The sequence below is a fragment of the Micromys minutus genome (genome assembly GCF_963924665.1).
Source record: "Micromys minutus genome assembly, chromosome: 12".
NCBI lineage: Eukaryota > Metazoa > Chordata > Mammalia > Rodentia > Muridae > Micromys > Micromys minutus.
The window spans coordinates 57420553-57492641 of record NC_137981.1 but is presented as its reverse complement, the minus strand read 5'-3'; the positions used below and the strand labels follow the sequence as shown (position 1 = coordinate 57492641).

Here is a 72089-nt window from a genome sequence, read left to right as displayed (position 1 = left end):
GCGTCCTTCTTGAAATGCAAAAGCTCAGGCCTGTGCCTTTTGGCTTCCTCCAGGGTCCTGCCTTGCTTTCTGTATAGCTGATAGCCACTGTGCTAGCTTGTTCTATGGCTGTGACGAACACCATGACCAAGAGCATGAGGGTTATTTCACCTTACAACTTACAGTCCGTTTTAGGAGGAAGACGGGGTAGCAACTCAAGGTGAGAACTAAAGCAGAAACCACAAGAGCTTGCTGGCTTGCACTCCATGGATTGCTTCCTTACACAGCCCAGGACTGCCTTCCCAGGGGCTGCACCCCACCTTCAATGGCCTGAACATCAACAAAGTTCACAGGCTTGCCCGCTCACCATTTTCTCAGTCGAAGTTTCTTCTTCCCAGATAACATTAGCTTGTGTCAAACTGACAGAAAAACTAAGTAAATAAAAGAAGCCAGTACAGCAATTGTCTTATAGCCTAGGTCTTGCTGAGGAGACACGAGCAAACTTCTGTTCATCCCAAGTAGGAAACAACCGCAAACTACAGCTGTGGTTCCAGCATGTCCAGCCCTGAAGCCAGAGCGTTTGGGGAGGTTACTGACAGAGATGAGAGTGGAGGACGCTGAAAAGCCTGAGTAACATCTGTAGGAGCATGGATGACTCGGAGGCCCCGGACTCTGGAGCTCCCTAAGCAAAGGCATGCCCTTCACCCCAGCAGTTGTTATAGCTTCTATAACTGCCTGCAGCCTTGTGAAACTAAGTTTTAGGAACTTCCTGAGATTTGTGAATTTTGTTTGCTTCCTGAGTCTTAATAAACTGCTCCAGAGGGGAATGTTTCAGCTCAGAAGAAATACCTACACAATAGCCATTGTTTCTAAAGTGTTTTTTTTTTTTTTTTGAAATAAAAGTTAAATACTATAGATAGTTTTCACAAAAGAAACCAAGGAATAAGCTTATATTTTCTTACTCCTTAAGAACATGATATGAGTACCTACTGTGTGTCAAACATAGTTCTAGGTATTAAATATGAAGCTGACTGTAAAAGACCAAACAAAAAACAAAAACAAAAACACCACACGCCCTGGCGAAGCTTTCATTTCAGGGTGGGCAGACAGATAGCCTGTCAAGTGGAGGACCTTGGAGAAAGCCACATGGGGACTGGACAAGAGTTCTGGATGGCGGGGAAGTAAAGGAAGGTCTTGCCACCTTTGTCATGACTACTCTGTGGTATGAAAATCAGAGTTCCTCCACGAGGTCAGTTGTAACTTACAGCTTCGGGATAAATTCTTGGTAGTCTTACACTCAGTAAGAAGCCAGTTTACAGCTGCTACACGGGTGCAGTTACATTCTTCAGGGGCTTTAGGGACTTCTCCCTGCAAGTCTACGCCTATCTATTTTACTAGACAGTCAGAAGTATGTGAGGCTCACGCTTGAAAGACATTTGTTGTGAGGAGAAAAGGAGGAGAAACAAGACTGAAATCACTTAGGAATTTTCCAGCTTAGAACCACATTTACATGCATTTCCTGTGGTTTTTGCCTTTTTCCACAGTGATGGTATCCATTCCCTAAGTGATATGAACATTATATTTTAAACATTATTTTGTAGTGGAACTTGAAGGAATAACTTCTTTTTAGTCAACTTGGGGGGAGGGGAGATCTCCAGGAGCACACCACACACTCCACACCACACACTCCACACCACACACTCCACACCACACACACTATTGTTAACTTCTTGAGATCCAAGCTTTTCTGCCCTGTACTGGTACCTGGGCTCTGTGGTGACCATTTCCTCTCCTCTCTAGACGGTGACAGAAAGACGAAAAAGAGGCAAGTGACAAGTGCTGCACCACACCGCACACACCACACCACACACCACACCACACACACCCCACACCACACCACACACCACACCACACACCACACCACACACCACACACACCATACACCACACCACACACCACACACCACACCACACACACCACACCACACACCACACCACACACCCCACCCCACACACTCCACACCACACCACACACCTCACACACCACACCACACACCACACCACACACCCCACCCCACACACTCCACACCACACCACACACCTCACACACCACACCACACACCACACCACACACCCCACCCCACACACCACACCACACCACACACCACACACACCACACCACACACCACACACACTCCACACCACACCACACACCACACACACCACACTACACACCACACACACCACCCCACACACCACACCACACACACCACACCACACCACACACCACACCACACACCACACCACACCACACCTCACACCCCCACACACCACACACCACACCCCACACCATACACACCACATGCCACATCCCACACCACACCCCATACACCCCACACACCACACCCCACACACCTCACATACCCCACACCACACCCCTACACCCCACACACCACACACACCACACACATCCTCAGCCCCAAGGACTGGCTGCTTTCTGTGCAACTTCAGATGCCTGCCACAAAGCTTCTGCACTTCCAACGAGCGCTCTGCAACTTCAGAGAAAAAACCTGCCAGAGGAGGCTGGCTGTTAAAGGACCAGTGATGGTGAACGTGTTGTTTCTTACATCAGCCTTGGTCATCTCTGCTGAGACTCTGAAGCTCAAGCTACCCCACAGTGTGGATCTGAGGGGTGTCGCTGCCCTCTCGCCCTCTGCCCCAGCGCACACACTGTGGTGTGGTGTGTGGGGTGTGTGGGGTGTGCGATGTGTTCTGTCTTTCCAGTACAGCACCTCAGACTGCAAAATGTCCAGAAGAGAAAGAAGGCTTCCTGTGAAACCAGGGTCATTCCTCCAGCCTGACTTTGCTTCCCATGTGTTGGGGTGCCTGCATGGTTGATGTAGACACAAGCATCCGCACTGCAGGCCCAGCAAACCAAGTGTCAGCTTTTTAAAATACCCCAAACCTGGCTCTTCGTTTCCTTCTTACCAACTCGGCAGCTTCTAATTCAATAACGATGCCCAAATATGTGCATTCTGTAGCTTCGTGGAGTTATAAACGGGGCTTTATTTTTAAAATGTTTGTCTAGTATGTGTATTGCTGTGACTTCTTAGAGCCAGGACAGAGTAGATGAGGGGGCTGGGGGGTTGGGAATGCCAAAGAGTGAGCAGTTCAGCAGAGAATGCCCAGAGAGGCTCTTAAGGAAGCAGTGGGAGCTTTGGGCCAGAGTGTCTGAGGTCCTAGTGACTCTCACTAGCCACGCAGTAGGCCGAGCTGGCTGCCGCCCAGCTGACCTCCCTTGTCCACACAGCACCTCCCACAACCTCTTCAGGGAATGGTCCTAAGTTCCGACTCTCAGCCAAGTTGAGCCTCATTCCCTACCAGTCTTATTTCCCCTCCCTTCATTCCCAACTTAGAAATGGCCATGAGCCCTAAGAGGCTCTCTCGCCTCGCCTCGGTGGCCCAGAAGTGAGTCTCTTCTCCAGTCCAAGCTGCAGAGCCAACGTGAAGGTTGGGGATGTAGCTCAGTCAGAAGACTGCCTGCTCACCCTCCCGTGCAGAAGGCCCTGCGTTTGGTCCCCTGCAGCAGTGTCCACATGGGGGGGTGCAGTGTCCACATGGGGGGGTGCAGTGTCCACATGGGGGGGGTGCAGAGGGAAGGGAGGGAGGCAGGAGGTCAGATTTCAGCTGCACACAGAGTTAGAGGCCAGCCCGGGATGCACATGACCCTGCTCCAGAAATAGTCAATGTGTAAATCTAGAAGTAGGGTGTGCTTCCAGAAGGTACTGCTCCCGAGATGACCTGTTTGAGCCGGGCTGTTATGGTGACTCATTGTGCCACACACGGGGATGAGTTAGAATCTAACTTTTCCACTTTGTCCAGTGATCAGAGGTCAGGGCACCGTTTGGCCCAGGCACTGGCCACCAGCAGAATGCCTCCTGCAGACAGTTTTGTCCTTGGAGCAATTCATTCCTGTCAGGACCTCAGCTCAGGCAAGCCCTACTGTTCTCTTTCCTCCAAAGACTTATGGGAGCCTTCCAGATAGTCCCCATGGTCCTGAAGTGTGATGCTGGCCGGTTGGCGTGATCATTTCTACCCAAGCTCTTGCTACTAACCATGTGTCCCACCCTCTGCTTCTGTAGGGAGCGTCTCTCTCTTACGCTCTCGTGTCACTGGTGACACACATGACATCCCTAGAGATCCTTTCTTAGCTGTGCTCCAGATTCACACTCAACTAGCCCCTGAAATGTGTGTGATGTTTGCCCTCTTCTGCATGTGTGAATGTTGGGTGGAGGCCAAAGAACAGCCTTCAGTGCTCAGCCCCATCTCTCCGCTGTGTCTGAGACACATCCATTACTGTGTAAGCAACCAGCTGGTTCTTCTAGAGACTCTCCGGTCTCTGTTTCCTACATTCGCCCACTGAGTCCAGCTTTGACACGGGTTCTCATGATCCAAACTCTAGACATCAGGCTGGAGCAAGCACTTACTGGCCGATCCCCCAGTCCGTATAAGATCTTTAATAGGAGTCACTGGGGGAAGTATTTTAATTGGAAGGAAAGTTAATGGAAAGAAATTACTTGAACTTTTTGTAGTGAAAGTATAGCCAGTATGTCTGCCTCGTTGACTCCTCCTCTTTGGAAAAGTTTCATACACACATTTGTAACTTGTATCAAAACAGCTGAGCACTCCTGTTGGTTTCTTCAGAGCATTAGTTCCCCAGGAAGTATCGCTCAGGATCTTTATTTTCACCTGTGTCTCAGTAAGTTTCTTGGAGAACCATGCCACACGTACTTTATTGTTTTGTGGCTTCTACTCGCGTGTGTGTCTAGCAAATGCTATTAGCATTTCTTCTAGACCCTGCACCTTAACAGCCTTGGAGGCCCCTGGGTGTTATTCCTCACCCTCTTTCTCAATCAGGAATGTAGAGCTGGCTTAAATTGTGTCACCGTGTGGGTAAAGGCTGGGGTTAATTTTGCTCTGAGGTTGTCTCAGTTATATCATGAATCTCAGCTGTCTTAGGGCACATTACAGCCAAGCTGAGGGCCACTGCTCCTGCCTACAACACAACTACCCCGGGAGAGCCTGGGGAACAACTCTCACCTTTGCTGTCAGTAAATTCCCAGGCGATAGTAAGCAGCTTGCTTTAGGAACTCTGCTCCCGATGCTGCTGACAGCTTTCTCCAAGGAGTTCCATGGGGCTGAGTTAGAGCACGTTGTTTCTACACTACTAGAGGTTTTGGAGCTATCTGAGGCACTTCTAGAAGCAAATAAAATTGTATAATCCTAATTTATATTTCTTTTGCCCTCATGGTTTACAGGATTTGATATAATAAGGAAATGTTATGACACTTCAATGTCACCAATGTTACAGGAAATCAGGCTCTCAAGAGACCAAGCCGCACTGGAGGAGCTGAAGAATGTGGTTCATTAGACTAGATGACTCAGCTGAGCTGATGCTCTGCAGAGACAAGCCCAGAATTACAGACTCGCCGTGGTCACTTTCACTGGTGCACACTGTTGGATTCACACTGTAGTCATAGCTACATAAATGTGGCGGTTTAAATGACCTTGGCCTACTTGGGCTCATATATTTGAATCCTTAGTCACCAGGGAGTGGGACTCTTTGATAGGATTAGAAGGATTCAGAGGCATGGCCTTATTGGAGGAGGTGTGTTAATGGGGGTGAGCTTTGAGGTTTCAAGAACCCATTTCTGTCTTCCCTCTTCCTCTCCTTTCTTCTCCCCTTCTCCCTCTCCTTCGCCCTCCCCTTCTGCCTCCCCCTCCCCCACCCCTCTCCCTCGCTCCCCCCCCCCCGTGTGTGTGTGTGTGTGTGTGTGTGTGTTTGACCCTCTCTCCTACCTGCAGATCTGGATGTAGAGCTGTCAGCTCCTTCTCCAGTACCATGTCTGCCTGCATGCTACCTTGCTTCCCACCATGATGATAATGGACTGAACCTCTGAAACTGTAAGCCAGTTCCAATTAAATACTTTCTTTTATAAGAGTTACTGTGGTCATGGTGTCTCTTTACAGCAATCGAACACTGACTAAGACAACTGTAGGTGAGTTGCCCCAAACTCTGCCTATCCTCCTGTACCCCCGGTTGGGTCCTGCATCCAGCATGCCATGGAATAAATCTATACACCAACTCCCTGGAGTCATTATAGCAGATACTCAGCCATGAGAATATCTTGGTGACCCTCTACATCCATATGTGTTTTATATAATACATGCAACATAATGTTTTATAAAACTACACACAACATTCAAACCTTGCCCACCTATGACATTCCGTTGTAAAAATAAAATAGAAAGGTCTTCAGGAATCCAGGGCTCAGTCTATCTCATTGAAATACGCAGACGATCTAGAACTATAATAATTTATAACTCTGTCCTATTGACTTGTGTAGAATGCATCCTTCTGAGAAAAGCAAATTAAGAGGGGTCCTGGGAACACCACACAGCCAAGCCCACCAGGAAGGGATTCCCTGTGAAGATGGACTTCTGTGCCAGGAGTGATTGTAGGGAGAGATGAGCCAACAACTTGGATGTAAAGACTGTAGTGGGCTTTGTCTCACCACCTCTGTTCCTGTGGTTATCCACTTGGGCCACAGAGAGTCACCGCTCTGTAAGGACGGAATCTGTGCTTCAGTGCTGGCCATACAATGCTCTGTGAGACTTAAAGCAGAGGCGAGGCCCCAGGCCCAACCATGCTGCAATTGTGTAAGGGGCACATTCACATGTGTGTGCTCACACGTGTGTGCTCACACTACCTTTATTCTCTCCCCCCCACACCCACTTTTGGTAGGTATCACAGGAGCCACACTTCCAACAACACAACTTTCTACGTGGTATGTGGGTGTGCACACATCCATGGCACTTTTGTGTGTGCATGCACCCACTTGGGCACATGTGAAGGTCAGAGGTTGGGATATGTTCCTCCAACCCTTCTCCACTTATTTTTTGAGACAGGGGATCTTCCTGAATCTAGAACTTGCTCTTTGGACTCACCTGGCTTACAGGTGAACCCTTGGAATCTACTCATCTACTCTGGGGCTACACCGCATACTACCTACCACACTTGGCTTTTCTCCGTCTGAACTCCGGCTCTGATGCTTGCACTGGAAGCCCTTTCTCACGAAGCCAGACCCCTAGCCTCTTATCTTTGCTTCCTGAAAGTTGCTGTTTCCTGGTTTCTGAGCTCATAGCCACTAGGACAAGCAGACACACCGACTCAAGAGCTCAAGAAGACTAGGGTAGCCAGCACAAGCAGGTGGCCTTGAGCTGTCCCGGCTGGGTGGGACTGCACAGCACACCTATTCTTAACAATGGCTTACATCCCACACCGTTGGTGCTCCCTTGGCAATACCCCCTTGGCTTTGATGGAGTATGGAGTTCATTTCTTTAACAGGGGAGCACCCATCTGTTCTCCATCTCCCCAGATTCCCCTGAGTGTGAGATAGATGGTCAGGGACTAAAAGGCAGAGCTGTGATCTCTGTTATGTGGCGCCAAGCATGGGGGCTCAGGGAACTTGCAGTGTGTTTGGCAGCAGCCAAGGACAGCTGAGGGAAATAATGCTATTTGTGCCTGCTCTGGGCCAGGCAACATGGAGGGAAATGTAGCCTCCAAACACAACAGAAAAAGAATAAAGGCCAGACAACAGAAAGGTGTCAGCCACAGGTCAGATTCTCTGTGGGGAGGGTGGACATAGCTGGAGCAAATGGGACTCACTGGGTGACGCCTGAGTCAGGGCCACATTAATCTATGCTACAAGCTACTTACTGTCCCCTCAGCATAGAAAGCAATGGTTCTCCCCCCCCCCTTCCCTCCCTCCTTCCCTTCCTCTCTCTCTCTCTGTAGGTACTCTACCCTTTTCTCTGCCCGGCGCTATAGCCTGAGCACACTGTTAAATTCTAGTTAGATCAGAACAGTAGTTGGCTAACTTGCCAACAGGGCCACGGCCCAGTAGGCTGGCAATTCTCTGGAGGCCTTGAGCTTGGGCAGGTCTAGGCGAGGCGTGTTGGAAGCCAGGAGGTTTCTTTTACCCAAGTGCAAAGAAAGACATGTCCTCAATGAAGCCACACGTTGCTTTCCACTGTTAACAGTGGGCAGGGGTAACTAATGTCCTACTGGAACCTGGTCCCTTTGCTGCCCATCCCCTAGTGGGTGCTCTCCATGAAAGCACCGTTATTGCAAAGTCCCCAGAGAGCGCCTGTGGTGCCCTCTTCTCTCTACTAACAGCTTTAAGACTAAGAAAGCCTGAAGATGAAAGAACCTCCCAGCAATGGGAAGAAAATTTCACTATTTCTAAACATAAGGTTTCTGTACCAGTTTCACCAGCGAGCCATCAGTGAACAACCACAAGCCAACATCCTTCCAAAATGTGAACGGGAACCAACAAGCCCTTTGTTTCCTTGCTTTGCTCTTTTGGAGAGTGGGGGGAGGGCAGAGTTATTTGGTTGGTTGGTTGGTGGGTGTGGGTTTGGTTTGGTTTGTTTTTGTTTTGCTTTGTTTTGTTTCTTTGGCAAAGTCTTACCAAATATCCAAGTAGCCCAAGCCAGCCTTGTGCTCATGGCCAACCTTACCTCAGCCTTCGAAGTGCTGAGATTTCAGGTCTCTACCACCATGCCTGATGAGGAGCTTTATTTTGAGGAGAGGATCCTGTGGGCCAACTCCTCCATGAAAAGAAAAATGATGTATAAAAAAAAAAAAAAAAAAACTGAACCAAAACCAAAACAAACTTCAAAACTTGCACCAGTGACAAATGAGACGCTGCTCTGAATAATTTAAACTTCCTGTAATGCTGAGGCATCTTTGTGACCACACACTAAAAATGATCATCTGGCTTACTGTTAGAAAATGCTTTCTCTTGCCTCCAAAAAAAAAAAAAAAAAAAAAAAAAAAAGAAGAAGAAGAAGAAGAAGAAAGAAAGAAAGAAAGGTCTTCACTTTTTTCTTCTTTGAAATGACTCAGAATAATAGGACCCTTTTAAATTTTTTTATTTTATTTTTAGCAAGACTAAAATACAAAATCACACTGGCCAAGAGGAGCAGTGGTTATACAAAGTAACATCGGATCAGAGAGGAAGGAGGGTGTCCTGCTGCAGAGGTCAGACCAGTCCACAGGAGCATCTTTCAAACACAGGTAAGGTAAGGAGCGGGGTCTACATCCCACATTGACAGCCATGGGAGCAGCATATGGACCAGGGCAGCAGGAACTCTCATACACTCTCACACTCTCACACACTCTCACACTCTCACACACTCTCACACTCTCCCACACTCTCACACACTCTCACACACTCTCACACTCTCACACACACTCTCACACTCTCATACTCTCCCACACTCTCACACACTCTCACACTCTCACACACACTCTCCCACTCTCACACTCTTCCACACTCTCCTACACTCTCACACTCTCACACTCTCCCACACTCTCACACACTCTCACACTCTCCCACACTCTCATATACTCTCACACTCTCCCACACTCTCACACTCTCCCACACTCTCCTACACTCTCACACTCTCACACTCTCCCACACTCTCCTACACTCTCCCACACACTCCCACACTCTCCCATACTCTCACACTCTCACACACTCTCTCACACTCTCACACACTCTCCCACACACTCCCACACTCTTCCACACTCTCACACTCTCACACACTCTCCCACACACTCCCACACTCTCCCACACCGATTTGCTTATAGAGAGGCGACAAGGCTATAAAACCTGCTGACAAGACAGGATCTTTCTTGTCAGACCAGAGGAAACTGGAACCAAGAACTCCTGAGAAAGGACAGCTCATGCCTGTGAGACAGTTACTGTCCCAAGGACTTTCGAAGGCAGAAGTTCCATCCTGGTCTTCCCCACACCTCGCAGCATCGTGGCCCTCTGTTACCAGCTGTATCTTTAATGTTCTTAGAGATGGAAGTGACTAAGATAAGGTGTTCTGTGAAAGCCAGCATCCAGAAGTGAGGCATCCAGCAAGAATCTGGAGCCAACCCTGCCCTTGGTCCCCAAGATCACAGATGCTGAATCCAGCAGCTTACAAGACTCATACGCCTTATTCTAACTAAAACCTTCCTCTTGGCACAGGCTCCTTGAAACACAGAATTTACCATGACATGTATAATCTCACGGCAGTGCTACAACCAAATACATTAATTAATCTTTGGGAAAGCCTCTCTGATTTAATGTTAGGATTTTTTCTTCCTTCCTTCCTCCCTCCCTCCCTCCCTCGCTCCCTTTCTCTCTCTCTCTCTCTCTCTCTCTCTCTCTCTCTCTCTCTCTCTCTCTCTCCCTCCCTCCCTCCCTCCCCCCTTTCTTTCTTTTTTTCCTCTAAAGGCAGATTGAGTTTATCTTAAGCTAAACACCCATAGTCACCTCCCTGCACAGCATCATGGATTTCTTTGTGAACCACGGTTTTGGATGTGGATTTTAACTGTATTTTCCCAAGGCCAGTGAGAAGATGCTATCAGGATAACTGAAATACAGAAAGTTGATACTAAAGATTCATGAGAAAATAAGAACAAATCTCCAGGAAAAAGTTTAAAACAAGAATGAGTAAAAAAATATCTTTGCAATTTCAGGTAGTATAATTCACTGTTTTGGCTACGAAGTTTAAGAGTGTGGTGTTGATGTGACCACTGACAAAGGGAAAATCAATCACATTCCAGAAAAGGTCCCATGTCTATACAAAATGGACTCCATATGTTTGTGTGTCTGGTTGGTTTCGTTGGTTGGTTTTGGTGAGTTTTTTTGTTTGTCTGTTTATTGTTTTTTAGAGGTTGAAGATATTTTTCTTCCTGTTTTCTAATGTTTTATTTTGATTTTCAGTGTGTGTGTGTGTGTGTGTGTGAGAGAGAGAGAGAGAGAGAGAGAGAGAGAGAGAGAGAAAGAGAGAGAGAGAGAGAGAGAGAGAGAGAGAGAGAGAGAGAGAGAGGGAGAGAGAGGGAGGGAGAGGAAGAGCATGTGGACACCAGAGGACTTCTGGGAACGGATTCTCCCTCCCTTCCACTACATTGGTCCTAGAAATCAAACTCAGGTCCTCAGGCTTCACACAGTGCCTTCACCCGACATCTACATTGCCAGCCCTAACAATCTGCCTTCTAAAATAAACAAATAGCAGACAGGGAGGTGGATGGTTGGCACAGAAGAAGAGATAATTCCACATCATAAATGTATTTTCCTTGCACAGTGATTCTAGCTCTGAGAATCTATCGGCCATCATATAAACTGCGTGAAGTCCTGCAAGACTGATGTCTGCAGAGTTCATCATCAAGGAGCTAAATCCTGATGTGTCGGAACAATGTCTTCAAGTTACCTAAATTATGCCACACGCGACCTTAAGTTTGGTGGCAAGAACCACAGAGCATAATTCCCTCATTGCTCCGCAGGCTGACTGGGCTCAGCTGGGAGTCCTCCCTTAGAAACTTATGTGTAGTTGTAAGTATGCTGGCTAGAATCCTCTGGAGGCTCTTCCTTTGTTTCTGGGTATTTCACGTTGGCCCCATTACAGAAGTAGCTGGAAACTGGCTAAGGGTCTCTTACCATGTGGTCTCTAAACTGTTTGGCTTGTACTTCTGGATCATCAGGCTTTGTGTGTTGGGTGTGTGTGGGGGGGGTGTTACACATGTGGATATGTGGTATATGCACATGTGTGTGGGGTCAGAGGCCAGAGGAGGGTGTTGGGTGTTCTACTGAGTAATTCTCTACCTTGTGCATTTGAAGCAGCGTGTCTCACTGAACCTGGAGCTAGGCTTGGAGGTAAATCAGAAGAAAGTGGGCGATACATAAAATAACCCAACCAGCATGCCACAATAATTTCCCTAAGGATACAATAGTGGCACACATACCTTGGTTGTAACCAACAACTCTCTTAGTTGGATTTAAGACCTAATCAACAAGAGGGAAACCGTGCCTGGTACTGGACATCTAGCTAACTACTCAGTGCTAGTGAAGTCTTGGTTACTGGAGGAGAATCCACAACCACCAATTTACCAAACCAGCATGATCGATAATGACAATCTATGAACACATCCATACCCACAGGTAAGTGTTTGCGACACTCTCCTCAGTGACTTTCTCTTTGCAACAGATGGAGCCCACCACAAAACCCCACAAATCAGAGTTTTGGAGAGAAGTCCCAAAGGAAACCTTTACAAAACACTCCCACCTATAGCTCAAGGAACCTTGCAGAAGATGGGGTGGAAAGACTGTAAGATCCAGAGGATCAGGGAGTTTCCTATGAGACAGTGTCTCCTAGTAACCTCAGAAGCGACACCCATAAAGCCTTACCATCATGACTGCCCAAATAGGAGCCCAACTAGTTATAGTATATAGGGGTGTCATTCCCCAAGGCCTAGCAGGACACATTTAAAAATATGTGATGCTGGCATCTTACAGTAATGCCCAGAGATGACTATGTTCGGTAGAGACGGGAAAGGTCCATGTGTGTCCCTCTGTCGGTGTCCAGATTCCTGTCAGTAATGATGCTGACAATGGGGAGGCTCCCAGTGCCCCCACCCCCGAAGGATAGCCCTGGACTCTCTTTTCTTACTGCTTGCAGATGTTTTGTCCCCAGTGTGTCCATTTTTGTTAGATTTATACAATGTCTCTACAGTGGGGCTTTACAGTGTTTCTAAGTATAATTTGTAACTTTGCAAAGGGAGAAAGAGTCCTGCATAAACCTGCTTAATTTGTTTATCATATGCTGACCTTAAAAATTACTTGTGGGTAGAGTTTGGGGGGCAATGATTAAGATTTTTCATACATTTTATATATGTATGAAACCCTCAAAGGATAAATAAAAATATTGTATTTTTAACAACCTACTTTTCCCAAGAGATACAGTGTCCCCTATATTTTTCTGTTCTAAACTGTCTCAACTTTGCATAATCTAAAACCACAGCTCAGGGACCTGGGGAGACCCCAGGCTCTGCTGAAGTCAAAAGGTCCAAACCCTATGAGTATTTTATCCACAGCCAACAGGAGCCATTACTAGGGGCGGGGGGGGGGGGGCTAGCCTGTGGTAAGCTATAAACCTACGCTGGAACATTTATAACATAACTTTACTTCATGTTTCAGTCTCTTTTAATAGCTGGTCAACTCCAGTGAAAAATCAAACTGTAACTTTTCTTTAGGTCTCTTCTGTTTGGTTCATGACAGCACATTTCTAACCCAAGCTTCGGTGTCAGGAGTACAGTCTTTGCTCCCAACACAGAGAAGGCTCTAGCCAATGGCTGAGAGCTAAGATCAGGGTTCGGTAGGGTGGGTCTGAGGACCAAGTCTTAGGTCTGTGCCTCAGTTTCCTGTCTGTGCAGTATGGCTAATAAAAAATGTTATTATAGATAATTAACATAATGCTAATAATGCTAACGTTATGTTCACAGGACTTCAGGTGGACGCCACTCTGTGAACCCAAGTCCCTGGGTAGATGCTGATGGCTTAGACATGCTACTAAGATCTCTAGAGAGTGCCATTGTTAGACCCCACGGATGCAGACACAGAGTGTCTGTCATTTCCTCCCTCCTCCCATCAAGTTGAACCTCCCTGGGGGGAAATAAAATAATTCTTAATCCTCTGAAAACTTTGGGCTGCATCACGCAGGAACTCGGAGCAGCTTCTCCTCCGTTTCAGTACACGTGGAGATGGATCCTCTCAAGCCACCTCGAAAGAATGATTCAGGGGGGTGGGTTGACTTATCATCACAGTTAGAAGTTAAACAGCCACAGAGTCTATGAATGCTCACGACACAGTTAATTATTCTCGAGTTTTTCTGTGCTCTCAAAACATGTTCTATTTATTTAATGGTCCCTCGGGGAGCACCAGGTGCCTTTGTCCCACAGACAGGGCCAGTTGTGTAAAACCCCTGCATCTGCCAGCTTTCTCTCTGTGGCACATAATTGCCTGATTTCCATTTGAAAATGCAGCCCTGACATTAAAGCCACATAGACCCGCCATTGACAACAATGGCTTCCTGACACCTATGAGAGGAATGGGAGTGCAGTGAATAAACATGTCCCCCAAATGAGTGCTCGACCTCATAGGGGCCGGGCTATCACAGCTGCAGATGAAGTGCTCAGGGAGACCTACGCAAAAGGAATAAAGAAAAAGAAAGCTACAGATTAGCATGAGGCTGTCTCAGCCAGACGCTCTGCTTGCTTTCTTCAGGCTTCGGGCTAGCACAGGAGACGCACTCTGTAGGGACTGCAGCGATCTCACCCCTTGGCTGGGCAACCCTCTCTTTCTCACACATGAGCTGAAGGAAACTTGGAAGGGAAAGAAAGGGACTTAGGAAGGAATGGGGGAAGCTGGGCATCTGTGAAGAATGAAAAAAGTCTTAGCCTAGGAGAGGGATAAGACACCAAGATGGAAGGAAGTGTCAGGAAGCATCAGTTGGTCACGAAGAAAGCCACTGGAAGAGAAAGCTGCGGATCCCTCTCCTCGGTGCCCAGAAACGTTGCATTAGTCTCCAGGATTGCCACGGTGTGTGGGACAGTGGGGTCAGATGCAGGCTGGCTTCTGTAAACCTGGGCTTCAGCTCTGCACTCACAAAGCGAGGCAGTGGAAAGTTTCCGGCTTCTTACTTAGAAACCGTCACCTCCCTCTGTGGCTAGAGGCCAACGAGTCTGCCAGTCATTGGTCTGAGGATCAGCCATCTGCCACCATCTGGACAGGCAGTGCCTGGTAGAGGTGCCCTGACATGGAAGAAGCTAGGAGGTTATGGGGTAAAATGAACCTGCCAAGCTGTAGTGGTAGAGAGCAGCTCCCTGGGATGCTCTGCTCTGGGAAGGGCTCTAGAGTCATGCTATGCACCAAGCAAGCGTCCACCATTCGTGAGCAAGTCTTTTATTTGAGTGGCAGCCCAGGTCTGCTGCTGGCCATGAGGCACACCACCAGATGGTGTGTGCTGGGGCACAGACGTTCTATGAGCTAATCTGTTCAGTAGGAGTTAATACACCTCACCTGGGTCCAAGGGCCCCAATTCACAGAGGATTCCAGACCACATGAAGGTGTGTTTTGAGGTATTAGAGGCCCTGTGAGGGAGCAGTTTATTGGACTTGCCCAAGCTTCCCAAGTGTGGTGTTTTGAATGAGAAAGACCAACCTTCCCCACTGTGATGGACTCAGGTCTCTCTAGAACTGTAAGCACAAATAAACCCTTCCTCCTGTAAGTTGCCTTGGTTGTAGTGTTTTGACGTAGCAATAGAGAAATAACAGACACATGCAAACATCATAACAAATGCGGAACAAAAATTGTCCCTGTTTTTTAGGCCCGGACTATGGCACCTGCCACACAGCTCTGGTAGTTTTAAGTATAGTGTTCAGTGACGTGGCATATTGTGTTGCGACCCCAACAAAGCAATCCAAGACCACGGGCTCTAGCTTTTCTCCTTCCAAACTGAACTGGAAAGGCTTCCCACCAAATGTTTGCTCTTGGCCTCTCAGGTGATGCCACCATCTCCAGTGGTTGTTCTAGCTGGGGCTTTCCCTCACAGCCAGAGATTCTCCGAGGAAAGTATGCGGAAGCAGGAATGAGCCGTAAACCCTGTTGCCTTTCCTTCCCCTCACTTAGGGTAAGTTTTGAAATGCCCCATGAGGCAGGTTATCTGATTACCTCTAACACTTGTACACTCAACGACGCTTCCAACACAGAGTTGGGATTCCAGCATGACTCTGTGTGTCTCCCTCCACTCCTCCACACAGCCCTGCCTCTTCCTGTACCTAAGAGTCGGGCTGTCTGCTGCAGTCTGGGCTCAGACTGTTAACTCCCCCGTGCTCCCAATTCCTGGTCCATCAAAGGGAAGCTAGTGAGATGTCAAACAGGGTTGTCTCTAGTAACCGGGGTACAAGCAACATCTGCATGCAGGGCCTGTGCCTGGTGCTCAGTTGATAAATGTTACCAGCTACTGCTACCATGAGCACCGTTGTTTTAACTCCATGGGATGCTCACAAGCAAAACCGATGAGGAGGGACTGGGGGGAGACTCAGTGGGTAAAATTCTTGCGAAAGTATAGGGACCGTGTAAACTCAGGACACTCGACGCACATCCATAACTCAGTTTGGGAGCTGAGACAGGTGGATGCTGGGAGGGGGTTCCTGACCAGTCTAGCCAGACCAGCAAACTCCAGACTCAGTGAGAGATCTTGTCTCAGGACATGAAGTGGGAAAGGGTAGAGGAAGACATGCAAAGTGGAGACCTGAACACAACCAACTGCATGTGTGTACACGCCGAGTGCATGTGTATGCGTGTGCACTGGTGCACACAAAACCTGTGAGGTAAGCAAGATGGCTGCCACCACCCCACTTCATTGGGAGTGTGTACTGTCATGTGACACAGGGCTTTGATAGGCTAGGCAAGCGCTCTAGCATTAAGCCACATCCCAGCACAGTGGGTGGAATGGATACAACATGTGAGGACTGAAAACTGAGTCTACGCTACTGACGCTGCCTTTTGCATTCAAGCCTAACCCTGTCTGGCTGTAGCCCTGGCTAAAAGTGACACCTGTCCATCAGTTCACTTTGCTGACGACTTCTCAACAAAGACAGGGTTGCCAAGATACAAGCAAGGAATTTAGCTCTGTGGCCTTCCCTTCCCACCCCTGGGGTTGGCTGTAGACAGAATCCAGTCTTGCCCATGGCCCCTGAGAGGTGAGAAGTGTAACCGGTATATTGATGCCTCTTGGGACCAGGAACTTACTGGCCAGGGTGTGGCACAGTTCTCTGTGCCTGTTAGGTCTTCCTTATTTTTTTAGATGCGAAAATACTGTCTTTTCTTACCATCCACATGGAGATGTGTGGAGCAAAGACAACTTCTGTCTGCCTTACTCACTTCCTGTCCCAGGGCCTACAGGTAAGAGAGGCTTTGTGTATCCCCTCCCCCTGTCTACAGAAAGGGTTCAATAACTGAAATTAGACCCGTGGTAAGCCCAGGATCTGGGTGTTGGACAGGACTTGGCCTTGGTTCTATTCTTTCCCAAATCTGCCCTTTGGCCATTTTCACATTTTTTTTCTTTTCACTTTACTTTTAAGAAAAAGGATCTCATGGGAAACGTGGCTTCTGTTCTGTTGCTTCCCAGAATTCCCAGGACTGAGAAAACATGGCTACATTTCACCCTGCTGGCCCAGTGCCTTCCGAAGCTGTCTTAGGGGTAACATAAACTGTAGGGTCTGGGTCTCTTTAACTGTTCCCCCTTTCTCCTCCCACCCCCAGTTAAATGCCACACTGGAGCCCAAGGTCGGGGTGTCCTGTGAAAGTGGACCCCAGGGTTGGGAAGTGGCAGGGCTCAGGGTGGGCAAACGGAAACAGACCCACAGGCAAAGTCGGGATCCAGAACAAGTACAGCCCAAGTCAGCTGAAGGCTGGCCACCACCACCCCTGCAGAGCATTTCCCAAACCTCCAGGCTCGTGTTCCATTTCTAATATTTAGTTCTCAAAGGGGTCCTGAGGAAGATATGGAAAAGAAAAACATTTTGAACTTCTGCATTTTTAATGAATTAATCTTTCTTGCCGCCATGGAATGCAGGGGATGGACCCCATAGGTTCACGTTCTCCTCATCACAACACAACACAGAGGGCAGACAGTGTGGGGTCATGAGCAAGAACGCTTGTCTTGGTCGCATCTGGTGATGGCTGGCTATTTGCCGCATCTGTGGAGTCTTGCCCTGCTACTGGGCTCCCGGCAGGTGTGACTTCATCAGAAGCTAAAACAAGACAGAAGTGTCAGTGAATAAAGATTCCAGCCAGCTTCCCTGCAAGGGGACCCCACTGGAGCCAGCCCCCCTAAGAAACACAATTTGGCCACTCTGTATAATAGTCTTTACAGCTACAAACATACCCCCGAAACCCCAGCCCTCTATCGCTTTGTTCTGCCGTGCTGGGCTACCGTGTCACCACGTCTGCACTGCTGCCCAACTCACGTGTCCTTGCTGGCGTGTAACGATGGTCCCTGTGCTCCAAACAGCAAGGCCACAGGGGATGAGGTTCACACCTCCTGCTATGTATTGGGATGTGTGGCAGTGCTTGCTTTGTGACTGCTAAGTTTCTTACTCTCTGAGTCTCATGTTTACTAATCTGTAAAATGGGAGAAACTTGTCATTGAATTGATGGTTTATATCAAGTGATTAACACAGGATCTCCCGTGGAGACAAATCTCCAACAGCCAATCTGTGTACATGCAGGAGGCCAGAGAGCAGGTCGGCACAGGGCTGCCTCTGGGTGGGGTGTGGGCTGCAGAGGAGGAGGGGGAAGTGTGGATGGCAGAGGCTGCCCCAGTCCTGCTGCCTGCTCACCCTGCAGCATCTCAGAGTCTGGTCACGTGCCTTCTCCACTTTCTTCTCTCTAGTACTCATTGTCCCAGAGCCACTTCAGTTCTGAAAGGCTTCTGTGTTGGACTGAGGCCTGCATATATCTAGCATCCCAGAAAGCAATCAGTCAAATCTGCTCTCCCCACCCCCCAAAGGCATCGGTAGGCTTCTGTGGCAGGGGGGCGGGGCTTCTCCACAAATGTGCACCATGGTCAGTTTTGTTTTAAGAGCTGAAGAGCCTTAGGCAGTTGCAGACTGTGGAAGGCCCTGTTTGATAAAGGATTTCATGAATATAAGAGGTGACTCAGAAATCTGGGGCCTCAGGAACATACTCAGACAGAAAAATTGTGAGGATGAAGCAAAGGGGGTGATTCTGGACAGCAGAGCCTGCCTCTGGGCAAGGCCAGAGGACCAGCTATGTGCAGAGTGTAATGGGTCTAAAGTGACACTGGACTGAGGTCCATAGAACCCTCAGACATACATATTTCCTCTCAAATATGGCATTCTTACGGAATATGGTCCAAGTGGAGTGGCTAAACACAGATACCAGCAGTGAAAGGGTCACCCCACATCCACAGCATCTCCCGGCCCTGCCCCACTCCACACACATGAAGACAAATACTGAATCATGTTCAGCCAGAGACTCTCACGCATCCAAGTAATAGGGTTGGCGCATTTTGTCTTGTTTTGGGTTTTGTGCTGATTTTTATTATTCTTAATAACCTTTATTTCTATCATTTTTAACTATGGAGTTCATTGCGCTACTGGGTTTCTTGGAAATCTGATACTACAATTTCAAAAGTGATTAAATTTCTCAGAAATGGCCCGTGCAAGTTGGATGATGGGAGAGTGTGTTAAGAGTATGGGCTCTCTCTTCTTTTACGTCAGCATCTCAGTGCAGAATTGCAGAACACAGTGTGGGGTGTGTTTGTTGTATGGAAAACACTTGGGTTTGGAAGGTGGCTCAGTGGGGAAAGCAGCTTAAGTGTGAGGATTATAGTTCAAATCTCCAGAAGCCACACTGAATCTGTAAAGGTCGGTGGGGGTGACAGTTCACCGGTAATCCCAGCACACTGGCCTGTGAGGTGGGGACAGAATCTCTCAGTGACATGATTATCCAGACTCTGAAACACTTAGCTCCACATTTGGTCAGAGATCATGCCTCAATGTTTAATGGTAAAGACACCTGATCTCAGACTGAGGTCTCCCTACACATGCACACACATCCACAAACCTGTGACACCTCCCCCCACCACACACACACACACACACACACACACACACACACACAAACATTTAAAGCGAAAACCTACCTGCCCATCTGTCTCCATCAACCCTACAGAGCAACCAAAGTCTGTCTACCAAACAACCCTGTCTGCCTCAGTTTCTCCAGATGTAAAAGCTTTGCTCCATCTGCTTTTCTCTATGCTCATGGGTATGAAATGCTGTGTGAGAAGTCAAACCACAGGCCTCAGCATCCATATCAAATTCTAGCAAAGTGGGACATCCCTGTAACCCCAGCACCATGGACAAGTCTCCTGAGCTCACTAGCCACCCAGTGAACTGCAAGTTCAGAGGTTCAGAGACAGCCTCTGTTCCTAAAAGCAAGGGAGACTTCAACCTTCAGCTTCCATAAGATACACACTGCACCTGAAAACATACATGCATACGTATGTGTGCATAAATGCATGTATGTGCACACACCGTGTGTAACATTCTGATCAATTACGTTTCCTGACTCATTATGAAGTTTATCTCCTATGGATTAATTACCCCCACATGGCTGGGATAATCTAAACATGAAACCTAAGTCCAATGAACTTAATTGTTTCTGAAGATTTTAGAGGAAACCTCAGGACTCTCGGAATGTCAATGTCACTGAAGTTATTCTGTAGATACCCAAATGCATAGGATCACTGGAATTCCCATTTGATACAGTGTGATATATAATGATACTATATAAATGTGGGCTTGGGTATGTAACAGCACAAGTCATGTGGGAACTTAGGTACCATGTCAACACACTGTTGTTGTTTTTATTTCTTTACTCTTTTAAAGTATGTTTCAGGGGCTGGAGAGGTGGTTCGGCAGTTAAGAGCACTGGCTGTTTTTCTAGAGGAGCAGGCTTCAATTCCCAGCACCCATGGGCAGTTCATGGAGGTCTGTAACTCCAGTCCCAGGAGATTTCACATCCATTATTGCTTCCACAGACACAGCATGTGTGTGCTGCATGGATCTATATGCGGGCAAACTACCTATGCACACTGACATGTGAACTATGTATGTAAACACAAAAACAAAATACAAGTGAAACAAAATAAAATAAAATTTATCTCAAAGACTAAAGGAAAGTAAAAAGCAAAATAAAATACATACACACAAACACCCATCCATGTGTATATGTGATACTTCCATTTCTATAAGATAAATCATATATACACATATACCTTTATGCACCCAAAGCTATGCACCTCCGTTTTAAAACATTAGTCTCTCTAGGTGATAAACCACAGGGGAGTTCACTTTCTTATATTGGTTTATCTGCACTCTCTGTTATTAAAAAATAAGTATAAAATATAAGTTAATGATGAAATAATCTTTGGTTAGACAAACCACACAGTCCAGTACTAAAAGCAGCACAACATTTGGGAATAGACTGGACACACATAAATGAAAGTAATGTCTGCAGACAACCTCACGAGGCAGAAACCACTGTGTGCATCAGACTGCTGGTTATGGGAGGGGTGGGGTGCTGCACTGTGGGGTGTGACAGGAAAGTATCAGGGAGTTTGGGGAAATGTTTATTACTGTCCTGAGGGTTTCAGCCATTCCTGGCTAGTCAGTGCAGGGCTCTGGAAGTCTACAGGAAGTCAGGGCAGGGGTCTGGAAGTCTACAGGAAGTCAGGGCAGGGGTCTGGAAGTCTATGGGAAGTCAGGGCAGGGGTCTGGAAGTCTATGGGAAGTCAGGGCAGGGCTCTGGAAGTCTACAGGAAGTCAGGGCAGGGGTCTGGAAGTCTACAGGAAGTCGGGGCAGGGTTCTGGAAGTCTACAGGAAGTCAGGGCAGGGGTCTGGAAGTCTACGGGAAGTCAGGGCAGGGGTCTGGAAGTCTATGGGAAGTCAGGGCAGGGGTCTGGAAGTCTACGGGAAGTCAGGGCAGGGGTCTGGAAGTCTACGGGAAGTCGGGGCAGGGCTCTGGAAGCCTACAGGAAGTTGGGGCAGGGGTCTGGAAGTCTACAGGAAGTCAGGGCAGGGTTCTGGAAGTCTACAGGAAGTCAGGGCAGGGCTCTGGAAGCCTACAGGAAGTTGGGGCAGGGGTCTGGAAGTCTACAGGAAGTCAGGGCAGGGTTCTGGAAGTCTACAGGAAGTCAGGGCAGGGCTCTGGAAGCCTACAGGGTATGATAAGACTTTACAAGCAGGAATTCTAACACTTGTGAATAAAATCATCCTTTTCTTCCCTCACACATTGCCACATCTGTCCCACTGCCTAGATAATAAAACATTGAAGATCAAATTTGGCTTCATCACTGCCGCTCTATGACTAGGGCAGAGGTTGGGCAAAGCCTGGACACAGACAGACTCTTCAGTCTTCTTCATTCGCAAGACTTTGCCCCACTTCAGGCTGATCCTACCAGAAGCTTGATATATTCTAATGTTTGGCAGCAAAGAAGCATCATACTGTTTGGCTCAATCCCCGCACCATTCATTTTCCTGGGTCCACCATTTAGCTGTGACATTAACCAGCTCTGAAAGAAGGACAGGCAATCGGCTGGCCAAATCAGAGGGTGGCCAGAGAAAATGGGTCACGGGTCTCAGAAAGACACCTTTCAAGGTCTTGGATAGAGCCTTGCTGGGTTAACAGCCGAACTTCCAAACAAACCCTGTGGTTAAGAACAGCTGTGGCACTCCTGAGGCCTGGGTAAGAGACGTGTGGAAAATGTGACGGTCACACGTTGGAAAAACTCAGAAAGGCCTGGGAGCTGAGTATAGCATCCAGCCTTCCCAGGCAACTGGCTGCAAACAGCTGAGCTCCAGTTAATTGGATGTCTAGAAAGACTGCTGTCTCGACTCTGTAAAGAAAGGGGTCAGGATCACAAACCCATCCAAGAAGCACTCTAGTGGGGAGACTGTAAATGGTGGGAAAGGTGTTCCCCTTTGGAAGAGGCAAGTGAGAAGTGACTTATAGGGGCCATAGCAGGAACTCCACAAGCCCTAACTTGATGAGGAGAACTTATCTTTAACGGTCTCAGGAGGGACAATTAAGAGCTGGTTGAGGAAGACCTCAAGCTAACTTTACCTGCAGGCAACCCAGCAAGAAGTCACCTCTGACTGGTTTCTAAGGAGGGGCCCCGGCTACTTGCTCAAGCACTGTATGCAGGTCCTCCTGGAAAGCATTACTCTATAGCTGGGAGAATCTGTCAGAAGACGAGCTAGAGCAAGCTGGAGTTTGCAAAAGGCGCTAACAGGGTGCCTGACCACATGCCAGAAGAGTCTGCCAGCAGAGGCAGCTGGAAGGGCAAAATTTTAGTCAGTACTGAAAGGCAGTTGATTAAATATCTAAGCAAACATGCCCAAGCCCCTCCCTGGCTCAGTACCTCCCTGGCTCAGTACCTCCCTGGCTCAGTACTCCCTTTTCAATGACACTGGAGAAGTCTTCTTGCAGACTAACACCCAAATTCACTGTCTAGAAAGAGGAGCATGCTATTGAAGTGTTTCTGGGGTTCTATGGGTCTGGATTCTGCCCAGAGCTTCTAACCATCATAGTAGAAGGTGGCTTAAGATGGTTGAAGGAGGAATTAGGCTGGCCCTCACAGAGGGATATACATAGTACTCCTGGGTGTTGCCAGGGCTCTGAGATATGTTTTCAGGAGAAATGGTACCTACCAGGGAGAGAAAGTTTCAAAACACTGCCTGCATCTGACAATCATGAGCCAAGTCAGAAAAGCATGTCAAACAGAGCCACTGTGTGTGACAGGCAGCCAGATGGTGAGGTGAGCACAGATGTGACCAATGAAGGAAATTCTGAGTGTTCGCCTAATTCCCTAATGCATGGGAAACAAGTAGATCCCAAAGTGATGAGGCCAAAGTTCTGGATCTTGTGGGCTCTGGCTGCCTGTTGGAACATTTTCATGATAATACCCATTTAAGAAGCAGGGTGTTGGGGAGATGGGGTCACTACTTTGGTGGAGCTATGTCCTGAAATATTTCTTCCTGGATGAAAGAAGAAGGGTGACAAGAGTCGGGAAACCAATAAAGCTTAAAGACTGAGGAAGCTCTGAAAGCTACAATTCACACCGACTCTTTAGCAGAGCTGCCTGCAAGTTGGACAAGCAGTTTTAGGAAACTGTCACTCATGCTGAGTGGACCTTTGGATGCTGTAGCTCCTGATGATTCACCAAGGCTTCTGTGATTGGATGAAGTCACATCTTTGGTTTATCATCGGTGCCCTACCTGGTGCCTTATGTCTCCTCGGGGAATACTGCATAGCTGCCCAGAAGCCAAGCAGGTCTGCAAACCTACGAGACTAGCAGTAGAATCTGGATGAAATCATGCCTTATGCACAAAGAGCTGCATCCACTGCCAACCCCAGAGAGAAGGAGAACACCTTCTCCATGGGAAACTCACTAAAAGGGTGTGGCATTCTGAATAAAAATGGCCCCATAGATGCACAGGGACCTAGAGGCATTACTGGAGGTGTAGCATGGTTGGAAGAAGTGTGTCAATGTTGGACTCTAACCCTCTGCAGTCATAAGCCCAAGGAAACCCTTCCTTCTGTAAGCTGCCTTGGTCAGGGTGTTCTATTACAGCAACAGAAACACCACTAAGACAGTGTGGGTAACCTGGTTTCTAGAGGGTGACAGTGGCCCACTCCCGGGTCTCTGCCCCTCCTCTAACTATATGCTGAAAGCCACAAGGCGTTATTCTTGAGACTGGCTTCGAAGAGAGACGAGGGACTCCTCGGGATGAGATGAGTGATCATGAACCCCAAAAGCTCTCAGGAGCAACATGGAGCATAAGGTTCCCAGGGCTCCACGCTGCCGCTGTGCCCTGTGTGAGTGACCAGCAGGGAGTGGGCATCAAGAGCTCGGCACTTCGTAGTAAAAGAAGGCATGCAACTGAGGTTCTGGTGCCACTTGGTGGGCACACAGATATCAACCTATTTTGAGCATCTGTCTCTTTGCAGGTATTGGATCAAGCTGATGTTACCAACAGGAGCATCTGGGTAGCTGTAGCTCAAAAGCAAAGCTGGCTCAGAACACAGTAAGCCGAAAGTCGAGTGCATCCTCCTCTAGGGACCTAAATTTCACTCAGACTGACCTTCCCTGCTTCTTTAAACCACTAGTCCCAGCAAGACACACAATATCTAACCTGTGGTCTTGCATGGGGTTACAGAGCTGAGTGTGGGTGTCTGGTGAGGGTAACCAGTACACTCACCGTCTGCTGGATCACCGACTTGTAGCCGATGGTCTGTGTTGCTCCGGACAGCACAGGGCTTCCTGAGTTGGTTTCCAGGAGTAATTGCTTCTGCAAAAGAGCATGAGGGAAGGCACCATGAGGCTGAGGGGATTTCCTCCGATGTCTCCAGCAGCAGCAGCCCCTGGGTGTGACCTCAGATGGACAGTGAAGGACTAAATGCCGTGTCAGGGAGGCCGAGGGACACATAGAAAATATTCTCATGCCCCGAAAGCTGCATGAACCTGAGATCTGCATGAACTTCTGAGATCTGGGGAGGGAGCGTTGTTTGGGAGACAGATACCCCCAAAGCTGTTGCTTTCCTTCGGTCTCTAGTATCTGATGAGAACCACCACCTTCACAGAGGGCACAGAAAAGACACTGGCGAGCCTTTCTTTTACTTAAGTCTCATTTTCCTCTCTAGATTGTTCTTTCCCATCTCTGAACCTCAAGAAGATTAGACCCTGTGCATCTTGGAAGCACCTGAAATTTGCCATTCTCACATCTTGCTAATCAGTGCGTGTGTCACCTGGGGACAAGTGAGGTAAGAGGTAGGCTCTGGAAAAACAGTGGTACAGCAGTGTTCCTCTGTCCCTTCCTCCATTGCTGGCTTTGAGAAGCTCCATCCTGCTTCTATGGATACAGCAATGGCCACTGGGGGAACACACCCAGAATCCCTGAGGCTACCTCGTCCCTTAGGAAACAGAATCTTCCTAGATGTCTCCTGAGAGCCCCCAAGCTTTTCCATTGCTGTTGGAGGCCTTCTTACTGTTCTTCATGGCTTACGGGACAGCCCAAGAGACAGAAATAACGTGGCCTGGAACCTAAGAGAAGGCTTATGACTGGAAATCTAAGACTGCTAGGAGGGAAAGGGCTATGGTGAGGGCGGTGCGTGAATAGCAAATGATGGGTCCATTGGAGCACGCTGTACAGGGACGTGCACGACACTTTATCTGCATGGAGCTATGTAGCCAATGGGAATAGGGAGGAGGCTGGCCTTTGTCTCCCATTGGAGGACGCTGTACAGGAACTGGAACGTGCACCCTTTATCTGCGCGGCGCCGCCTAACCAAGAAGGACACAGGAAAGGGTGCCTTTCCCCTCTGTGATGAGCTATCCCGGTTGACCATCTGGCCCGCACCCTCCAAAGGAGTGCCTTTTACTAATTTGTATAGGGTCCTGTTTCCGGCCAGAGACTGAGCAGAACTTGTCCCTCTGTTCATAATTCCCCACCAGCCTCTCTCTTGGGCTCCATACTAAGGTCTTCGAGACAGGACATTCTTGCGTATCTGTCACTCTGGGCTGCCCCTTTCCCGACTCAGAACTGGGTAAGGGTTTGGTGGTGCTAGCTAAGGCCAGCCTCTAGCAGCCACTCTCGGCCCGGAAAGCGCGGGAAGCCCCTGCGAGTGGCAAAGGCGTGTGCCACGTTCATCTCAGGCTCCATCTAGAAAACATAGCCTAAAACTAACCTTATCTGCCCACGGGCTCCAGGACGTAAGAGTCCCGGGAAAGACTGCTGAGCTGGCCCTGGATGTTGGCAGCATCGTGGAGCGTAGGATGCTGCCTGTCTGACCTAACGACCGCCTCACACAGGTCTGGAGAGCTCAGCGTGGAGCATCTAGCACCGAGGACTAGCAGATTTTCTTACCCTTCCTGTCGGCGAGAGCTGAAGGTCGCCCCATTATCTCATCCTCAGTGGCATTCAGGTTCTGGATCAGAAAGTATGTGGTCATCTTTCCCTTCCCCTTCACCTCTATCTCGCCTCTCCTGACGATTTCAAACCCTTTGTTTTCCAGGGCTCTAGATAGGGAAAACCAAGTGTGTCAGATATCAGTGACCGCAGACAAGTCCTGAACCCACTGCAGAGGAGGGAGGATCTGAAGTGACACCTAGAACCTGTGGGGACATCAGGGTGAGGGACCTACTGGGGAAGGAGGGAGGCATGAAGGACCAGTGTAATGAGCAAGGTGCCCAAGGCTGGGAGTGGCCACAGGGGACCCACAGACCCATTTCTACCCTGCCCTTGGTTTTTACTTTCCTAAGTCCTCAATCCAGACCCAGCCCAGGCATCTCCATAAAACCTGTTCTGGATGCTGACCCCCTCCAGCCTCCTACACCCCACCGGAGTGGACCGGTTAGAGCAGGAGTCTGCACCTCATCCAGTTCTTCCTGGCCTTCTCCGAGTGAGGCAAACTGGTCCGTTGGTGTTTGGGTTGTTTGCTGGAGACTTAATCTCAGAGCTCTTTCCTTTGCTCTCTTTTATTAAAAACTTTTCTTCACACTGTATTCTGATCAAGGTTTTCCCTCCCTTATCTCCTACAAAAATGCTCCCTCCTATCCAAATCCAACTTCATGCGTCTCCCTCCCCCTCTCTCTCTTCCTCCCTCTCCCTCTATCTCTCTTTCCCTCTCTCTTCCCCTCTCTCCTTCCTTCCCTCCCTCCTTCCTTCCCTCCCTCCTTCCTTCCCTCCCTCTTCCTCTCTCTCCCTCCCTCCCCCTCTCTCTCTTCCTCCCTCTCCCTCTATCTCTCTTTCCCTCTCTCTTCCCCTCCCTCCTTCCTTCCCTCCCTCCTTCCTTCCCTCCCTCTTCCTCTCTCTCCCTCCCTCCCCATCTCTCCCTTTCTCTCTCTCTCTCTCTAGAAAACAGAAAAATTAAAAAACAAAAACAGCAAACCAATAAAAAAGAAAAGCATTGGATTTTTTTTTTTTTAATGTGTTTCATGTAAGTAAGAGCAGCAGACTTTTCCTCACGGAGCCGTCCACCAGCAAAGCAGTTAACCAGCAGGAACTTAAACACAAACATGGCCAGTCCTCGCTGGAGAGACAGTGTCGTTTTTGTACATATCTTTACATTTTGTTCTACTTTAAGGACAGCTATGAGTTCTCTTTCTTCCTTTGCTAAACCAAGCCCGGTAAGATTTTTCTGTGAAAGACCAGGGAGTGACTGCTTCGGGCACCGTGAGCCACAGTCTCTGTCATGGTTCCTGACTCTTCTGCTCACAGAGACTTCAGCTAAAGACAATATGTAAACAAAGGCATAGCTCTTGCATCACAGGGACCTCACTGCTAAACTCTAGCTTCTGTTTGGGGTAACACACACACACACATACACACACACACACACACACACACACAAGTCCCTCCTCCATCCAGCTCAGCACAGGTTATTCCCAGAATTCCCACTGTCTTGTCCCAATAAAACTATTTTTTAACGAACTGGATTACCCTGGGGGTTATAGGATTAAGAACAAGTCATGGTAGAAGGCCCGAAATGCTCCCTGTAGCACTGGAAAAGCAGCAGCTTCCTTTCCTATCCTTCCCCCATAGACAGTAGGATGCTCGGGGAAGTTTGCAGAGCAACAAAAGATGGATAACCAACCTGTGGGCTGTGGGGCTCAGATGCACTTTGTTGGGAAGCCCGTGACTTTCCATCCGAGAGGCTGTGTTTACAGTGTCACCAAACAAGCAGTACCGAGGCATCTTGTCTCCCACAACGCCTGCTAAGACTGGTCCAGTGTGGATTCCCACTCTGATCTGCAGAGAGAGAACTTCTCTGAAAAAAAAGAACATCGCATCTTGCCTTTGCTTTGAAGGTGCAGTTCAGATCTAACGAAAACACACATTAAAGCCTCTGTCAGCTCTGTGAGGTTTGACAAGCTGCGGCCATTTCTAAAATGAAACGTAGACTAGTCCGTTGCTCCACAAAGTTCTGCTAGGCGCAGAATGAAAGCATTCCTTTCTGAGGAGAAAGGAAAGCCTATGAGTCTCAGAAAGCTAATGCAGCGTAGAGGGTGGGGAGTCTCGGAAAGCCCTGCCAGTCACAAGGACCCCAAAGGTTGAAAAGAGCAGCAATGGCTGCAGGAAAGGACGACTGTCTTTGCAAGAGCTACCTGAAAATGGTGGTCAGAGTTGGGGTCCAGGGAGGCAGCATCCATGAACTACCACTAATGCTTGGGTGGGCTTCACAGTGTTACAGCTGCATTTGATGCTCCTGCAAGTAACCCCAGTAAACTCCGCTGGTCACAAAGCTTGTCTTAGGTCACCTGTTCCTTTGGTCTGTTACTGGTGTCCCACATAAGATGAGTATTTGTTTATGTCTCTCAGGAAACGTTCCACAACCCACCCTCCTTCCAAAAGAGGTCATTGATTTCTTATTTTATCAAAGAGTAATTTATATCTGGTTTCATTTAAACAGCATATGTTTTTTCAGATTCCTTTATGGTATCCATAGTCATAATTTTCATTGCCCAATGGGAAGAATGGAAGAATCCATTCCTCCCTGTTCCTTTTAATCTGGACTGTGCTGAGTATAACGGCTCTAAGCAGTTTGTGAGGTACATTTGTGAACACAAGTCTGCCTCTCCAGGACTCCATTTTTATCAGTAAAAGTATACTCAGTCAGTCTCTGAGCTGTAGGGGCACATGCCAGACAAGCATTTCCCCAAGCCAGAATCTTTGGCTGCTCAGTAAAGCCAAGTCCCCTGCTGTGATGCTTGAATAAAAGCGTGAGAATTACAAATTATAAATGAGGTGTGCTTAACACCATCCTATCACAAAGATTATCCTTGAGTCTCAGAAAGACCTCAAGAGCCAAGAGCCTCCTCTGGGGCCTGGGGAGGCTGAGCCTTCTTTGTAGCTTTCCTGCTTAGGAACATGAGTGAGAGAAGGGAGGATTTTGATAGATGATGCTCTGTGAACGCTGTAGCATACCCCAGAGCTGACCTGGGCAGACTAGAACTTCACGTTTGTGTGTGATGTTTTTGTCTTAGATGAAGAGTTCTTTCACTCCCTACCTGGATAGGTTCCCCGGTGACAGGATTCATCACTTCCTTTGCAGAAATTCTCATCCCCAGAGCAAAATTAGCGACTCTTTGAGCATGGCTTTCAACAGGTACTGGTACTCCACCTACCACCATGTAAGCATCTCCTATTGTTTCTACCTGCGTGGCAAAGACAGTGTTCAATGCCAAACATGTGCCGCCATTTCCCAGACATTGCCAATAACATGTTTTTAAGCTATTGATTCTTCACTGTGGAAATAAGAATCAGGAAGGAACACAGAAGAAGGAAAGCAGGACAAAAGGTCTTGGTCTTTATGATGTTTGTTCTGGTTTTGGTTTTGTGCCAGGGATGGAACTCAGGGTCCCACGAAGCTGTGCAAGCAACTCAACTGTGAGCTATACCCCGACCTCCTTTCTGCTTTTGATAAATATGAATCCCAGAGAAGATGAAGTTCCTGGGTGGTCATATGTTCTGTACTAGATAATGAATTGTGTGGATGGAACTCTCTGCTGAGCAGGAGACTAAATACCTAGGAGAGTGCTGTTTGCTGCTCGAAGGCACCAAAATACCATCTGGGCACAGGTGTTAGGGAAGGAAGGATTCCTAAGCCACTTTTCTCACTTCCTGGGCCTTCTCCCTTTCAGACTGGTGCAGACACAATCAAGGAAGACGGGCTTAAGTTCTTCCTCTCTGGCCTGATTCCAGAAGCAGCCCACACCATACCCATGCATACCCACACTCTGGCAGGCACACATGTGAGCACACACACACACAAACACGGGCACGCACACACAAACATACACACACACATGCACACAGAGACACACATGTGTTCTCTCTTTCACACACATGCACACATTTTATCTCTCTCACACACAGAGACACACATTCTCTCTTTCACACACACACCCTCCCCCCCCCCTCTCTCTCACACACACACACACACACACACACACCGACTTACTTTGTAGACATCATGGACACTGGTTAACCTGTCAAACTTGGAGTACATTGAGTTCAGCATAGTCACTATCTGGATAGGCTCACAGGCTGCACAGATGTTGGTAAATGTCACTACGTCGCTGAAAAGGATTGTACATGTTTCAAATTCTCCTGCAACAGAAACTGTGTCAGTGGTAGCCAAGGATACAGAATAATAATTCTATGAGTTTTGATTCTGGTACCTTCTGAAGTCCAAGCCTGCCTGTGTCCCAGGGGAACTGAACTGGCTGCTGTTCACGGCTGCTTATCGAGTCAACAGATATGAGCTCTTACGTTTAGTTCCTGCTGTTCTTACATAGTCCCGTAGGAATAATGTCCCAGGAAATAAGCAAAGGGAGCTCCAGGCCTTAGAGAGTTCCTGGGTAGTGTTGGAGGCAGCCAGATGAATACACAAACGCTCCCACTGAGAAGTGACAGGTGCTGTGGTTTAAGACAAGGGTCCTCTTGCTCTGGCCCAGAAGCAGAACCTGAATTGCAGGAATGGCTGGGTCTGCAGGCCTGCCTGGGTTCAATGGCATGGCTGCCACATTCTCTCATTTCTTTTCTCTTCTAGCACAGTCCCTAATTATACTAATTTCTACATGCAAAGGTTCTGATAAATTGACCCGAACTTTATTTTAATCCCTAGCATACCCTACAAATGGGACCCTGCTATCTGACCCCACGTCTCGGCGACTCCTTCCGGCTTGTTCTAATCCGGCCCACACAGCCTTTCTTGGGGCTGTCCCAGCATGAGGAGAGCCTTGGGCCTTGGAGCCTGCACATCTGCTGTCTCTACCTGAGGCACACTTCTCATCTCAGTGAGTTTTTATTCTGCATTCTGGCCATTTTCTAAATTGAAAATAAAGTATTTTTTTATTCTGACCATGGTTTCCGCTCTCTTCTTCTCCCAGATCCTCCTCACCTCCCGAAACATCCCAGGTGACTGCAGCTGTGTCCACTGGACAAAAATGAATCTGTCTTACATCATTCACAGAGCCCGTGATTAGCAATTACCCACAGTTCCATGGATTGCAGATCTATTTAGCTCTGTGCTGGAACTTTCCCTCTAGTTCTGCCTCCAATCCCTAACCTCATATTGCTCTTGTTCCAGCAAGTTCTGCAGATATTTCACACTCAACACTCCATACTGACCTGACTGCCATTGCCTCAGGCCCAAACATCTGTGTGTGTGTGTGTGTGTGTGTGTGTGTGTGTGTGTATGATATACAGGTGAGAGCAGACACAAGATAAGGCAAGGCCTGTGATTGGGCAGTGAAAAAGTAAGGCAGAAACAGAGTTTTGGAAAGGAGGGGAGAAGCCAAGAGAGGAGGAGAAGCCAAGATGGAGGCAGAAGATGACCCATCTCTGTGTGGCTATGTATATCTTAGCAGGGATAGATTGTTATAGGACAATCTGTGGGCAGTTTATACCAATATCAATTGTCTCTGAGTCTATTGTGTGGACATTTTGTGGAGTGGGAATTTATTGATAAAAATCTAATTGATGAGTTACAAGCCTCTAGAGTCTTGATTTCACTGGGTTGCTTGGAATGTAAGCAGAGTCCAAGGCAGGGAGCCACAGGAGGGCAGCTGCTGCTGGGACCAGAGAGTCACAGAAGTGCTGGGTCGAAGGAACCAGAGAGTAGCTGGGGTTAGCGTGGCATGGTGTTCTGGAACCATTCACCGGCTTTATTATTTAATGCAAAATGTGTGGGGGGGGGGCTGCATGAGTGCGTGCATGCGTACATGCATGTGTGGCGTGTGTGTGTGTGTGTTGCACACACATGAAAGTGTAGGTGTGTGAGTCCACAGACCTGAAGAAAGAGTTGGGTATCTTCCTCTACTACTTTCTAACATATTGCCTTGAAGCAAGGTCTCCAATGCTCTAGAAGTTCCTAGGCTGGCTGGCCAGTGAGCCCTTACATCTACCTGTCTCTGACTCCTCCAACCCAAATGCTGTGGTTATTGATACATACGGCTTTTTATGTGGATGCTCAGAATTTGAACTCACTTTCTCTCACTGTATGGCTCAGTTTTCTTTCACTTTCTTCTGTGTGGCCATATACCACTGTTTATGTGGGTAATGGGGATTTGAACTTGGGTCCTCATGTTTACAGAGCAAGTGCTCCTACCCTGAGGCATATTCCCAACCCTCTATTCCATCTTGAGATAAATCATCACAGGTTTCTCGTTTCAGCAACTACAGAGTCCTCACCACTGAGCCACCCTACTACATGAGGATAAAATCTTGCTGGTCCCCCTCACCGAGTCTCAGCACAGGCCTTTATCACCAACTGCTGTGAAACATGCCTCAGAGGGTACTTACTGTGTTTACCTATAGCCCTAGGATTGGGGTTAGGAGAGGCAGAGACAGGTAGACACAAGAGCTCACTGGCCAGACAGCATTGTTGAAAAAGTAAACATGAGGGCCTCAGTCCAAATCCTCAACACCCACATAAGAAATCTCTGCACAGCCATCCAAAAACACGAATGTGGTGAGGGTTAGATACAAGAGGATTTCTGAGGCTTGCTGTCCTCTAGCATAACTCTGGTACCAGTGACAGGCTTTGTCTCAATGGAAGAAGACAGAGAATAGAAAGAAACAGACATTTTGACCTCTATGTGCATATAAACACAAGCACCAGCACACACACATGCCTATACAATACACACACACACACACACACACACACACACATGCAAAAATGGCATACTATTTCCTTTTCTATAAGAACCCAGAGTCATCACTAAAGCCCTGTCCTGCTCTAGAAATAATCCACACTCCACCCGTATTGTTTTCGTTATCTTCAATATAGAAAAGAGAAAAGAAAGAAGTGGGGGTTAACCACTTAGCCCAGGGCAGTGCCGCTCCTAAATTATAAAGCCAGATTTCAGGTCCAGATTGGCCTAGATTCAAATTCAAATTCGCACACCTAGCATGAGTATGATCTTCTCTATACCCCAAGATCACCTTGAAAGGATGAACGCCATACCTGCAGCCACCTTTCTGCCCTCCTTGAGCTGGTTGGCCACGTGTTCAGGCAGCATTGCATACAGCAAGGTCTCTGTCTTCTTCTTTTCGACGGCCAGGTGATTAGAAAGAACACGCAACTCCTCCTTCTTTTTCTCCAGTTGGCAGGACAGCTCCATTTCCGCCAGCCTCTGCTGGTTGAGGAGGATGAGATCCCTGGTGGTGTCGTGGGGAGCGATATCAGAAAGATGCATCTTGCTTTCTTCCAGCTCTTGCAGGCTGCGGAGCTTCGGAGAACACATGAAGATCATGCACCCCAGAGACTCCATCCAGACCATCTGACCTGCCCATCACAGAGAGGAATGCAACAATATGGACCATCTCCAAGGGAACGAGAGGCAAGCATCGCCCGTACTACTGGCCCGTTAGCCACCCAGCGAGCAGCCTGCTCTGTCCTTCTTAGCCTTGTGTCGTGAGAATCACTGTCTCCGTCCACTCATCTGCCATCTGCACAGTGGCTCTTCCTGTGACTGCGGCCCTGAGCTTGAGATGCCAGGCCCAGCAGCTAGGTCTTCTCTTTGCTTTGCTCTTCTACGGTCTTAGATGTGAGCCTAATGTTCCCTGTGGAAATCTTGCTGCCCATGGCTTTCAGACACTTGATCTCTCTCTCTAGAGTTTCCTTATTTCTTTGCAGTTTTTCATCAGTCTTTATCCACCCCTACTCCCAGCATCCATGGCACCAGAACGGTGCTCTTAATGCTACAGGAGGAGTGACACAATACCTGCCAGCTACAGGTCTTGTGACCTTCAACAGTGACCTGCCTCCAAGATACACTTCTTTGTATGTGTGCGATGGTGGCATGGATGTCACTGGAGGAACCAACTACTTTGTGATGAAATTCAAGACCCGATCCCTAAGACAGAACCCACACCTGACATGGCTATTTGTCCAAGAACCTAAGAGTACAGAGGTCACAGACATGATAAATACTATTATTCTGCTAAAGAAGCATGACAATGATACATATGTCATACATACATACATACACACACACACGAAATGCCACAGATCAATGCCTCACCCAGCCCACATCAAAAGAAGCTTCTTGTATCAGGTGAGAAATTGATGCAGAAAAAGATAATGTGCAAAGAGTCCGAGTCTTTAGATCATTTGGACGTCTTCATTAAATCCTCCCTTCAAGGCTCACAGGCAAACATATTCTAAGAGCCAGGGAAGACAGACAACTCCAAGGAAACAGTGTCTCTGACGTGGCAGTACTGATGCCCATAGGAACTCTCAGAGACTGGCAGCACTCACAGGACTTACATAGGTTCAAGGTACACGGGAACCCAGTGCTGAGAGGGGGCGTGGACACAGTCTCCAAACCCTAACCAAGACGCTGTCTGCAGTTGCTACCTACTGCCGATGAAGTCTCCCTGGGTGTATCAACCACACTTCAGGGTGGGATCCGTGTCCAGGAGTGATTGGCCGACACAAACAAACTCAGTGCTATTTTTGTAGAATTTTTGTCTCATTTTGCTTTGTTGGGATTATTATTTTTTTATTTGTGTTTTGCTTGCTTATTTTTGTTTTTGGTGCGTTCATATGCGCATGTGTACATGTGTGTGTGTGTGGGTGTGGGTGTGTGTGTTGCATTTGATTTTTTGGTGTTTTATTTTTTCCTTTTCTTTTTGCTTAAATATTTTGAAGAGAGAGAACGTGAAGTTGGATGGGCAGGAGGTAGAGAGGATCTGAGAACTGAGGAAGGAAAAGAAAACCACGATGAAAATACACTGTATGGAAAACAATCTTAATAAAACATCAGTTTACTACATGGTCTAGCAAGTTGACTTCTCTATATGCTCAAAAGAACTGAATACAGGACTCAAGGAGATAGTCAGAGGAGCCGGAGGAAGTAAGGCAAATCTATCAGCAGATGAGTGTGTAGAGACAAGGCCCTTTTAGATCGCTCAGTCTAAAAGAAAAAGGAAATGAGCCAGTCTCAGAGGAACAAGTCCTGCAAGACCCCATTTCCCTTACTTGGTACCTAGAGCAGCCACAGTCCCAGAGATGAAGGGGGGGGGAGAGAAAGTCAGTCGCTGGAGGAATGGGGAGCAACTGTTTAATAAGAACAGAGCTTGGATTTTGCAGATATTTAAAATGTTCTGAAGATGAATAGGCAGTGTGTGTACAAAGTGAAGCATCCTTAATATGAATCACCTCTAGTGTAGATTAAAATATAGAAAAACTTCTGTCATAATTCAAACAAAATCAAAATGTGTTCACTACCACTAGGTCAGATGAGTTTGTTGCTTTAGGATAAACATTAAATATAGATAATATAATATTATCTCATGTAACAGAGAGCAGAACTTTATAACTATAGAATTTACAATTACAACTGCATATTTTAGCATGCAGTATAAATATATCATATACTGTCAGAATACAAATATTTTCCATATAATGTGCCTATATGTATGTACATTTATTACTTAGTCCATTTATGTCTAAACCAGCAATGATTAAAAATACAAAATATTATTTACTGATCAGGCCAAGTGTAAATACCGGGGGGGGGGGAAGCCCAACTAGTTCTCAGCATCGCCCCTTCCCTGGCTTGGGGGACATTGAAAAGCTGTCTTTCCATTCTGGCTGACCTAGGCAGAAAGAAAAGGTGTGGGCTCTTACCCCGGAGTTTGAGCGCCGGCCGGCTCTTCCACGCTTTGGGCATCTTTTCTTTTCTCATCTTCAGAACAAACTGGCTGTTAATGAACTTGCAGATGCTGGAGATGTTGAAAGTAACTTGAGGGTGGACGATGGAGAAATACTCATCTAGCCCAGACTTCTGAGTTAAGACTCCAGGGACATACTTCTGAATATTCACTCCAGCCTGCTTGACCCTTAGCTATCCAGAGGACACATGTCAGTGTGGAGAACAGGAAGCCACTTCCAACATTAGCTTTCCCTGAGACATGACATTTTGGCTCTTCTTTGTGACTCACTCGGATGAAGGAGGGCAAGTAATGGAACAGACATAACAGAGCTGTAATTTAACCTCAGCTGCGGTCAGATCTGCAGCTGATGTTGGAGGAGGCATGAAAATGCATGGAGGGGGGAGTACTCAGAAGCATCATCTGACTTCCACAAGGCCAATACTTCTTCATCCTGTGCTCTCTCCCCCCCCCCACCCACCCCCAAACAACCCCTGGCCTCTGTCATCAACTAGAAAATTCTGGACCTGTCACCAGTACATCCAGGGACTGGAGCAGTGTTTCTCTGCTCTCTCCAGAGAATGCACAGAAGGATGTATGGAATTGGGACCTTGACATCGCATGTCTAATACTAGCACAGACAATATGCTGCCTCGGAGCCCTTATTAACTGTAAGAACTCGGGTAAGCTACAGAAATCAACCTCACACATCATTCAGTGCTGAAAGGCTGGGTGTTTAGAGCAGGTGGGGTTGAAAACATTAATGTCACGAGTAATAATAATCTGACAACATTGGAGAAGCACTGACTCATAGTTCTGTTCTCTGCCTGGGGGTTTTATTTACCACCGAGATACCACCGCTCTGAAGGAAGATATATCCTTGGGTGAGTACAGGTCAGGCTGTGCTGTCAGCCGGCAGGTGATGTGCCTGTGAGTTCCAGCAAACACTAGAGACGTTCATGGTGGCTAAGTATTTTAGCTAGAACTTTTGACTGAGTCCTTTTGCCCACGTGCCCTTCAGGTGAATTTTTGAAAAGTCAGCTCAGGTCACGAGTCTACAACATTGATACCTACATCTGGTTTGTCCCTTCTCTCGCTACGTAGCCCATGCTACTGTGAACCTCACTCTTGCCTCGGCCTCCTGAATACTAGGATTACAGATGTATGCTGTCACTACAAGCTCCAGAAAAAAAGATACTTTTATCCTGGGAGATTGATAGCAATGAAATTTAAATGATCATTCTCAAAGTCCCCTCCCCACAGAACACAGCAGGAAGCTCTACTAAAACGCAGGAAGTGAAGCATTATGGGATTGAGAACCTGCTGCAGTCACAGGGCATGAGGGGTGGCAGGTCACTGTTAGGACCATGGCTATAGGCTGTAGTCTGATGTGTCTTTCTGGAGTGGATTTTAAAGACTTCCTCCAGCTTTTCTTTCTGATCGGGGAAACTCCCGTTTGTTCACTGGTTCAACTTCCTTGCTATCTTTACCTTAAGTAGACCATGAATTCCAGAAGGGTCTATAACATAAAATAAAGTCAGGGGACCTTCCACGGCAAAGTCTAGTCTCTAAAGCCCTGTGAACTCAGAGATCTAACAGCCGTAATGGTGCTGAGCTGGACCCCCCGATCCCGATTTATCCCCTATCCCAAGCTTCCGAGGGAAAGGGTCTCTTACTGCTTCATCAAAGACAATGTGGAAAGGGAAAACGTTGCAGAACACCTCCTCTTCCATCCACAGTCTCTCAGGATAGACAGGCTGGAAGGTGTCCCCGAGGGGCCCTGGACACAGAGAGAGAGAACCCTAATGAGAGGCCCTCACAGAGCTCCGTGGACAGGGACAGAATCTTAAGTGTGTCACAGGCTGAGTGTGATCCCCACTGTTTAGCACGAGCTCCCTCAGCTCCTCCAGATGGCCACTGCAATTACTGTCCAAATTCAAACAAACAGAAAATTTGCGACCAGGTTGAGAAGCCCTCCTGCCCCCTGCCAAGTTTCTGCCCGCCGCTGAAGAGTTAGTCTCTGGGCCAATTGAGTATGTCTCACCCTGAAAACAGAGCTGGCATTGAATGGTGACAAGCAGACAATGAGCCAGAAGAGGAGCGAGTGTGTGCCGGGCCCGGCATCGGGGACGTTTGCCATGGAGCTTCTTAGACTGACAGTTTGGGGTGGCACGTGAAAATTTAACCAACAGTCCCATTTGGCAGGGGTTGCAGATTCTCAGTGGAACCTTTTTGATATGAAAATCTCCTAAACAAAGAATGTCAGTTGTGTTTGCTACAGCTTGACGGACTCGGAGCACAGCTCTTTGAGCCCTGCAGACCTTCACCCAGATGCCTGTCATTTGACCTACCAGGCCATGCATGACAAGGAGCATCTCCTTCCCTTCTTCCACTGGGTCAGAGCCCCGATTCAGACTTGAGGGTTAGGAACTAGCTGGCGGCCAGCTCAGCTCCCGAAGGCCCAGTGTGATAGGCTTACCACCTTCACTTTGGGAAGGGACTGCACTGTCTCCTGCCACAGCTTCCCAGAGACAGAAATGTACTTTCCTGGCATTGCCCTGTCCTTTGTACTGCTGGCTAGCTGTGGTTAGCCACTGACTTCCAGTCCAGAAACACACCCAGTCAAGGTCTGGGTCCAGAAGCCATGCAGAATTTACTGTGGCCAGTATGTCTGTGCCCGGCCTCTGCGTCACAGTCGGTATCTGGGACTGAGTCCAAGCTAGTGACTTTGCTGACTATAGAGATGACAGCTCCTCCATGTCACCCCACACAAACAAAAGAGCTGATTTGTGGCAAGCTAGAAGCTGATTTTTAAAGTTAAAACCATAGATGCCAAGTCCAAGCTCTGCAGGGAATCAGGGGTTTTGAAATCACAGGAAGCGTTTGCCCTGTTTGTGTTTGGAGCTCCTCCCCTGCAAAACCAGGCAACTGTCCAGATCTACAAGCTGGAACCAGCAGTGGCCACTTACCTTTTCTAAACAGGACTGACGTTCTCTCAATGGCTGAGTGAGATTTCTCCCCAGGGCAAACAGGGGTGTTTAAATACCTCTCCTTTGCCTTAAGGAGTGTTCCCTGGAGAGCCTGCAGGGGGACAGAAATGAAAGCAGGTGCCTGGTCACAGGACTGGGGAAACACTCCCTTGTCTGCTGCTGCTGAGCCCATCTGTGTATGGGAAGCAAGATGGTGGCTGGAGAGTGTATGGGTGCTTACAAGGTGAGTTCCACCAAGAGCCAGGAGCTCTAAGGTGTGCTCACTACTTAATTCTCACACCATTTGTTTCTACCAAAGGCAGCTAGATATTTTTGCAAGATCTGCAGGGAATGCTTAGAGGCTGCCCTGCATGTAGCTCTGAGACTATGTCCCAGGCTAAACACAAAATGGAGAGAAAGCAGTAGCAAAAGATTTGTAGCAACTGAACAGGCACAGGGCGTGCGCTGGTTAATTATGGCCAGAAACATTTGGCAGAGGGAAGATGTTCACACACAAAATGAGCATCCTCTCAACACAGGAGATGCCTCTCCCTAGGCAGAAAATACACGGTTCTTAGTGGACCATGAGCTGATCACACAGCACTCAACCCTCCCCTAGATCGATGAATCACTCTCAACTTGGGCCAAGTGAGTATGGTTCAGATTTTTTTGTTCAGGTTTTTTAATGGTTCAGATTTTGATACATTAAAAAATGACCAATACCAAAAAAAATTATCTTACTGTCCACCCAGTTCCCAAAATCTACTAGATGGACAAGTGGGACTACCCTCCCACCTCTCAGGAGCTCTGTCTTTCCTTATTCTTGGATGTGAGACAACAAACTCAAAGGCTACTGGCTCAGAGTAGCTTTGGTGGCTGTCATTTGTCTGGGACCATACTCCCAGTGAGCAGACACCAACAGCTCTGCACACTGTAAGACATAACCCCCAAGGTCCTCGGGAATCACACACCTACCTGTGTGTTTGAACAGAGTACATGGATTCCGTGACCCCTGACACACATAGCATCTAAACTGGCAACGATCACCTAATGGGCTGTATGTAGCTAACATGGCAGAGGATGAGCTCTTGTCTGCTCACCAGACCTGTGACTGGTTCCACTTGCTATGTGGGCGCTGAGGACCAGATAGGACCACTCGTAGCAAGAGGATTATGACACAATATACCAGTTTCCAACTTCAAATCCGTGGTTTGTTGTTGAGGTTTCAAGATAAGGTTCTTTATCCCAGACAGGCCTCAAAATAATAGCGAACCTACTGCCTCAGCATCCCAAGGTATTACAGGCATAACCACCATTCCTAGCTTTGTTAATTCTGTACATGAACATTTTACAGACTCAAGTACAGCCTAGAAAGTCTGCATTACGTTAGTCTTGATGTTTGATTCCCAGCTAGGAGTGATTTTTTTTTACCCCCATCTCTACTTTGGGGACATTGGCAATGTCTGAAAACATTTTTGATTGCCACAAGAGGTAAAGTTCTAGTCACACTGGATATCTATCTTAGAGGGATGTCTGCGCTGTGGTGAGGAATCCTAAAGCACAAAGTGCAGCCCATCACAACCCAGAATAACCTGGTCCTTGGGGTCAATAAAGCCAGGCCTGGGAAAGCTTGCCTTGAACGCCAGTTCAAGGATTAGTTATTTCTGTTGTCTGCATAGACTGTAGCAGGACCAGAAACCCATCCATCCTAGGGGAACTATGTTCTCTGAAGACACAGCACCACCACGTTCAGTACCTTCTGGTCTGCCTGGATGTCCTCACTGTCTTGTGGCCGGTTTTCCTTTGCACCTCTTATCTGTTTGTGAGCCTTCTGCTCAACCAAAAACACGACATGTTCTTTCTTCCCTGTCCTTTCCACCTCTTCATTCATATCAAGGATACTCATGGTCACATCGGTGTCAAAGAAGTCCTTGGCCACAGCTTCAATGATGCCTGTAGCAGAAGGGCACCTGTGGTGAGGAGCGGCAGAAGCCCACACACTGGCAAAAAGCACCACAATGTCTGATTGTATGACGTGGTGAGTGTCCTTGGGTTTACTAAGCCCAAGCCTGTGCCAGGTCTCAAGGTAGGCATCCTATGAAGGCTCAGGGTCAAGAGCATTCAGAGACTTAAGTTTTATGAGTTTTGAATACCAAATATGTCCCTGCTGTTGTCATTTCTACCTCAGCCTCTGTTTGTGTTTCTATTCCAGGAAGACATCTAACACATTAAGCAAACTCTGTCCATAATGAAAGCAAAATTCCACTGGAAATGCATTCAAAAGATCGTGTGTTCAAAACTGTTATTTTGTGAATCCACCTCAGGCCTGTACTGGCTGGTTTTGTGTCAACTTGACATAAGCTGGAGTTATCACAGAGAAAGGAGCCTCAGTTGAGGAAATGCCTCCATGAGATCCAGCTGTAAGCCTTTTCCTCAATTAGTAATCAAGTGGGGAGGGCCCAGCCCACTGTGGGTGGAGCCATCCCTGGCCCAGCCCACTGTGGGTGGAGCCATCCCTGGCCCAGCCCACTGTGGGTGGAGCCATCCCTGGGCTGGTAGACCTGGGTTCTATAAGAAAGCAGGCTGAGCAAGCCAGGGGAAGCAAGCCAGTAAGCGACATCCCTCCATGGCCTCTGCATCAGCTCCTGCTTCCTGACCTGCTTGAGTTCTAGTCCTGACTTCCTTTGGTGATGAACAGCAATATGGAAGTGTAAGCTGAATAAACCTTTTCCTCCCCAACTTGCTTCTTGGTTATGATGTTTGTGCAGGAATAGAAACCCTGACTAAGACAAGGGTAAAATACAAAGTATGGAGAAAGCGAGCATGAAATTGCCCATCAACAGTACCTACATCACCAAAGGACAAGAAACATACAAAGAGAGTAACAGGGATGCTTAAGGGGAGTCTGGAATATCCAACCACCTAGGTGGGGTGTTGGGGCTGTATATGTACCTCCATGGAAGAGCATGTGACTCAGAATGCAGGAATAATTAAGTTTGAAGTAAAAAAACAAAACAGCCTACATACCAAGGCTTTCCTACAATGCTGGTTTGAAAAAGAAAAGTTGATAGATAGAAAAACCTCCACAGAATTATCACAGACATGCAAACAGCTGTGGAGAATGTTAAGGAACGGGTCTCCCTCCGGTGTTCCAGAAACTCTAAACATCTCCAGCCCCATCAGATCCTGAGAAGGAAGCCAGTCACTACAGGGGTGGGTACCCTGCTCACGGCGGATGTTTGGCCACCCTAGAGAGCTGTGGGATGGGCTAATCAATTTCCTACCTGGTACAATGTGACACAGACCGTGTCTGTCTGAGTAGTAGTGGAGGAGCATTGCCCCGTCAGCTCCTCCCTCCACGCGGAAGGATGGCGCGTTCATTTCCTAATGAGCAGACACACACAGTATTTATATTATGGTTTTTATAGGCTCATAATATATTTTTTTCTAGGCTAACATACAAAGTCATGGGTTTGACCACAGCATCTTTATACATCATATTTTATTTTTATTCAATCCCCTCCTACACCGGTCCTCCCCCACTCTACGCTTTGGCTTCATTAACACATTTATTCCATCACCTCTACTTCCCACTGCCCTAAGATCTCTCATTCCTTTCATGATCCCATTTTCTATTCTGTAATGCCAATGCATACATATTAACATATGCATGTATATGTACATATGTATTCATGTACATAATATTTGAGTGTGTGAGGTGAGTGTGTGTGTGAGTGTGTATGTGAGTATGTGTGTGTATAAGTGTGTGTTTGAGAGTATGTGTGTGAGTGTGTGTGTATGAGTGTGTGAGTGTGTGTGGGAGTGTGAGAGTATGTGTGGGAGTGTATTTGTGTGTGTGTGAGTGTGTGAGTGTGTGTGGGAGTGTGAGAGTATGTGTGGGAGTGTATTTGTGTGTGTGTGAATGTGTGTGAGTATGTGTATGAGTGTGTGAGTGTGTGTGTGAGTGTGTGGGAGTGTATGAATGTGTGTGTGGGAGTGTGTGTGTGAATGTGTGTGTGAGTGTGTGTATGAGTGTGTGTGTGTATGTGTGAGTGTGTGTGTGTTACACATGTGTTCCTGTTGCCTGTGGAGGTCAGAGAGGATACTGAATCCACTGGGACTGGGGTTACAAATGTCTGTGAACTACCGTGGAAGGGCAGAGACCTAGGCCTAGATCCTATGAAAGAGCAGTAAGCCTCCTTAGTCACTGACACATCTGCTCCTCCTTAGAGAGTTTATTTTTGAGGCAGGATCTCACTGTGTAGCCAAGTGGGTCTGTGTATAACTCACTATATAGACCAAAGTGACTTCAAGCTCACAGAAATCTGCCCTCCTTTGTCTTTTGAATGCTGGGATTAAAGGCGTGTACCACACACTTGGTCTACACATACATAATTTTAAATCCACGTTCTACATTTGGAAAAATACACATAATATTTGTCTTTCTGAGTCTGGTTTATTCCACTTGACATAATTGTTTTCAGGTGCATTCATTTCCCTGAAAACATCATTTTATTTTTCTATGTAGCTGCACAAGACTGAACTGTGTACATGTATCAGATTTTCTTTGTCCATTGATGGGCATCTAGGCTGGTTTCATTTCCTGGCTGTTTAAATGGTGCATCAATAACCCTGGATAAGGAAGTGTCGTTCTAGCTGGCTTAGAACCCTTGACTATATGCCCAGGAATGTATAGCTGTGTTATGAACTACAGTTTTCTAAGTGGTGTGAAACAATGGTATGTACCCATTAGCACACACAGAACTACAGCAGTGTGTGTCCTTCACTATTCAGATAGACCTACAATGGAGTTTATCTGTTACCACACACAGAACTACAATAGTTCATCTCAAATCACCATGTCACCATTATCTCTCTTCGATCACATAACACGACCATTTCGGCTCCTACTGAGGAAGTTCACTCTGCATCTCAGCCCCTAAACATAGAGCATTTGACAACTGGGCTCCCAGGGAAGTTAGAAAGAGGTTAATGAGAGAAGCATTGCTGAGCCTCTGTGAACCATGTTGCTTCTGTCTACCTAGGGTTAGCTATGGTCGTACTTGACCTGTGACCCAGCCATGTGAACCTTCTCTCTCCGAAAGATTGGTGGGTCAGAGACCTCACGACTAGAAAGAATCAGCTCACTTTTGTCCTCAGGTTGGTTCCCCTTGAAAACTAGACTCCTCAAGAACATACCAGATGAAATATTATTTGTCCAGAAATAACTGTAGATGCTTCTACAGAGCCCTCTTATGGCTGGTGGGGGATTTTTTTGAGGAAAAAGTCACTAGAGGGTCTCTGGGGGGATGAACAGGGGAGTCTTATTGCTGGTTCAGCAGCATCTCAGCACCCAGGATGCTGGGCTTTGGTGTAAGCTAGGGAAGAGGAGTAAAAGGCTACCGTCTTTCAAGGTGCTGGGTTGCTAATGAAGACAAGTTTCTTCTTAACTTTCAAATCCTTATTTTACATTTCTAAAAGTATGTTAGTGTGGTAGTGATTTAAAGACAGCAGCTAAACAGCTTTACAGTCATAATGACTGAGGAGGCCCTTTAGTGGGCATGGTCCCATCTATCCACAGGACCACTCACCCAACGTGCCCATGAACACAAAATACAGAAACAATGAAGAAAGATCTTGGTCAGTTATAAAGGGCCATAAGAATAAATTATTTTACATAAGTTAATAAACTAGCATTTATGTTATGGGTGAATACTGCATCTTTACAATGAAGCATTTTGATGTCTAAAATCGAAGTCTAGGCCTTTGAATTTCCAGTAAGTTCTACCAAGACCAGCAAGGCATGAACTCCACAAGGGTATATCCCAGTTGGGAATTTAGTTTCCTAACACCTCGGTCCATCACCCCATGGGTTAATCAGTGTTGGATGCCTCCCAGTTCTGGCTCTTGGCCCTGCCAAGTTTATCCCCTTTGCTATTTTCCCAAGCCTAATCTGGTTACATAAAGTATTATCAGCTCTACCCAGGCCAGGAGACCTGAAGAGAGATATGAAAATCCACCTCAACCAGCTTTTCAGCCCGTGTTCCTATTGTGTTTGGCTTCTCAGATTTATTCCAAGTCTGCATCCAGCCTTCAGAAGTGCTCCCCTCCCCCACCACCCCAAGGCAAGAACTCTGACTTTTTGTCAGCCCATTTATAAAGGAAGCCAGTGGGTATTTATTCGTCTTTTCTCCCCTAAGAGAGCTGCTGGGCTCTCTGATGCCAGCAGCCACGAATTGTGTAGCTCCTCTGCAGAGGATGCTGAGCAGGGCTTCCTTATTTTTAACCTCTAGGACCACCAAGACAAAGCCCAGATGGCCTTACCTGATAGGACAGTGCCAGGTAACTGTGGAGGGCATCTAGGTTTTCGATAAACTCAGTGAGATTTCCTCCAAGTGTCCGCAGCATCCTGTCATAGCCGGACATCTTACAGAACTTGAAGAAGTATTCGCCAAAGAGCTTCAGAATGGCTTCCATGGATACATCTGTGGAATACATACCCCACTGAGTCAGACCCCTAGAAGGTGTTGTTATCCCTTGGGTGGCTTTTATTCCTATGCAAAGTGCTCCAATCCTGCCGCTGTGATACTTGCTGACCATCTAATTCTTCACTCTTATTGGTGACATGTGAGGCGGCATCTCAGTGTAACACGGCATCATAAAGAACAGGGAGCCTGTTAGCCATGAATCCTCCTTTCTCTGTCACACCCAAGGCAGATATCACGGTGACACAAGAGAGAGCTGTAGAGGTAATGCTCTTTTGACCACTGATTATGAGCCAGATTAACTCAGGGCAGGGTCTCCCACCACCTTACATACCTTCTAACAACAGTCTACTGTGGGTCACCTTACACACCTCCAAACAACAGCCTACTGTGAGCCACCTTACACACCTTCAAACAACAGCCTACTGTGGGCCACCTTACACACCTTCAAACAACAGCCTACTGTGGGCCACCTTACACATACCTTCTAACAACACCCTACTGTGGGCCACTTTACACACCTTCAAACAATAGCCTACTGTGGGCCACCTTACACACACACACCTTCAAACAACACCCTACTGTGGGCCACCTTACACACCTTCAAACAACAGCCTACTGTGGAATCCAGGGCTGCTTCTGAGAACTGACTAACACTACAGTGTAAAAGGATTCTGTCCAAAATTCACCCATAGGAACGGAGCACAGAGCTGTGATGTGGACCCCCTTCTCTCTCAGCTTCACTGGGCTTCTTTCTCCCTCCCGTCAGGGCTGCTTTCGGCTGGCATTCTCCATAAGAATTTCCTCATCAATCTCCAGGCGGCCCTGACGGAGCTCTCCCTGAGTGCTGCATGTCTGTCTTCCTACCAGAGTCCCCATCTGCATGGTGGGCACAGGCTGTGTCCCTGCCATGTCATATAATCAGACATTCTTCTCAGAGTGTGCCAGGGTCTTGGGATTAGATACTCCCGTGCTCCACATCCCACAGCCAAACCAGGGAAAGGCTGCTCTCTGTGGATACAGGATGAAGGCCTCCCTGGGAACATTCACTTAGGATTCTGACTCCCTCTGGAGCTGAAGAATGTCCCTGGACTGCTAACAGAGCCACAATTCCTGACTGTATCTTTTTGTATATTTGTTATTGGATATTCTCTATATTTACATTTCAAATGTTATCCCTTTTCTCCCAACTCCCATCCCCCCTCCCCTTGCTTCCATGAAGGTACTCCCTCTCCCAATCACCCTCTCCACCTCAGGGCCTTGACATTCCCCTACACAGGAAAAACAAGCCTTCACTGCACCAAAGGCCTCTTCTCACACTGATGCCAGACACTGCCATCCTCTGCTACATATGCAAATGGAGTCATGGGTCTCTCCATGTGTGCTCAGTGGTTGGTGTTTTAGTCCCTGGGAGCCCTGGTGGGTTTGGTTGGTTGATAATGTTGTTCTTCCCATGGGGCTGACCCTATCTTTAAAGGACTCTGTTTCTCTTGATACACCTGGAGCTCACAGTGAGGAGGGCCCTGTTAGGCAGAGCTCTTCTATACAGACATACAGACGGCTAGGGATGCAAAGTGGTCCTTACTTCCAAGCCTCTGCTCACTTAAGATGGTCAGAACAGAAAGGCCTTATGGTGCAAGCCTGTATGTAGCCATAAGCTACTCAGGAGGCCGAGGCAGGAGGATCACAAGCTTTTGGCACGTCTTGAACTATGGAGTCAATCCAAAGCTGGCCTGAACAACCTCATGAGAACCTCATGAGAGTGGAAAATGAGAAAGGTAGATACAGCTCAGTGGTAGAGGGTTACTTAACACAAAGCAGCCCCTAGGCTCCATTCCTAATAATATGTGCACACACAGGTCAGAATAGAGAATAGCAGGTTCCTTCTAGATCTCTGGGAAGATAATTCTTCTGAAACCTTGCACAGATAAATCAAACATATTTTGCAGAGACTGCTTGCTAGGTCTTCGGAGTTCGATGGTATGGATGGAAGGGTGAGAGAGAGCCGGGGCCTGTGTGAATCATCCCTTCTGGCTGACAGCAAGCTTGTCTATGCCGGAATTCAGGAGACACCCGCTCACTCCGAAGTGAATTGAACATTCTAGTCAGGTCTTTTCCACCTGGGGAAGTACGCAGACAGGTGTGGGGCTGTTAGTTTCCGTCCCCCACCCCTCCCCTCCCTGCTGTGAGATGACACAGCTGTGCTCTGCAGCCTGAGGCCTGGTGCTCACTGCAGGTGCATCCTGGTACCTGCCAAGAACCGTAAGCAGAAACCCAGAGTGGAGGCTGTTTCAGTCTCAGCGGTTTTGTCTCTGGGTGCTTGGCGCTGTTAACAGGACAGGACAATCCCTCTGAGGCTAACTTTCTTAAACCACAACCTGGGCTTGAGTAGGAAGCGGCCATCTGTGCTGACCTTGAGCTGCTTCTGGGACCCCGGTGCAGAATGCCTGTCTGAGAGGGACAAAGGCCTCTTTTTAAATCAACAGCTGTCGTACTTTTTTATACAGTTTCACCTCCGTGAATTTAGGATTCTAAGAGCCCTCTGATTCACAGGAGACTAGGGACAGATGGAAAATGGGAAGACAAGAAACACGTCAGCTTTAAAACATTATTTGGCAGTGAGAATAATGTTTAGTGTCTGGATGTTTGCATCCTTGTCTATAAGAGGCAACAAACAAACACACAAATAAAAAAGGTAGGCATCTCTTCATTTCTCTGTATACAGTTAGATACCAGCAGGAGAAACCAAGGCCTTTTGAGATTAGTTAGCTGTCTAAGGGACCCGGTGGGAATGGAGTGGAGACAAGAGCTCTGAAGGGGGGGGGGGGCGAACTCCTGCTGGACTCTGTCAGTCCCTACAGTGCTATGAGTCCCGTTGCTGCTTTGTGTGTAAGGCTAAATTGGAAAAGGGTAGAGGCAGAATGCCAAGGCAGAAAACAAATGCAAATTAATGTTCAGGAAGTAATCCCAGCTATTTGGGGACTGAGGTAGGAGAATCACCAGTTCAGGGATCAAACTGGACTACAAATACAAAGCTAGGTCAAAGCCACCCTAAGCAACTTAATGAGACCTTATCACAAAATAAAAAGAGAGCTTGGGATGTAGCTCAGTGATAGAGTATTTGCCTAGCAAGTGAGATGATCTAGATTCAGTTCCTAATACAAGGAGAGAAACACACACACTCACGCACACAGACAGACAGACATACACACACATACACACACAGACACATACACACACACACACAAACACACACACTCACACACAGATACATACAAACACTGGAAAACACACTCACACACAGACACACACACTCAAAAACACACTCACACACAGACACACATAAACACTCAAAAACACACACTCACACATTCAAACACACAAACACAGACGCACACATACAGACACGCACACAGACATACACATACACACAAACAGACACACACACAGGAGAAGTGTGTGTGTGGGTGGGGGGTGCAGACATGCACAAAAAGAAACATAGAAATGTCCAGAATAACATTTCTACAATATTCCAACAGAAAAAAAATGGATAATGTAATTACTCAGGAAAAACAAATTACCTATGAGGGCAAAGAGCAGGCAGTAGTACCCTCACAGAGACCTGAGCTTAGTTTCCAGCATCTTAGCCACCTACACTCGAATGCACATAGCCAAACACAGATGTACACATAGTTTTAAAAACATTTTTAATCCTTAAAAGAATCTAGTACCATCTAAACACAGTCTTTTGATTGCTTTGTCCTAAGGCCAAAGGCAGAACTTTGAACAAATATCTGGCTGTAATCTAAAGGCATCCCTGTCACATCAGTGAGTTAACAACCCTGATAGTCCTGACCACTCAAGGACTGCACACATGAGCAAAGGTATTGCCAGGAAGAGGGCTGAAGTGACAAAAAGTTTGAGGAATAGAATGAATACCGTACTGTTGAATTGGGCAAATGTTCCATAAGGGTCTGAAGAGAGGCCCCATGAGTAAGCATGAGTCCTGAATTCTGATGTCAGCACCCCTATAAAAAGCTGGGCGTGGTCCTATGTGCATCTACAACCTAGCATTGTGGAGGACAGAGACAGCAGTCACTGTGGCTTACTGGTCACCAGTCTAACTCAAGGTTCACTGGAAGGCCCTGTCTTAAAAAGAATAAAGCTTGGGTAGGCATGACAGCTCATTGGGTAAAGATGCTTGCCAAGAACCCTAGCACCTGAGTTTGGTAGAGACCTGCATGTTGAAAGAAAAGAAAAGACCCCCCCAAAGTTGTCCTCTGACCCCTTAATGCACAAGTCACAGCAGGTTCACACCCTTAATATAAATAAATAAATATAAAACATTAAAAATACACAAAAGGACAGAGAAAGATAGAGATGGACATTCTCACATATAATGCACACAAATGTACCATATCCACACACACACACACACACACACACACACAGATATGACGTAAGATCATGAAGCCCAGCATAGGATATAGATAACTAGATGGCAGAGGATAGATCAATAATGGCTAGATAGGCGGTAGATAAAAAGATCAATTATTGATATATAAATGATATATAGGTGATTGATAGATGATTGATATATTATGGCTGGATACATAGATGATACATAGATGATTGATTATAGATAGATGGATAGATAGACAGGGAGAAAGACAGACAGACAGTACACATCTGCTCAGTGAGAGGGTCTAACAGAGGTCACTCTATAGGAGCACTGAATTCATCTTGCGTCATGAATGTTTTCAGATGCTATTCTCTACTGAACAGAAAGAGAGCTCCTTTGAGAAACAATATTCTGGGGCTGGAACAAGGAAAAGAAAGAACATATTAAACCAGAAGATAAAGATGTGTTAAAGAATAGTAGAGACATCAAGAACACAGAGGGGCTGAGGGTGGGGTGGGGTGTTTCTACCACAAGCTAGGTTTTGAATATGAGCATCAGGAGAAATAATGAAAGCAGTGCCACCTGCTTTTATAAATGAGAACCAAGATCACATTGTTATAAGCAAGCCGGGAAGGGAGGGAATCCTTCCTCATGGAAGTTTAAAAAATAAGCATATGAGGCGGAACAGAGGTCCGACGACAGCAACAGTGAGGACCGAAATCACACAAGGCTCCTGCATGATCTGAGAGCAGCTTCTCACAAGGTCCTAGTTACAGAGAGGACATCGGAGGCTTTAGAGGGAGAAACCTGACAGACGCCAGCTTCACTGAGTGACTAAAATTCATTTGATTTGATCTCTAAGATAATCTCTGATGTCACAGTCACTGCTAGTTTATCAAAGGTTCACCCTTAGGAGACAAAGAGCTGAAGGCCAGCCCACCTTTGTCTGACTCCTAAATACATGCTGGGACAGTGTAAATGTGTCCCCAGCTGACAGATTCTGCACTGGGATGTTGAGACCCTAGTTCAGGTCTCCATTTTCTGTTGGCTGTGTATCCTAGCCTCCATGTCTGACTTCTGGCTTCGTACATTTTTAATCTTAGGTTTCGCACTGATACTCTTATTTTGAAGTTAAGTTCAGAGAAGGGCTGTTGACATTTGCTGATGGCTCACTGTCGCAATGCAGTTCACTCGGGGTTTCTTAGCTGGCCATGTCCAGACAGGCACGGCTGTGCCAAGTGCCTGGTGGGGGTTGTTTTGGGTGTCTTTACTTCAGGTCACTAATAACTACATACTGATAAGCTAAGTAGGCACTTCCTCTTACACAGAACACTGCTTGCCCAATGTTCAACTTGCCATCTGGTCCCATCCTGATGATGCTGATTAGAAAGCAGAGTTACACAGTTCACAGAGCTGTGGGAGAGTCCCAAAAATGGCTTCAAGCAGGAAGGGGAATGACTTCGGAGAGGCCACTTGGAAGGCACAGCACTAGCTTCTTGGTGATGAAACGTGTCTTTCTCTTTGTCAAAGGATGGAGCCGGTCTCCGCTGACCAGCATAATTTATTAAACGTGAAGATGCATGTCCTGGCTGGGCCACTGTCTCTCTCTCTCTCATGGCATTTGTACAAATACAGAGAAACTGCAAGCTTCCCACAGCACCATGATCCCCAATTGTGTCTGTTCTGGAGAAGATGAGAGGGAGAAGAATAAAGAGAAAAGGAGAGACAGAGACAGAGGCAGAGGGGTAAGGGTATGTGTTATGGATTTGGTCTGACGCTTGCATTATGTTAATTGGGTCCCCCAAACTGCATGAGAATCCACACATCCGCAAGCAAGAGGTTCCTGCCCTCAGCTGGTTTTGGTTAGTAAATAAAGTTGCTGGTAACCAATGGCTGGGCAGGGAGACAGGAGGGACTTTTAGTATTGCCCACAAGGGACCGAGGGAAGAGGAAGGAGTTAGCCACCAGGCCAGGGAAGAAGAAGGATGCACCAGTCCTTAGAGGTACAGAAGAGAGAGCACAGCCATCATGTAAGAGTCAGGGATCATGGCTCAGAAGGTTTGGGTCAGCCAAGATGGAATATAGATTTTAGTAAGTAATAACTCAGGAATATCAGAGAGGAGTGTGTTGGCCATGTGGAGATTTGGAAGTGGCCCAACCATTGAGCTGTTTTAGGCATATTAAAATACAAGGTTTTGTGTATGTGTGTGCATACGTGTGTGTGTGTGTGTGTGTGCATACGTGTGTGTGTGTGTGCATACGTGTGTGTGTATGTGTATATGTGTGTGAGTGTTTGTGTGTGAGTGTATGCATGTGTGTGTGAGTGTGTGTGTGAGTGTGTGTGTGAGTGTGTGTATATGTGTGTGAGTGTTTGTGTGTGAGTGTATGCATGTGTGTGTGAGTATGTGTGTGTATATGTGTGTGAGTGTTTTTGTGTGAGTGTGTGTGTGTGTGTGTGTGTGTGTCTTTCATTCAGGAACCTAGAACATTGAGGTGGGAAGCAAGGAACACACTGCCACCACCGGACAATTTGAGCAGAGTTATTTGGGTTCAGTGACAGGCATGCGTTTATTTGGAGATGTGTGCTCCCATGCACGTGCAGGCCAGAGTCTCTCACTAACCTTGGACATCTTTGGTCAGGCCGGATAGACCAGTCAGTGAGGCCCTAAGATCTGACTGTCTCAACCTCCCACCCCACCTCCTCTCCAGCTCTGGGATTACAGCCTCTTGTGGCCATGCCAACCTTACTGAAAGATCTAGGGATCTGAATTCACGTGCTCACCTTTAAACAGAAAGTACTATACTCACCACCGTGTACTGAGATTTCACAATCTCAGTGTTTAATTTGTGGAATGTACCTGCCACAGTTATCTTCCTTTTGAAACATGACCTAAAGGATTTTCTAGAGATAACGAAAAGAAAAAATAATGTCTGATAGTTTGAAGTGAGTCAGAGAGAAATCACTGTGGTAGAGGGTAGCTTTGGGTAGAAAGGAACATTGTCATGTCCTCAATGGGCCTACAAACTTGTTGCTGCCTCTAAATGTGCTGTTTGGGCTGGAAACAGGGCCAGGACAGATGTGTGATGGCATCTCCTGCTGAAACTGCCGCCACATTGGAGAGTGTTGTACAGTATTGTCACCAAAACTTCACAGGCCAAGTGACCTACAGCACCATCACCAAAACTTCACAGGCCAAGTGACCTACAGCATCATCACCAAAACTTCACAGGCCAAGTGATCTACAGCACCATCACCAAAACTTCACAGGCCAAGTGATGATCTACAGCATCATCACCAAAACTTCACAGGCCAAGTGATGATCTACAGTGTGGTGACCAAATTCACAGGGCAAATGCTCTACACCATCCTGAAGATCTAAATACTTGTTGGAGCTTTTTGTCCATGAGGGAATTTTGTAACAACATGGCACAGGTGTGCCTTTAACCACAGAACTTTATCTCTGCTCTGCCCTCATGTGAAAGAGACAGCGTGAGTCTCTATTGTCAATTCTTGGTGAGACACTTTAAATCTAAACCTAGTTATTTAGACAAACAGACAGATATTCTTTAAAAACAAGATACTTGTTGGTGATCCATTCTCTGGACTATGAGATATTTGTGGAACACTTTAAGCATTACAATCCATAACCGGTTCCATTGGGCCAACTTAATTTTAACAACATATGACAAAAGACATGTAGACAACATGTAAACAAATGGGCATGGCTATGTCTCAATAAAACTTTATTTACAAACCAGATAGGGCCCCGGATTTGGCCTGTGAGCTACACTGCAGACAGTCTACTGACGACTGGCAAAAGGACTCGGAGCATTATTATTAATTTTATCCACAGCCATTTGAAGTGAACAGAAATGCTCATCTCCAGTTTTAAGGAACATCATTCAGACATGTAGCCTGCCTTTCAGGTTCAACAGCGTTCAGTCACATTTGCTGAGGCCACTAAGCATTCTGAACGCTGCTTCACAACTTACACTTATTTTGTGTTTTGAGTCCCCTCAGCCTCCTGAGGTATTGTTCTTTCCCGAGGAGAAGACATTCCTCTCAAGGAAATTCTAGTTAAAGTCAGACAGCTGATAGAACTGAGCCCTCCTGTTTAGCTCTAGGATGTCCCCTTTAGCAGAGAATAGAAAACCGGTCAAAGGCTGTCTCCTCCTTGCCAGAACCCCACAAAAGAAAACCTATCAAGGTAGCTTAACTTCAGTGTTCAGCCCCAGCTCTCTTGCCCTGTAACAGTTTAAGCTCTGTCAAACTCCAGCTTCTCGGGCAAACTGCAGTCACCTCTCACCACACACTTCTCACCTAGTGCTCCGTTTCTTCTTCTGGAGAAAATGTGACTACTTAGAGGAGAGAGGGAGCAATTGGTTGGAAATGATTCGTTTTGCCCAGAGACCACCAGCTTCCATCTGGAATCTCAGAGCTGCAGTCTTTAGAAGGACAGTGCTGGGGTTTGACCAGGGTGGGGGAGAGCATTGCATTTTGGAACCAGAACAGATCTGGCTATGAAATGACCAGCGACACTTGATGTATCTACAATGCAATCTCAGTATCCAGGGATCTGGAAATATCACAAGAGTCTAAGCCCCAGACTAGAGCATTGCTTTGAGACAGTGCTTTCAGAATATGAAAGGGAAGTTGTACCCAAAAAAATCTCAACAGAATGGCTCCCCAAACAACTCCAGCTGATATGCTAACGTGGATGGGAGAGATTTCAGAAGCCCCCACACCTTGATGAAGAACAGCAGGCTGCTGAGAGGGACAATCGTTCTCTCCAGGGTCAAGCGCTCTGCTAAGCCATCCAAACCCAAGTACTCAACTCTAAGAATGTTTGTATGGGCAAGACCAAGTGGATTCCGTGGGGTATATATAATAACTAAAGAAAAAGAGGCCATGACTTGAAGAGGAATTGGGGGGAATACAGGAATGGTTGGAGATGGGATGGGTTGGAAATGATAAAACCCTAAACAATTTAAAATTTTTAAATGTTAAAATTGGTAACTAGTCTAAAAAAAAAAAAGAAGGCAGTAACGTGACTGTGTGATTTGGGAAAGTATATTTTGCATCACAATTGTGCATTTAAAGATTATTTTGTTCTCTCGCGTTTTCAGATTAATAAAGAAGATACTAGACATTGTTATGAAGTTTTCTTATGTTTTATATCCAGTCCCATCAGGCTGGATATAATGGCTGTAATCTTAGTACTGTAGAGGTTAACGGAGAAGGACCGCCAGGAGTTCAAGGGCAGGTCTGTTCATTAGTTCCTGCCTCTAGATTCCTGCCCTGCTTGGCTTCCTGCCTTGTCCTCCCTTGGTGATGGACTGGGGTCTCTAGTAAACCCGTTCACGAGTCTCTAGGTAAGAGCTGATGAGTGTATTTACTTCTCAGGAACATATAACCTCACTATAGTCCAGGCTCACTTTTTCCTGATTTTTGTTAGTGATTCCGGCACTTAAAATACCCCTGTGGTGTACTGCCAAAGTGATGTCTAGTGTCCCTGGGCACAAGAAAGCTGCGGTGAGCTGACTTATGGCGAATGTTTATTCAATTAGCTTTAGCTTTTTAAGATATAATGTTATAATACAAATAGTTGTGAATACAGTGTTTTTTGTTTCTTTCTTTTTGTTCCAGTGATTTAAGAAATAGTGATATTACTATACATAGAAACACAAATTAACTTTTTGGTATTAAACTTTACTCCTACACCCTTGATAAAGTTGCTTCGTTTCCTAATATTTTTTTAAATTTATTTTTATTTTATTTTAATTATGTGTGTATGTGTGTCCATGTGTGGCTATGAGCAATGAGCTCACTGCATTAGGAGACCAAAAGAGGGTGCATGAGTGCAGACACTGGTGGTAAACCCCCAAAGCTGGAGTTCTGAGCCCCTGGTGTGGGTGTGGGAGCTGAACTCCGTCTTGAACTCTTAATGGCTTAGCCAATGTCAACAAATCGTGTGTGTGTGTGTGTGTAAGTGTGTGTGTGTATGTGTGTAAGTGTGTGTGTATGTGTTTAAGTGTGTGTAACTGTGTATGTATGTGTGTAAGTGTGTGTATGTGTGTATGTGTGTAAGTGTGTGTATATATGTGTATGTGTGTGTATATGTGTATGTGTGTATGTGTGTGCAAGTGTGTGTGTGTATGTGTGTATGTGTATATGTGTGTATGTGTGTATGTGTATATGTGTGTATGTGTATATGTGTGTATGTGATTGTGTGTGTGTGTGTGTTTAAACAGAAGCCCACAAAAATTACATTACACATTGATTGCTTGTCAGTGATTTTGACTAGAAACTCAAGAACTGAGCTATTTTCCCTAAGAGCCCAAAAAGGAAAAAAAAAATCAGTATTTATCACTTCACTGTCTACAGCAGCATCATAGCAGAGCGAGCGTGAGTGAGAATTAGCTCTGGTTTTTGCTTTTCTAGCAACCATAAGCAACCCAAGCAAGCTTTGTGGACTCACCCAGAACCTTGCAGGCTTCTTGAATGAGCTTAATGGTGATGACGTCATCATACACGGTGTAGGTCATGAAGACATCGTGCACTCCGGCAGAAGCCCTGAAAGATAGTGCAGTTGAGCACTCAGGACAAAACAAGCAAGTCCCTAATTTAGACTTGATACACTTCCATAATCTCAGAGGACAGCTCTAAGGAAGATGATCCAAAGCCTGGGCCCTTTGGAGTGTGATCTGTGTGGCCGTGGCCGTGGCCATGGTTGTGACTGTGGCCGTGGCTGTGGCCTCTGAGAGGACCCCTGTTGTCCGTTGTCCAGATCATGCAGCCTCTTCTTTCCTGACAACGCTGTGGTGTCAAATCTTCTGGGTTGTGTATGTGTTGCATGCTGCTGGGGTGGCAGACATGCTGACTGCTAAGGCTTCCGGCCCTGTTCTGATGTCTACAACCTGCAGGGAGCGGTCACTACAGCCGCCGCACACTGAACAGCCTTCCAAAGCGCCGTGGGAGACCAGTGCGCTTCTCAACAGTTTCCTTTAAAAATATAAACAATCTGACATTTTAAATGAGATAGCAGAAGTTCTAAGAAGGGAGAGAGAAAAATGACAGCTGGAGGTATCTCAGGGAGACCAGGACTTGAGACAAGTGCTGAGAGACACAGAGAAGACACACATCATGAAATATGAATGTCAGTCGTGCAGGGGCTCACCTCCACACACACACAGGGGCTCACCTCCACACACACACAGGGGCTCACCTCCACACACACACAGGGGCTCACCTCCACACACATGCTTTCTCTCTCTCTCTCTCTCTCTCTTTCTCTCTCTCTCTCTCTCTCTCTCTCTCTCACACACACACACACACACACACACACACACAGACACGAGCTCGAGCGCATCAACCTCCACACTCCAAGGTCATTCATTGATTAATTGATATTTAATTGGAACATCAAGAGTTCCTCATTAGTGAGTAACATGTAGTGATGTGCAAACTATCAATGCGACAAGCCAGGGCTGGCTCCTCGGATCAGAGTAACATGAGAAAAAACAAAGGCATGCAGGCTCTTGAGCACCAGCAGGCTGTAGACATCTTATCTTTTAACCATGTGCCTCCTAGTTCTCCAAGCTGAGAAATCACTGCTCCCGGTGCTTTTGAGATTCAATTCAGAAATGAAACATGAGGCGTGATGGAGCTCATGTTTGTCACTGTGGTTGTCATTGTTCCTTAGAGTGCAGGGTGAGTCACAAGAGTCACAGGAGAAATGAGAAGCTCTTGAGACAAGTCTCAGGCCAAGGGAACGGGATGGACTTAAGTAACAGCTCACTGTTCTGTCAAGAGCCTCTTACAATAGTAAGGTGTGCCTGGGGACAAAAAGATGCAGGAGGCAGGAGCCTATATCCTGTCCTGACCATCTGTCCCTCTAGCTTGTCCCTCTCCAGTGCCCCCATTGTCCTTGGCAGTATCCAAACTGCTTAGCTAGACACGTGTGGCTTCTCCTCCCTCCACTCTCCAGTGATTGGTTACTTAGTAGTGGAAGTTGGTGTGAAGATTCATCTGAAAGTCAGAAATAGATCTACCACAGGATCCAGCTATGTCACTCTCGGGCATCTACCCAAAGGACTCCACATCCTTCTGTAGAAATACCTTCCCTTCTAGGTTCATTACCTTCCTAGTCACAGGAGCCAGGAAATGAAGAACTGTAGATGTCCATCACCTGATGGATGTACAATGAAATGAACACCATCTATGTAATGAAATGTTATTCTGCTGCTAAGAAAAATAAAAGTATAAAGTTATCAAGTGAATGGATGGGACATGAAATGGTCTGCGTGAGGTAACCTGGTCCAGAAAGGCAGATGTTGGATGTTTCAGTGATGGGTGTTCATTCTGAATTTTCAGGTATGCATGTTTTCTTTAGAACATAAAATTAGTTAAGAGGACTTGGACATGGAAGTTTGCAGGGGATGGAGAGAGAATGAAGTGGTACAAAGGCTTAAAGAAGATTTCCATTGAACAGGAAGAGTTAAACAGGGTGGGGCATGGGAGATAGAGCTAGAGGAAATACAAAAAGAGAGAGTACCCAAGGGATTCTGAAAAAGTCATATGGAAGCCTAACTGGAGCTTCCGTGTGTGTGTGTGTGAGTGTGTGTGTGTGTGTGTGTGTGTGTGTGTGTGTGTGTGTGTGTGCTTGTATGTAAAAAAATAGAGTTTGAATGGAGTTACCCTACTAGATTGTACAGGCCCAAATAAAAAGCTCAATGTCAGGAATGAGTTACCTCTTTTGTAATTCCTGGTTATAAGGCTCCTGATCCACAAACATCATAGGCTATTGCTAATTCTCCAGAATTTGGTGGCAAAACCCTATTGCTGGAGAAACACTGCATGCTTGAGTCAGACCATGGCAAAATCAAGCTGGTACTAACCTGGAAGATTCATCTCTAATAGCTAGCTCTCACAACGCTGTGAGATGCTAGGCTTACTAGTAGAGAAGAAGACTATCATTTTTATCCAGCTGTGAATCTTGTGAGCTTTAACGACTGACCTAGCAAGACACACACTAGGGTAATAGTGGCAAGACCATAATGGAAGTAACCAACCATTTTTAGCTTGGACTTAAGAACTGCTCCAAAGAAGAAACTCATGTCTGGTACTATTATCAAAATGAGAGTCTATAGCTAGACAAATCATAGGCCCTACAGAAGGTCCTACTACTATTATTTTTACTGAATGAATACAGTAAACCAACTTTTATTGACTTATTATTTATATTATAATAATAAATTGATATATCTCTCAACCCTTTCCAAAGAACCTTTTATTGCAGTAGATGACTAATATAAGAGACCTCTGACTGGTCAAGGTATAAAAAAAAGATAGCTAAATTCTCTGTCCTAAATGGGACATTTATATCATACCCCCTTCTCCCGAGTCTCGAGGATCATTGTGTATGAAGAAATAAAAAGACCATAGCACTAGTGGATGACTACAATGAAATGGGTTCTGGGCATTCCAGAGCAGTTCTACAAGGAACTTGACATCAGTTGTGAAAGTATATGTAAGCTCAAGCCAGACACAACCCCAGTATGGAGAGGGGAGGTGGCTCAGAGTCAAGCCCTGGTTCAGGAGCTTGTTCAGTTGATAGCTGCCAAGACTGGAAGAGTCGGTTGACTTTAAGGGTGTGGCCCCTGGTAGGTCTACACTGCTCTAGTGGAAGGGCACACATCCAAGAGTGTGTAGGTGGCACAAACTAGACTTGATAGCTTTTTTAAAAAAGAGGACAACAGTCAAATTGCCAAGGAAGAGGGAGTGAATCTGACAGGAGGTTGCACAAAATTCTCATGTAACCAATGAGTGGTGAGAAGGGTCTAAGAAGGAGGGAGAGAGAGGAGTTAATGTGTTACTTCAAGGACAATAAAGATCAGACTCTGCTGCCTGGAATGAAACGGAAGTACTCCATTCACCATGAACACTCTGGGAAAGCTTTCCCTACTGCTGAGTTCGTTGAGCTGATGGGATGGATAGGTGCAACTTTTAAATAGGATGATGAAAGATATGAACATGACCTCTGCACCCTCAGTGAGCTAACTCTGCCTCAGTGACTAATGGAAGAGAGAAGAAGGCAACCATTGACCTCCAAGTCAACTATGGACCTAGCTGTTCTATTAACACACCTTGAAAAGGTCATTGTAGGGTTTGGGTGGGTGACCATTTGTCAAGAATCTGTGGACAGGCCTGACTCCTAACCAAGGCTGTCCCGTCAAGGGTCTGTCTCAGCCACCGGGAGACCGAGCCAGTCCGATGATGATGGTGACCGCTGGTTCTCAACCTGTGGGTCACAATCCCTCTGTGAATGAACCCTTTCACAGGGGCCTAAAAACATGAGAAAACACAGATATTAACATTAAGATTCATAACCGTAGGAAACATGTTGTGAAGGTGCAATGAACATAATTTTATGGTCAGGGGTCACCACAGCATAAGGGACTATGTTAGAGGGTCACAGCATTAGGAGGGTTGAGAACCACTGGTTTAAAGAGAATGTAGGAAAGTCTTGGTGGGAGGAAGAGGCATGTAGAGACAGTCAGGAACATGTGTGCATAGGGGTGTAGAAAGCCCCCTAAGCTTGATGAGGTTGTTACAATTATTTCTAAGGTTGGTCTGGTGTAGCTATGTTTCCAAATGCTAAATTCTATACCCCTAGATCTGGCTGCCCCAAGAGCAAATTCTCATGTACATCTTTTTCTCTTTACAAACCTTGCTCCCCAGGTTAACTGGTCAATAAACGGCTAATGCCTGTGATTGAGCAGCAGAGAGAGATAGGCAGGACTTCCTTGGAGGGAGAAAGAAACTTGGGAAGAAGAAAAGGGAAGGCTTTCACCAGGAGACAGATGGGAGACAGATGTGACTATGGGCCTGGAAGGTGTTACAAACCTTGTGGTTGGACAGGTTGGATGAGACTTGGTGGTTGTTGTAACTTAGATGAGCTCCTCAAGAGTATGCCTAAGCTTTGAAGTATTAAAAAGCTGCCGTGCGATTATTTGGGGAACTGGCTGGTCAAAAAATAACTGCCACCATATTAACTTTAACATTAATATATACCAAATATTAATAATCATTTTTTACAGGTCCTAGCAAACAAAATCCTGAAGTCCCAAGAGATGTCAACCACCTCACCTACTAGGCCTCTGGGGATTCCTAAGTGGACAGAGAGAACTGAAGCAGGCCCTCAGATCTTAGTAAGTCCTGAGACCTCAGCACCATGACTGCATGGGAAGTACCATTCAGGCCGCAAAACTCAGCAAAGAAGAAACGTACTAACCCTCTCTTTTGACTTCTGCAGTTCTGCTTCTTGATAGCTGCTCTTGTTAACTGAAGTGTGTCCATCCAGAACATGCCTTAAAAGCTCACCCTGAGAAAGGCGTGGGGCCCCACTGGGATCTCAAACACCCAGTGTACTCACTGACCCGTCAGTAGAGACTTTCTACTGGCTTAGAGCCATCTCTGAGAAGTCTTCTCTGGTGAATACCTCACAACAAGGACCATTTATCCTTTTCTCTTGCAAGTGAGTATAAGTAGCCCCAGGGGCTTCAATACCTATCCTACTAGAACGTAACTCATTCCTGCCTTCTACACTCTTAGATGTTCTATTGTTACCTTCTGTCAGACAGCACAAGTACGATACTGCAATCTGGTTGTTTTCCACCAAGTTTAGCTCACCCCAGGCCCTTTGCACTTGCTGCCCCCTCTTCCTGGAGCAACACACTTGCATGACTCATGGTTGACTCCTTCTTGCCAGTTCATACATTGCCTCTATAAAGAGACTGGGTAGCTACCTCAGGTAAATGGGCATCTTCCTTTGTCTCTTTCAGAAGCCCTACGTTTGCACATCTCTCTGAGACATCAGAAAGTCCAGTTATTTGCCTGTTTGCCTTCTGTTCTTCACACTAGAATCCGTTCCCTGGCCTGTGTCTTCCCATGACTACCCTCCCCAGTGCCTGCACCTCTGCTCAGCACATTCTGGGAGGTGAACAGACACACATAGTGGAGAAAGTGACCCAGCTCACACAGCACGTGAGTAAGCAGGGCAAACACAGAGAGATGCAGCTCACCCCAGAGCTCCAACTCTTCCCAGCCCGTTAGTCGCCTCTGCTGATGATGTTTAAGCCAGGAGGTTACAAAAGGGTGGCTCAGAATTAAAAACCTATAAATCTAGACTCTATGAGAGGGAAATCAGCAAGGCAAGGAGAGGGGGGAGCACACATATGTTTCTGGTTATTTCATATGAAATAAGAACTATGTCATAACGTCTGGAGACATAGTTCACTTTGCCTAATCATTTCTTCTTAAATTTTGTATGGGAGTTGATGGCTTTTTCCCCCCTTTCAGCAAAACTCCTGCCTTAAAAGCACGAGGGAATTTGTTGTTTAAACAAAGCCCAAAGCAGGTCCTTTGGCACAGCAAATAATCTTGGCTTAGTTTCAGGTTGTGTTTATAAGCTGAATTTTCTGTGTTGTGGAGTTCTTTTTAAGAGTATTCCCTAAATGAGTCTGGCTTCATAGCTGAGCTTACTGGATATATCTTACTCTTGGCTTTCCCAGGGCAATCACATAAATGTCTGGTTGGTTCTGACCATATGAGCATATCTTCACATCTAGATTAAGCAGACACACAGAAATGAAAGAGCTAAAGCCAGGTGACACACTCATGTCATGCTGACTATTGTCATGATTGGTCCTCTGCTCCTAGTGTGTTTCTTCACTCCCCCTGCAGGCTTGTGCCCTGCCTTATAACTTTTCTTCCTCATGGTGGTGGCCAGATGCCCAACAAAATGTAACTTACCCTTGATTATAGCCCGAGAGGCAACAGCCCACCATAGCAGGGGAAGGCACAGAAATGGGGGCTTGCTCACATTTGGGTTAAACAGGAAGCAGAGGGAAATGGATGAAGGTGTTTGATCCACAAGCTCTTTCCTAGCATTGCTTCTAGTTCAGGGCACAAAACCGATCACATTCAGGGTAGGTTGTCTCTTTATTAATCCTTTCTGGAGATATTCTCACAGACACACCCAAAAGTGATAAGGTCAGTCAGACCCTATCCATTTTTTTAAAAAAAACACAAGCATGTTGACGATCAACCAATTATCTCATGATCCTCTGTTGCAGTAAATATTAAAAAGGTGAAACCTTTTATCCCTCACTAGGGCCGACTCCCACGAAGGGCCATCTAGCACTGCAGAGATTTCTAATTTGACGGCTTTATGCTGCCTCTAAGAACTCATGCGAGGTTCACTCCACCACCCCTATTACTTCTATCCTAGGTGGATACAATCGCGCCAGTGTGTTCCTTTCCTTCGCTGTCTGGTACAAACACGACTCTACATCTATTAACTTATCAAACAGGTTTATATGTTAAATTCTCAGTCCACAAACCCTCTACACAATAAACTCACAAGCAGCGGACAAAGATATAAACTGTCCATCCAGAAAAGATAAATCGGACCCATAGACGCCCTTAGAAATAATTATAACAACTTCATCAAGCTAGAGATGTGCTGAGAGAAACATACACGTCGGCTTCCCAGTTGCCTCCCTCCTCACCCTCTCTTCCGCTCCTCCAGTCTCTTTCTCCACCTACCTCTCCACTGTCCAATCATATATCACCTTAACATAAACCTACAATCCTCTTTTAATTTTTTTTATCACTTGGAGTCCATCCAATGACAGAGCGGGAAAAGACGACACAGAGAAACGGTACAATCTTTCTAGTGAGATTACACCAAGGGTCCAAAGAAGGAAAGTCCTTCCTGTTATCTCTGTACATGAAAACACACTTCTGTCTTGAATTTGGGATGTTCAACCAAGCTGAGTGCCAGTCAGCAGCCGAGCTATTGATACAATGGTGGAAGAGAGGTTGCAAGGCCTGCCTGAGATGGGGCATCTCAGACACAGACGCCAGCTATAGGTAGAGCCAAACACAGGGCTTGCTTCTGAGGACTTCAGAAAAATCCCTGGTTATTTTCAGCAATTTCCAAAACTCCTTCCTTCTTCCCAGGCAAGGCTGACAATGGTAGCTGAGCTGAATCCTAAACAATAAATATGGTGACACAGAGCATTGGACCAAAACTCCATCTTCCCCCCTTGCTGGCTAGAGTGGCCCACACTTAGCACCAGGGAGACCAGGCCAAATGCCATGAGTTCTGGGAATATCCATTATTGCCTTTCATAGAGGGACCCCATCTACTGCAGTGTACATACACCTCACAGCCCTCAGGAGCTTGCCCTCATCTTCCTCCCAAGCCTGAGACTGATAGGCACAGATAGAGACAGAGGGAGAGAGGGGGGCATAGAGCTTTAAGTGACTCCTGCCTGACCATTTGTAGCAAGACAGATGACCTCAGTGTCCCGTGAGACGTGGACCTGTGACACCCTGCTTTCTGCATTCCGGGTCTGTAAGGTAAGGTCTCTGCAGATGGTGACATCATGGGAGGAGGTGATTTATTGGATTCATTAACCCGAGGTGTTTCTTTTGCAACACCAGACATACCCATGGAGGTCAGCAAATGCAAGTTCACAGAGACGCCCTTCACTCGCACTCAGAGACGTGGCCTAGGCTAGAATATGTGTTACCGTCACTTTCTCCACATGTATGTGCATAGGTGTGGTGTAGGATAAGAGTGTACGTCACGAGCGGGCTTCCGCTGTAAGAGCATGTGCTCATCCTCGAAGCTTTTGGTTCATGGGGCTGCATAGGCTGCCAGTGCCAATGGGCCAGTTCCCATTTCTCTGCATCTTAAGCAGAATTGGCCATTATCATGTAAAATCTTTGGAGAGTTAATAGGCAAAGCTGTGCCTAATTATCTTAATCCGACTGTTCTTGATTAACTGAGGAATCAGTTAATCATCTTCTGCAGTTCTTAATTCATTTGTCTGTATGGAACTAGGTGATTTCTGAGAACTTCAGACCCCAGTCTGTAACACTGGTAGATGTGGAGCCAGGGAGAGTACAGAAATCAGGTGAAGGATTATTTGGAAATGTAAATGACAGAATTAAAAAACCAAACTGCTGGATGGGGCCAGGAAGAGAAAACTAAAAACGATCTAAACACACATGAAGAGGGAGGCAGTGGGTCGGGAGGCGAATGCTTCTCTGGTGCATTTAAGAAAGTTTGACTCCTCTTGTCTCTCTTTCTCTCTTCCCTCTCCCTCTGTCTCCCCACAAAACACATGATTTGCTTTTTCATCAGTGACTATGAACAACAGAAGAGGCGTGTAGTCCAGTGCCAAGGGTCTAGCATGGCCCAAGGCCCTACGTTTAATCCCTACTATTAGGAGAGGAAAGGCAAGAGGTAGAGAGAGACACAGACACAAAAAGAGAATCAGAGGGAGAGGGAGAAGAAGAGAGAGAGGGAGGGAGAGGGGGAGGGAGAGAGAGAGAGTGCAAATGGAAGTTTATTCATGAAATACATGCTAGGATCATGTAACTTTTTAGTAACACTTGGGGGCCCTGATTTTTAGGCTTATTTTAGAGATAGAGAAGAGATGGGGGTCTGAGAAGATGACTCAGCCAGTAAAGTGCTTGTCACACAAGAGGAGGATCTAAAGTTGAGTCCCTAATAGCCACATAAAAGCAGTGCATGGTGGTGCATGCCTGTCACCCCAGCATGGGGTTGGGGGAAGGCAGAGGCAGGCAGATCCCTAGAACTTGCTGGCCTACCAGTCTAGCCACATCAGTGAGAGACCGTGTCACACAAGACAGTGGAGACTGACTGAGGAAGGCCTCTGATGGTGACCTCTGACCTCCGAGTGCACACAAACACACATTCACCCACACACTTTATTCATGAACATGCACGTGGATGAACAGAACTCAGATATGGGTTAAGGAGTCTTCTGTGTCTAGCTTGGGCATCTAAGGCATTTGCAGTTGATGTCTTAGTCACCAAACCTCACTGAGAGTTAAAATAATATTAATATTACTCATTCAGCCGTCTCAGTCGCTCAGTAAAGTACTAGATCTATTCAAAACGAAGGAAAGCCAACAACCACAGGGGTACTTACTTCAGCTTTTCCCATGTCTCCTCACCAAATTTCTCCGTCACAAGAGACTGCAGACAGGTGTTGATGAATCCATACTAGAACACAAAAGGAGAAAGAACTGGGAATGAAGCAAGCCACTGTAGACCCGGCTGAGGTTTTCTTCTGGGGTTCACTGTTCTCTGAGTAGCTACCACCCTTTCCTGGTGGGGAGCAGCTGAGCTGCCTGATCACACAGAGATTCCGGGAGCTGGAGTTCCGATCACACCACCCTGAGAAGGTGCCTCCTGCTCCCTTGCATCCCACTGTAAATGGGGTGCTGTTGGCTAAATGAGGGGTTCGAATCAGATGTTGGGAGCTCGAAGGCACACACTTAATGTCAGGTTGCAAAAAAAGGGAGTGAAAGGGCGCATTGTTTTCTTTCCAAAAATAAATCTAGGTCAGGATGTGTGTTCAGGAAGCAAAGAGTGGAGAAAAGAGGGACCAACAGTTCAGACTGAGGAAACTGGGCAGGGCATGTGGCTCTGTTTGAGCGCTTGCCTGGTACGTAGGAGAGCCTGGGCTCCCTCAGTGGAATGAAGAAAAAAAGAGGGAATGGAAGAGGAAGAGAAGGAAGAGAAAGAGAAAATAATAATGCTGTAAGGGTGAACCTGACTCCACCCAAGGCTCCCTCCCCAAAAGATAACACAGGGAAACCGGGAACTTTGCATTAGGCTTCCTCCTCCTCTGTTGTCTTCTTTGCTCTAACAGAACCAGAGGAAGGGCTCCTAAGCACCTCTCTTTAGTGTCCAATCATACCCAATGCAGTCACCCTCCCCTCCCCAGCTCCTGGGTCCCTACCCCAGGCCTGAATTCTACTTGAAAGCACCAAATAACCTGAGTTTTGGAAGTTTTCTTTCTAAAGCGAAGGATCTTTTTGTTTATCACTGTCTGGCTGGAAGTTGATTGTATATGTCTGGATTTTCACAGAGCGTGTCTCTTTCTTGTTTTTAGGTTTTTGAGGCACGGTCTCCTCTAATCTAGGCTGGACTCAAACTTTATGTAGGCAAGGATGAACTTGGATTCCCAATTCTCCTGCCTTCATTTCTCAAGTGCTATAATGCACCATCAGAGTTCTCATCATAGGTGTGTGTGTGTGTGTGTGTGTGTGTGTGTGTGTGTGTTCGTGTGAGCGCATGTGTGTAGACCAGAGGTCAAAGTTGCATGGTACGGTGTCTTCCTCAACCTCTTTTCCACCTGTTGTCAGACAGGGGTCTCTCACTAAACTAGGAGCTCCCTGACTAGCTGGCCAGCAAGCTCTAGAGATTGTCCTGTCTCCACCTCCAAGTGCTAGAATTGCAGGTCCCCTTCCCGCTCACCCCCGCCATATACATCAAGTTTTTACACAGGTGCTGGATATCTGAACTCAGGACCTTGCGCTTTGTCTAACCAGCAGTTTGTCAACTGAACCAGCTTCCCAGACCCATGACAGAGGCTTTAAAGAAAGAAACCACAGCACAGAGGGGCACACTGGCAGACTCTGCCCTGGAAACAAGCCTCTGCCCTGCACAGTCCCAGTTCCTACAGCAGTGTTCTGGTTACCCCTCCCCTCCCCAAGCCTTTTCCTTCCCCCAGACCCTAGGTGCCCTTATCCTAGCATGACACCAGTCACGCACACACATAAAGTACAAGCTTCACTTTTGTGCACAGTCCTCTAGCCTTGGCCCACCTCCATGCCTGCCACCACGCACGCTCCTGCAGCAGGCAGGGGTCCCTCTTCTTCCTTTGCTAAGTCATATGCTCCATAAGATGACGAGGCTTGAACCGTTTCCCTAAATTTTGATTCAAGTTCCAAGATAGCACCTGGCATACAGCAGGTATTCAATAAACACACTAAATGAATGAACACATCACTGCAGCCTCAAGTCTGAACTTCCTAGAAATCTTTAAATATGCCCAGAATTTCCAAATCAACCCAGCTTAACAAAGATCAGAACTATCAATCTTCACAAATGGAAGCAAGATCAGATAAGAGCATTGTACCCACCATCTGCATCCAAGTGACCATAAATACATGCCACGGTATAGCAAAGGAAACTGGGGTTCCGGGGAGTGCAATGGCTTCTGGACTGCAGCCCCATCATCTTTTCTGGGTTTTAAGCACTTGGTGGTACACCTTACATTTGGTCAGTAAGACAAGTGGCCCAGCTTTTTGTCTTTGATGGTCAGCAGTCCCAAGCCCACTGGTCAGAGAGATTCCCACCCAGCCTTTAAGGGTTCTGGTCAAGTTCTCAGCTCTGGCCAGGACTCAGGAGGGAGTGCTGACCTTGGCTACACAAACCCCCAGAGTTCTAGATCAGCACCACACAGCTTTTGAGGAGGAAACAAAGATAAAAGCAATACGCTCCCCTCCCTCGCTGCAGACAGGAGAGAGGCATAAACACCTGACAGGCTGCTGCAGAGGGTGCCCGGGACTGCTGCTCCCCAATCTGCAGGGGACACCCTTGTCATCCCATTGTGGACATTCACAGTCTGTGTACAAATAGACACGAGTCGATGGCCAGTCTTAGCACTGTTCTCTGAAGCTCTGCTCCCAGGAGGGCATTCCAGACAGATCAACAAGTCAGCAGGGCTTCCCGCTGCCTTGGGCTATCCCCAGTCTTGCAGCACATACTCAGGTCCTACCGGAGGCACACTTGAGTTTAAAAGACTGCTCAAGTGTCTGGAAATGGTGAAGGCTAACTAAATAAATACTTCTCCCGCTATCTGTGACTGCCATCTGTTGACTGGAGTACACATTCCATCCTGACATCCAGCTTCAGTGAGGCTGGGAGAATCCTGGAGCTTAGAAAGAAAGGCTCTAGAACCACACGGTTTCTGTCTGTCCTTTAGAGCTGCGTGTTTTAGGGTAAATTGTCTAACTTCTATAAACCCAGTCTGCTCCATGAGCTAAGCAGGAGATCATAGCATTTAGTAGATGGCAGAGTGGGGGAGGGGCCGCTGCCGGGTTGTAAATTGGTGGTTTCAGAGCCACCCCTCCAAGGCTGATTGCTAAGCCAAAGTTGGTGCTGTTTGGTCCCTCCCTAAATTTCACAATGGGGATCAGAATGATCCTTCCTCCTGGAGCTAAAGGACATCATAGGATAGAAGCACATGACAACTGTAAGTGTCAAGAGTCATGTCTCCCAGAAAGTATGCACCAAAGGGCTGGGGCACAGCAACTCTGTAGAGCACTTGCCAAGCAGGCACGAGAGCTGGGGTTGATTTCGGCCCCACAGAGACTGGGCATGATGGTCGTGTCTGTCATCCCAGACTCTGGAGGCAGAAGGAGGACGAGAAGCTCGGGGTCATCCATGTGCACAAAAGGGGTGCAAGGCTAGCCTGGGCTACATAGGATTCTGTCTCACAGGCAAGTAATTTACCTTTTATATTTAAAGTCAGGTCCGGTCTAGTATATAGCATCTGCTTCTACAAAACCAGAAGTTTCTTTGCAAGATATCAAAATGATTTATTATATATTATATTATATTATATATTATATATATAATACAGACACTAAGTCAGTAGCTGTGTCTTCTACTCAGGTGTGGAACCAAGTCAATACAAACACTATATGATGAGAAGAAATGCAGTAAAATATTGGCCGGGGTTGAGAATGTGGCTCTGTTGGTAAAGTGTTTGTCTGGCATGCACAAAGCCCTGGGTTCCATCCTCACAGCTGCATAAGCCGGCATGGTGGTGCACATCTATAGTCTCGGCACGTGAAGAGTGGAGGCAGGAGGATCAAAAGTGCAAGGTCGACTATATGGTAAGTTAAAGGCCAGCCTTGGGCTACAAGAGACCTTTAATTTTAAAAACAAACAAAAATATTGACTAGGTTTCATGCTTGAAATAATTAATACAAAATGTGACAATTTTATTAAAGAATTTTCTTTGTTTAAAAATATTTTAGGGTCAGAGAGATGGCTCAGCTATTAAAGGCTAGGCTCACAATGAAAAATATAAGAATATTTTTTTAAAAAATTTTTGTAACCAGAGCTAAGGGGAGAAAGTAGACAAAAGCTCCCATCCTTAACCGAGATGGTATCTAATCAACAACCACTTACAAAGGAAAACTCAGTTTTCTCCAATGGAGTATCACTGGGTCCATTAACCACAATCTAAGGGCAGACCCCATGCCCAGCAGCAGATGGCCAACAGAAAACGAACTCAGTGGTGCTTTTGTAGATTCTCTTTTGTGGTTTTTGGTTTGTTGGTTTGGTTTGATTTGTCTCAAACTGCTTTGTTTGGGCATTTTTAATCTTTCTTGTCTTTTGTTAAGATATTATGGTTTCTGATTTTGTATTTTTATAGGTTTGTGTGTGTGTGTGTGTATGTGTGTGTATGTATGTGTGTATGTGTATATGTGTATGTATGTGTGTATGAGTGTGTATGTGTGTATGTGTATGTATGTGTGTGTATGTGTGTATGTGTGTGTATGTGTATGTATGTGTGTGTGTGTATGTGTGTATGAGTGTGTATGTATGTGTGTATGTGTGTATGAGTGTGTATGTGTATGTATGTGTGTGTATGTGTGTGTATGTGTGTATGTGTATGTATGTGTGTATGAGTGTGTGTGTGTATGTATGTGTGTTTGTATGTGTGTATGTGTGTGTATGTATGTGTGTATGTGTGTATGAGTGTGTATGTGTATGTATGTGTGTGTATGAGTGTGTATGTGTGTATGTGTGTGTATGTGTATGTATGTGTGTGTGTGTGTATGTATGTGTGTGTCTGTGTGTGCTTTCTTTGCTAACATCCTTTCATCTGCTCAGAACCCTATCTTGCATCCACTTGTCCTGTCTCCACATCCACTGTGCACCCTGTGACTGTGCACCATAGGACGGCTAATGTGTCTCGCGTGGAACACTACAGTGGCACCAGCTAGGACACTCTATGCTAAGCCTACCACGACTTCCTCAGTCATTACTAAATTACTGCAGGTGATTTGAGACACTGCAAATGTACCATTTCTGTTGAAAATCTGTCACTTGTGCTACTGCCTCCAGGAAATGTTTGCTGGTGGCAGCTGCTACTGTGTGTTCCAATGGTTATTTCCTATTTCTTCAGGATTCTTCTGGAAAGGAGAATTTTTCCTCTAATTGACATTTTTAGTTATGACAAGATATCCAGGAGAGGTGAACACAAAGAGCTCAGAATGTGAGGTGATTTGGTGACCGTACTCAGTGGAGAGGACGGACCTTGAAAACCAGTGGACTCAGGCAGGCAGATAGTGTTTATGATTCATAAACCTTGCTTGCCTTTTAACTTGAAGCTGAGATCCCTTTTCTTTTGAAAACCCACATCTGGACTTTTACAAACTGTCTAGAGTCGTATTACTTCGGGATTGTTTTTGCCAACATCCTGAACAAAGTTACCTAAACCTAGGGTCAGGGAGACTCTGTCTCAGCAGAACAGAGGCCACCAGCAGTTGCTTACCATAGTGTCCAGCGACGTGTCCCCAGACTGGAGCTGCACATCCAGCGTCTTGCCAAGTCTCTGAAATCGGCTTGCAGCAACTGAGGTACTCTGCAGTGGAGCTTGGAGCTAACCTAGGCCTCCTGCTGAACCCTGCCCAGGGAGTCAAAGCTGGGCTGTTCCTGTGGGGAGCAAGCAGTTTGCCATCCAGTACCCAAGGGGTGAGTATCTCCAATGCTCAGCTCTCCTTGGAGTTGAGTGTGAAGCCCAAACTATGCCCTTGTGATGTCAACACAATAACCTGTGTCATGCTGTCCCCACAGAAGCTATACCCCAGGGAGCAGAGAGCAGCGGAGCTCCAGGGGTCTGGCCACACTACCATCTGTATGTGACAAGTGGAAGGTCTTGATGGAAGAGTGCCCCAGTCCTGCCGGACCCTCAAGACAGGTGACCCTTCCTACTGTTTCTGCTGTGCATGCTCTGTCGTCTGCAGACAGTCTGCTCTCTAGTGTCTATCTGTCTGTCTGTCTGTCTGTCTGTCTTTCCTTCTTTCTTCCTTTCTTCCTTTTTTATTTTCTTCCTCCCTCCCTCCC

At 46.7% G+C, this 72089-nt stretch overlaps 1 protein-coding gene across 1 annotated transcript; it reads right to left on the bottom strand.

Moving 5' to 3' along the window:
* Positions 1-17548: 17548 nt before the first annotated feature.
* LOC308427745 (guanylate cyclase soluble subunit beta-2) lies at positions 17549-71535 on the bottom strand (the record flags this gene model as incomplete). Its single annotated transcript, XM_080925947.1, has 16 exons — positions 71518-71535; positions 66085-66158; positions 56532-56626; positions 45490-45650; positions 42450-42549; positions 40922-41118; positions 39166-39277; positions 37873-37976; positions 36174-36390; positions 33504-33824; positions 30492-30640; positions 29539-29685; positions 28125-28279; positions 26396-26547; positions 24731-24820; positions 17549-17694 (listed from the first exon to the last, which is right to left on the bottom strand). The coding sequence occupies exons 1-16, from the start codon at positions 71518-71520 to the stop codon at positions 17549-17551; spliced, it is 2223 nt and encodes a 740-aa protein (XP_080782073.1). The 5' UTR covers positions 71521-71535.
* Positions 71536-72089: the final 554 nt, after the last annotated feature.